The 72,089-nt window shown below is 39.3% G+C and overlaps 4 protein-coding genes and 1 long non-coding RNA gene across 5 annotated transcripts; 2 read left to right on the top strand and 3 right to left on the bottom strand.

The window, feature by feature from the left end:
- Nucleotides 1–20,500: 20,500 nt before the first annotated feature.
- LOC138908076 (uncharacterized) lies at nucleotides 20,501–21,178 on the bottom strand. Its single transcript, XM_070198715.1, has one exon. It carries the CDS (start codon nucleotides 21,176–21,178, stop codon nucleotides 20,501–20,503), a length of 678 nt encoding a protein of 225 aa, XP_070054816.1.
- Nucleotides 21,179–26,151: 4,973 nt separating this feature from the next.
- Nucleotides 26,152–27,190, top strand: LOC108942808 (dehydration-responsive element-binding protein 1D-like). The gene has a single exon (XM_070199421.1). The coding sequence runs from the start codon at nucleotides 26,244–26,246 to the stop codon at nucleotides 26,895–26,897; it is 654 nt and encodes a 217-aa protein (XP_070055522.1). The 5' UTR covers nucleotides 26,152–26,243; the 3' UTR covers nucleotides 26,898–27,190.
- An 867-nt stretch (nucleotides 27,191–28,057) lies between these two features.
- LOC104084585 (uncharacterized) lies at nucleotides 28,058–33,965 on the bottom strand. The gene is made up of 5 exons (XM_009588484.4): nucleotides 33,602–33,965; nucleotides 31,582–31,843; nucleotides 31,293–31,489; nucleotides 29,347–29,534; nucleotides 28,058–28,589 (listed from the first exon to the last, which is right to left on the bottom strand). Exons 1-5 carry the CDS (start codon nucleotides 33,694–33,696, stop codon nucleotides 28,303–28,305), a joined length of 1,029 nt encoding a protein of 342 aa, XP_009586779.1. The 5' UTR covers nucleotides 33,697–33,965; the 3' UTR covers nucleotides 28,058–28,302.
- Nucleotides 33,966–34,781: 816 nt separating this feature from the next.
- Nucleotides 34,782–36,722, bottom strand: LOC138908772 (uncharacterized). The gene is made up of 3 exons (XR_011415172.1): nucleotides 36,552–36,722; nucleotides 36,165–36,233; nucleotides 34,782–34,966 (listed from the first exon to the last, which is right to left on the bottom strand). It is a non-coding gene; the product is annotated as an uncharacterized lncRNA (long non-coding RNA).
- A 14,644-nt stretch (nucleotides 36,723–51,366) lies between these two features.
- Nucleotides 51,367–58,985, top strand: LOC104112052 (uncharacterized). The gene is made up of 3 exons (XM_009621878.2): nucleotides 51,367–52,225; nucleotides 53,079–53,139; nucleotides 58,907–58,985. The coding sequence occupies exons 1-3, from the start codon at nucleotides 51,367–51,369 to the stop codon at nucleotides 58,983–58,985; spliced, it is 999 nt and encodes a 332-aa protein (XP_009620173.2).
- The last annotated feature ends 13,104 nt before the right edge of the window (nucleotides 58,986–72,089 follow it).

Genomic DNA, 72,089 nt, shown 5'->3' with positions numbered 1-72,089 from the left:
TTCTAAACCATTGTCTTCCTATTATCTAACGGATGGTGAGGACACGCACAAATGGATCCGATGATCAGACACCCATGCCCCATGTTGGAGCCGCAAGAGGCCGGGGTCGGGGCAGAGGCCGAGACCAAGTGGTGCAGTTAGAGCACCTACACGAGCTGCTGCAGCAGAGCCACCAGTAGCTCCAGTTGGAGAGCAGGCACATGAGACGCCAGTTACTACCCCTGTACTTCAGGAGACTCTTGCCCAGTTTCTGAGCATGTTTGTCACTCTAGCTCAGGTAGGGTTGATTCCACTTGCCCCTGCCACATCTCATGCGGGGGGAGGAGCACAGACTCCTGCCGCCAGTACCCCAAAGCATCATGCCCAATTTGATCATGTCCCGAGGTTATACCAGTGCATCCAGTTGTCCAAGTTTGGCCCGAAGTTAGGGCAGTAGTCTCAGAGGGGGAGCAACACAGGCTCGAGAGGTACAAGAAGTACCACCCTCCCACTTTCAGCGGTTTAGCTTCAGAGGATGCTCAGGGTTTTCTTGAGGAATGTCACTATATCCTCCATACTATGAGTATTGTGGATTCCAGTGGGGATTTTTTCATGGCATTCCATCTTAGAGGAGCGGCCTACCAGTGGTGTCGGCATACGAGTTTGATAGTTCGGTTGAGGCAGATTCACTCAATTGGACTCAGTTTTCAGATATGTTCTTGAGGGAGTATGTTCCTTAGAGTCTTATAGATGAATGGCACGCAGAGTTTGAGCAGATGCGCCAGGGTTCTATGACCGTGTTAGAGTATGCGGTCTGAGTCAGCGATTTGGCTAGGCATGCACCAACCTTGGTTGCTACTGTTCGAGAGCGGGTTCGTCGATTTATTAAGGGGATCCACCCTAGTATCAGATTCAGTATGGCCCGAGAGTTGTAGATGGACATCGCATACCATAAGGTGGTGTATATTGCTAGGAGATTGGAGGGTATGCGAATCCGGGAGAGAGAGGAGAGGGAAGCTAAGTGTAACGACCCGACCGGTCGTTTCGAGAGTTATAGCCCCATTTTCCCCATTTTTACTTCTTTTTATGTTATTAAGCTATATTATGTTATATCGGGTTAGTTGGTTCGAGACCGGAGTAGTTTCAGAGTGAATTGAAACACTTAGTCTTTTAAGTAGAAACTTAAGTTGGAAAGGTCAACCGGATGTTGACCTATGTGTAAACAATCTCGGATTTGAGATCTGATGGTTTCGTTAGCTCCGTTAGGTTATTTTGGACTTAGGAGTGTGTCTGGAATGTGATTTGGAGTTCCGTGGTAGAATTAGGCTTGAATTGGCAAAATTAGAAATTTGGCGATTTCGGTCGGTAGTGAAAAATTTGATATCGGGGTCGGAATGGAATTCCAGAAGTTGGAGTAGGTTCGTAGTGTCATTTGTGATGTGTGTGCAAAATTTTAGGTCATTCGGACGTGGTTTGGTTGGTTTCGGCATCGGTTGCCGAATTTGGAAATTTAGAAGTTCATAGGCTTGAATCCGAGGGTAATTTGATGATTGGATATTGTTTTGAGTGATTCGAAGGTTCGACTAAGTTTGTATGTTGATATATGACTTGTTGGTATTTTTGGTTGAGGTCTCGAGGGCCTCGGGGTGATTCAGGGTGGTTAACGGATTTGATGAAGTTGGAATTTGCAGCTGGAGCTGCTGATACTGCTATTTTTGCACCTACAGAAGAAAGCCTCACAGGTGCGAGGCCGCTAGTGCGCATGGGGAGTGCGCAGGTGCGGGCAACGCTGGTCTAGGCAAGATGCGCAGGTGGGAGTTGGAGGTCGCATCTGCGAGCCCGCAGGTGCGAAACCTGGGGTGCAGATGCGGAAAAGGGCAATGTTAGGCAGGCTTCGCAGAAGCGGAGAAAACGCACAGGTGCGACAGTTTTGCCTCAGATGCAGAGCCTTGGCGCATAAGTGAGTTGTGCAGGTGCGGTAGCGCGGGTGCGAGAATATGGCCGCAGGTGCGAGAAACCTAGGCAGAGGGTACATATTGCACACTTCGCGAATTTTGGTGCATTCTTCATCATTTCTATTAAGTTTTTTGAGCTTTTTGGGAGAGATTTGAAGAGAGAATCAAGGGGATTTCGTTGAGGTAAGTTACTTGAGCCCTAATACTTGTATATATGGTAATTTTCCGTTGTTTAATCATTGTAATTAGTGAAAATGAGGGGTTAGGGCTTGGAATTTTTGGAGAGTAATTTAAGGATTTGAAAGACCAAATGATGTCAGATTTTGATGAATTTGGTATGGTTAGACTCGTGAGTGAATGAGCTTTCAAGTTTTGTAAATTTTGTCGGAATTCGATATGTAGGCCCGGGGGCGGGTTTGAGCCAATTTCGGGTTTTGATCTAATTTTGTAGCTTTTCTTATGGAATTCATTCCATTAGCGCGTATTGATGGTATTGTACTGATTGTGAATAGATTCGGAGCATTTGGAGGCCGAGTCCATAGGTAAGAGCATTGCGGGGTAGAGATTTTACCGGCTTGAGGTAAGTAACGATTGTAAATCTAGTCCTGAGGGTACGAAACCCCGAATTTTATATCATTCTACTATTTTTAGTGACGCACATGCTAGATGATTGGCGTGTGGGCGTGCACTGTTGGAGATTTGTGACTTGGTCCATCCCGTAGCAACTGTAAAGTTGCATACTTTGTTGAAACCATATGATACTTATATGTTTTAGAATGAATTTCCGTAAATTGGGCTGAATTCCATGTTTGGGCCATGCGCCAATGTTGTTTGGACCCTTAGGGGTTGTTTCTTACTATTCTCTCATTGTTTTCGATTGAAAATCTATACTCAGTCATGTCTATACTTGTTTACCACATAACTCAGTTTTATGACTCTATTTTGATGCATATAAATGTTTTAGGCCGAATGCCCTGTTTTTACTGAAATGCCCGAGTGGCTTGAGAGGTTTATGACTAAGTGAGGCCGAGGACCTGATTTGTGAGGATGAGTGTGGATCGGGGCTGCCCACCTGCAGCATACTTTATTATTATAGCACGTGAGTTGTCCGTGCAGATTATAGCGCTTGGGCTGAAGGAGCCTCTCCGGAGTCTGTACACACCCGCAGTGAGTGCAGGTACCTGCTGAGTGTGAGTGCCGAGTGCTGAGTGACTGGGAGGCAAGAGTGATTGTAAGGTTTGCCCGAGTGGCACGAGTGATTGTGAGGTTTTCCCGAGGGGCTGTATATGAGTGATATTTTGCTCGAGGGGCTGTTTATGATTTCATCATTTTGCTCACCTTTGCATTTTTCTCTGTTTGAAAACTGTTGAAAAACATCTTTAAATGATTTTTTACTGGAACTAGGTTTAAACGAGATGTTTGATTCAAATCCTGATTTATTTTAAAAGCACGTGGTATTTTACTGAGATTTCCTTATATGAACGTTATATGCTTTATTACTCGTCACTACTGCTCAGTCTTTATTTATTGTTGTTACTTACTGAGTTGGCGTACTCACGTTACTCCCTACACCTTGTGTGCAGATTCAGGTATAGCTGGACACGGTAGCGGTTATTGATTGTTCTAGTGGCAGATTTTCTTGGAGATAGCAAGGTAGCTGTTTGGCCATCGCAGCCTCTGCTCTTCTCCTCTTATCTTCCTCTAGTGGTATTTAGCTATTTTCCAGGTTGAGTTAGCCTTGATATTGTTAGACAAATTGTAGTAGATGCTCATGACTAGTGACACCCTGATGTCGGACTTTTCCTTCCGCACTTTTATTTTTATTTGAACTCCATTACGAAGGTTTTTATGTTAAATAACATTAAAATTATCTTTGAAATGAAAACATCTGTTTGTTTTAGAAATGAGTCGGCTTGCCTAGTTCCACGATAGGTGCCATCACGACAGGGGTTAGTTTGGGTCGTGACAGATTGGTATGAGAGCCTAGGTTTTATAGATCTCACGAGTCATGAGCGGGTTTAGCATAGTCTTGCGGATTGGTACGAAGACGTCTGTACTTATCTTCAGGAGGCTGCAGAACCTTTAGGAAACTCCACATTCTTGAATTCTTGTCGTGTGAATCTCTTGATTCTAGTAACTAAACGTATGTTGTTTCATTCTCTCACAGATGGTGAGGACTCGTACTACCGGTCAAGAGGGTCATCCATTAGTACCACCAGCCAGGACCGCGAGAGGTCGAGGCCGTGGTAGAGGTCGTGGTAGGGGCAGAGGTGCAGCCCGTACAACAGCTGGGGAAGTACCTGCAGATCCTCCGGATGTCCCAGATCAAGACCAGGTTCCAGTTGTTGATACACCAGCTCAGGCACCACCTGTGCCTATTGTGATTCCAGGCCTTCAGAAGGCCCTAGCTCAGATTCTGACAGCGTGTACTGGCCTTGCTCAGATGGTCTCTATCTCGACGGCCGCAACCACTTCTCAGGCCAGGGGAGGCACTCAAACTCCCGTCGCTCGCACACCCGAGCAGGTTGTTCAGGGACTTCAGACGCCGGAGCCACCACCAGCCCAGCCGGTTGTAGTTTCTCAGGATTATGTGGTTCCTGCTATGCCTAAGGATGATCAGTGTAGGTTAGAGAGGTTTGGGAGACTCCAGCCACCACCTTTCAGTGGCACATAGAGAGAGGATACTCAGGACTTTTTGGATAGGTGTCAGAGGATACTCTGTACGGCTAGTATTCTGGAGACTTGTGGGGTCTCATTCACTACCTTTCAGTTCTCTGGGGCTGCACTCAGATAGTGGGAGACTTACGAGAGGCGTAGGATTGATGGCACGACACCCCTTACTTGGCAGCAGATCTCCGTGGTCTTTTGGGAGAAGTTCGTGCCTCAATCCCGCAGAGAGGAGTTGCGCAGATAGTTTGAGCGGCTTCGCCAGGGTGATATGTCTGTGACACAGTATGAGATGCGATTCTCTGAGTTGGCCCGTCATGTTATCTAGTTGGTTCCCATGAACAGAGAGAGGATCATGAGGTTTATTGATGGCCTCACTAATCAACTACAGTTGCTCATAACCAGGGAGCGGGTTTCGGGTGCTACCTTTGATGAGGTTGTTGACATTGCTCGGCAGATTGAGATGGTTCGCGGTCAGGAGAAGGTTGAGAGGGAGGCCAAGAGGCCTCGTGGTCAGGGTGGATTCAGCGTTGCTCCTTTTGGGGGTCAGTTCCAGCACGGTAGAGGTGGTCATTTCAGACAGGCTCGGTCAGCTCGGCCATTTCATCGGGGTGCATCATCTGACCATGGTTCTTACAGTTCTCATCAGGGCCACTCATCACTTAGTGCCCTTCCAGTTCAGAGTTTGTCCCGTGCTCCACCTGTTCATGGCTCTTCCATGCTAAGTTCTTCTACCAGTTATCCCGGTGCCAGGAGTTCCCTTCAGTTTCTGCCACCAGCACCAGGGAATTATTTTGAGTGTGAGGAGCTTGGGCATATATGGAGGCAGTGTCCTCGTCGTCATGAAGGTCTATCTCAACAAAGGAGTTATCTTTCGACTACAGCACTAGTTACCTCACCACCCGTCCAGTCAGCTCGGGATAGAGGTCAGTCAGCTAGGGGTTACCCTAGAGGGGGAGGCAGATCAGGGGGTGGTCATGCCCGTTTCTATGCCCTCCCTGCCATACCAGATGCTATTGCTTCTGATGCTGTGATTACAAGTATTGTCTCAGTTTGTCACAGAGATGCCTCAATATTATTTGACCCTGGTTCCATGTACTCATATGTTTCCTCGTATTTCGCCCATATTTTAGATATGCCCCGTGAGTCTTTAGTTTCATCTGTACATGTATCTACTCCTGTCGGTGATACTATTATTGTGGACCGCGTATATCGGTCATGTGTGGTGACTATTGGGGGTCTGGAGACCCAAGTGGACCTTTTGCTGCTCAGTATGGTCGACTTTGATGTGATATTGGGTATGGATTAGTTATCTCAATGTCATGATGTTCTGGATTGTCACGCTAAGACAGTGACGTTGACTATGCCGGGAATTCTGAGGGTTGACATTGACTATGCCGGGAATTCTGAGGGTTGAGGGATGTTAGTGCAGAGACTCCTGTCATTGATTCTGTTCCGGTGGTACATGATTTTCCGGATGTGTTTCCTGCAGACCTGCCGGGCATGCCGCCTGACAGGGATATTGACTTTGGTATTGATTTGGTGCCAGGAACTCAACCTATTTATATTCCACCGTATCGTATGGCACCGGCGGAGTTGAAGGAATTGAAAGAACAACTTCAGGAACTCCTTGATAAGGGGTTTATTCAGCCTAGTGTGTCACCTTGGGGTGCACCGGTTCTATTTGTGAAAAAGAAGGATGGTTCCATGAGAATGTGTATTGATTACAGGTAGTTGAACAAGGTCACAGTCAAGAACAAGTATCCTTTGCCTCGTATTGATGATTTATTCGACCAGCTTCAGGGAGCGAGGATATTCTCCAAGATTGATTTGAGGTCCGGTTATCACCAGCTGAAGATTCGGGATTCAGATATTCTTAAGACAGCTTTCAGGACCCGATATGGCCATTATGAGTTCCTGGTGATGTCTTTTGGGCTGACCAATGCCCCAGCAGCGTTCATGCATTTGATGAACAGTGTATTCCAGCCCTATTTGGACTCATTCGTCGTTGTATTCATTGATGACATCCTGGTGTACTCTCGTAGCCAGGAGGAGCATGCTCAGCATTTGAGGATTGTATTACAGAGATTGAGGGAGGAGAAGCTTTAAGCAAAGTTCTCCAAGTATGAGTTTTGGCTTAGTTCAGTAGCATTCTTGGGACACGTGGTGTCTGGCGAGGGTATTCAGGTGGATCCGAAGAAGATAAAGGCGGTGCAAAATTGGCCTAGACCGTACTCAACCACGGAGATTGGGAGCTTTCTTAGTCTGGCGGGTTATTATCATCGCTTTGTGGAGGAATTTTCATCTATTGCATCGCCCTTGACCAAATTGACCCAAAAGAGTGCTCCATTCAGGTGGTCGGATGAGTGTGAGGAGAGCTTTCAGAAGCTCAAGACTGCTTTGACCATAGCTCCAATGTTAGTTCTGCCATCAGCTTCAGGTTCTTACACCGTGTATTGTGATGCCTCGAGGATAGGCATTGGTTGTATTCTGATGCAGGAGGGTAGGTTGATTTCCTATGCCTCGCGCCAGTTGAAGACCCATGAGAAGAACTATCATGTCCATGATCTTGATTTAGCAGCCATTGTTCACGCCTTGAAGATTTGGCGTCATTATTTATATGGGGTTCATTGTGAGATCTATACTGATCACCGGAGTCTTCAGTATATGTTAAAGCAGAAGGATCTTAATTTGCATCATCGGAGATGGTTGGAGCTTCTTTAAGACTATGATATCACTATTTTGTACCATCCGGGGAAGGCCAATGTGGTGGCCGATGCTTTGAGTCGCCGGGCAGAGAGTTTGGGGAGTTTAGCATATCTTCCAGCAGCAAAGAGACCTTTGGCATTGGATGTTCAGGCCTTAGCGGGCCAGCTTGTCGGATTGGATATTTCGGAGCCTAGTCGGGTATTGGCTTGTATGGTCTCCAGGTCTTCTCTTTATGACCATATCAGGGAGCGTCAGTACGATGACCCTCACTTGCTCGTTCTTCAGGACAGGGTTCGGAGAGGTGATGCTAGGGATGTTACTATTGGTGATGACGGTGTGCTGAGAATGCAGGGCCGGATATGGGTGCCTAATGTAGATGGGCTTCGAGAGTTGATTCTTAAGGAGGCCCACAGCTCGCGGTATTCCATCCATCCGGGTGCCGCAAAGATGTACCAGGATTTGAGGTGGCACTATTGGTGAAGGCGGATGAAGAAGGATATAGTTGGGTTTGTGGCTTAGTGTCTCAACTGTCAGCATGTTAAGTATGAGCATCAGAGACCGGGTGGCTTGCTTCAGAGATTAGAGATCCCAGAGTGGAAGTGGGAGCGGATCACCATGGACTTTGTAGTTGGGCTCCCATGGACTTCGAGGAAGTTCGATGCTATTTGGGTTATTGTGGATCGGCTGACCAAGTTCGCGCACTTCATTCCAGTTGGTACTACTTACTCTTCAGAGCGGTTGGCTAAGATTTACATCCGAGAGATCGTTCGCCTCCATGGTGTCCCAGTTTCCATCTTTTCAGATAGGGGTACTCAGTTCTCGTCACGGTTTTGGAGGGTCGTGCAATGAGAGTTAGGTAATCAGGTTGAGTTGAGCATAACTTTTCACCCTTAGACAGACGGGCAGTCCGAGCGCACTATTCAGATATTGGAGGACATGTTGCGTGCTTGTGTCATTGACTTTGGAGGGGTTCATGGGACCAGTTTCTGCCACTCGCGGAGTTTGCATATAACAACAGTTATCAGTCGAGTATTCAGATGGCTCTGTACGAGGCTTTATATGGGAGGAGGTGTAGATCTCCGGTTGGATGGTTTGAGCCGGGTGAGGCTAGGCTCTTAGGTACAGACTTGGTCCAAGACGCATTAGATAAGGTGAAATTGATTCAGGAGCGGCTTCGCACGACATAGTCTAGGCAGGAGAGCTACGCGGATAGGAAGGTCTGTGATGTGTCTTTTATGGTTGGGGAGAAGGTTTTGCTGAAGGTATCACCCATGAAGGGTGTTATGAGGTTTGGGAAAAGGGACAAGTTGATCCCCCGGTTCATTGGGCCTTTCGAGGTACTTCAGAGGATAGGGGAGGTGGCTTATAAGCTTGCCTTGCCACCCAGCTTGTCTAGTGTGCATCTAGTGTTTCATGTTTCCATGCTCCGGAAGTATATTGGAGATACGTCCCATGTTTTGGATTTCATCACGGTCTAGTTGGAGGGTGATATGACTTATGATGTGAAGCCGGCGGCTATTTTGGATCAGCAGGTTCGAAGGTTAAGGTCAAAGGATATAGCTTCAGTGAAGGTAAAATGGAGAGGTCAGCCTATGGAGGAGGCCACCTGGGAGACCAAGCGGGAGATGCGGAGCAGATATCCATGCCTATTCGAGACTCCATGTATGTTTCTAGACCCGTTTGAGGACGAACGGATTTTTAAGAGGGGGAGGATGTAACGACTCGGCCGGTCATTTCGAGAGTTATAGCCCCGTTTTCCCCATTTCTACTTTTTTTTGTATTATTCATCTATATTATATTATATCGGGTTAGTTGGTTCGAGACCAGACTGAATTGAGACACTTAGTCTCTTAAGTAGAAACTTAAGTTGGAAAAGTCAACCGGATGTTGACCTATGTGTAAACAATCTCGAATTTGAATTCTGATGGTTCCGTTAGCTCCGTTAGGTGAATTTGGACTTAGGAGTGCGTCCGGAATGTGATTTGGAGGTCCGTGGTAGAATTAGGCTTGAATTAGCGAAATTGGAAATTTGGCGATTTCGGTCAGCAGTGAAAAATTTGATATCGGGGTCGGAATGGAATTCTGGATGTGGGAGTAGGTTCATAGTGTCATTTGTGATGTGTTTTCCAAATTTGAGGTCATTTGGACGTGGTTTGGTTGGTTTGGGCATCGGTTGCCGAATTTGGAAATTTAGAAGTTCTTAGGCTTGAATCCGAGGGTAATTTGATAATTGGATGTTGTTTTGAGTGATTCGAAGGTTCGACTAAGTTTGTATGTTCATATATGACTTGTTGGTATTTTTGATTGAGGTCCCGAGGGCCTCGGGTTGATTTCGGGTGGTTAACGGATTTGTCGAAGTTGGAATTTGCAGCTGGATCTGCTGCTACTGCTATTTTCGCACCTGCGGAAGAAAGCCTCGCAAGTGCAAGGCCGCTGGTGCGCGTGGGGAGTGCGCAGGTGCGGGCAACGCTGGGCTAGGCAAGATGCACAGGTGCGAGTTAGAGGTCGTATCTGCGAGCCCGTAGGTGCAAAACCTGGGGCGCAGATGCGGAAAAAGGCAATGCAGGGCAGGCTTCGCAGAAGCGGAGAAAACGCGCAGGTGCGCCTTCGCAGGTGCGACGGTTTTTTCGAAAATGTGGAGCCTGGGCACGTAAGTAATTTGCGCAGGTGCGGTAGCGCGGGTGCGATAAAATGGCCGCAGGTGCGAGAAGCCTCGGCAGAGGGTACATATTGCACATTTCGCGAATTTTGGTGCATTCTTCACCATTTCTATTCGGTTTTTGGAGCTGTTGGGAGAGATTTGAAGAGGGAATCAAGGGGATTTCGTTGAGGTAAGTTACTTGAGTCTTAATACTTGTATATATGGTGATTTTCCGTTGTTTAATCATTATAATTAGTGAAAATGAGGGGTTAAGGCTTGAAATATTTGGAGAGTAATTTAAGGATTTGAAGGACCAAACGATGTCGGACTTTGATGAATTTGGTATGGTTAGACTCGTGAGTGAATGAGCTTTCTAGTTTTGTAAATTTTTTTGGATTTCGATACGTGGGCCTGGGGGCCGGATTTGAGCCAATTTTGGGTTTTGGTCTAATTTTGTAGCTTTTCTTATGGAATTCATTACATTAGCACGTATTGATGGTATTGTACTGATTGTGAATAGATTCGGAGCATTTGGAGGCCGAGTCCAGAGGCAAGAGCATTGCGGGGTAGAGATTTGACCGGTTTGAGGTAAGTAACGTTTGTAAATCTAGTCCTGAGAGTACGAAACCCCGGATTTTGTATCATTCTACTATTTTTAGTGACGCACATACTAGGTGACAAGTATGTGGGCGTGCACTGTTGGGGATTTGTGACTTGGTCTGTCCCGTAGCAACTGTAAAGTTGCATTCTTTGTTGAACCATATGATACTTATATGTTTTAGAAAGAATTTCTGTAAATTGGGCTAAATGCCATGTTTGGGCCTTGCGCCATTGCTGTTTGGACCCTTAGGGGCAATTTCTTACCATCCTCTCATTATTTTCGATTGAAAATCTATACTCAATCATGTTTATACTTCTTTACCGCATAACTTAGTTTTATGACTCTATGTTGATTCATATAAATGTTTTGGGCCAAATGCCCTGTTTTTACTAAAATGCCCGAGTGGCTTGAGAGGTTTATGACTGAGTGAGGCCGAGGGCCTGATTTGTGAGGATGAGTGTGGATCGGGGATGCCCGCCTGTAACATACTTTATTATTATAGCACGTGAGTTGTCCGTGCAGATTATAGCGCTTGTGCTGAAGAAGCCCCTCCAGAGTTTGTACACACCCCCAGTGAGCGCAGGTACCTACTGAGTGCGAGTACTGAGTGCCGAGTGCTGAGTGACTGGGAGGCAAGAGTGATTGTGAGGTATGCCCGAGTGGCACGAGTGACTGTGAGGTTTGCCCGAGGGGCTGTATATGAGTGATGTTTTGCCCGAGGGCTGTTTATGATTTCATCATTTTGCTCACCTTTGCATTTCTCTCTGTTTGAAAACTGTTGAAAAACATCTTTAAATAATTTTTACTGGAACTGGGTTTAAACGAGATGTTTGATTCAAATCCTAATTTTTTTAAAAGCATGTGGTATTTTACTGAGATTTCCTTATATGAACGTTATATGCTTTATTGCTCGTCACTACTGCTCAGTCTTTATTTGTTGTTGTTACTTACTGAGTTGGCGTACTCACATTACTCCCTGCACCTTGTGTGGAGATTCAGGTGTAGCTGGACACGGTAGCGATTATTGATTGTTCTAGTGGCAGATTTTCTTGGAGATAGCAAAGTAGCTGTTTGGCGATCGCAGCCCCTGCTCTTCTCCCTCTTATCTTCCTCTAGTGGTATTTAGCATTTTCCAGGCCGAGTTAGGCTTGATATTATTAGACAGATAATAGTAGATGCTCATGACTAGTGACACCCTGATGCCGGACTTTTGCTTCCGCACTTTTCTTTTTATTTGAACTCCATTACGAAGGTTTTTATGTTAAATAACATTGAAATTATGTTTGAAATGAAAAAATCAGTTTGTTTTGGAAATGAGTCGGCTTGCCTAGTTCCACTATAGGCGCCATCACGACAAGGGTTAGTTTGGGTTGTGACACTAAGAGACCCCAAGATTTTGGCACGTATAACAGTTCTCGTGCCCTTTCTACAACTCGTCGGGGTAGGGGTTATGGGATTCATCCTGTTCATTTAGCAATTCTAGATGTCATCAGTACTCCGGCCATTCCTAGGCCCCAAGATCCCTATTATGCACCGCCAGTGTCTAGTATACCTCCTGTACGGAGTGCTTCTAACGGCTAGTCCAGTCGATCAGGCCTGAGCCAATCACATCAACCACGTACTCAGAGAGCTTATTTTGAGTGTGGTGACACTCGTCATAAGGTTAGGGATTGCCCCAGATTCAGGAGGGGGGCACCTCCACATACTTCATAGACCCCACCTATTCCAAAGGGCCCTCAAGCTTCACAGGCCATGATTACTGCTCCAGTTGCCACTCCACATGCATAACCAGCTAAAGGTGGAGGTCGGACATGTAGATATCGCCCTAGAGTGGGACGCCAGGCCAGATATTATGCCCTTCCTGCTAGGACGGAGATAGTTGCATCTGATTCTGTTATCACAGGTATTGTTCATGTCTGTCATAGAGATGCATTAGTTTTATTTTATCCAGACTCCACTTATTCTGATGTATCTACACCCATGTGTGATTCTATTATTGTTGATAGCGTGTATCATCGTGTTTGATTGTTATCAGTGGTTTTGAGACCAGAGCTGATTTATTATTACTCAGTATGGTGGATTTCAATATTATTTTGGACATGGACTGGTTGTTGCCCTATCACGCTATCCTTGAATGTTACGCCAAGACGGTGACGTTGGCTATGCCAGGTCTACCGCGGCTACAGTTGAGAGGTACCTTAGATTATATTCCTAGCATAGTTATTTTATTTCTTAAGTCTCAATGAATGGTTGAGAAGGGGTATGATGTGTATCTGGCCTATGTGAGAGATGTTAGTGTTGATACTCATACCGTGGAGTCAGTTCCTGTAGTAAGGGATTTTCCTGATGTATTTTCATCGGATCTTCTGGGTATGCCACCCGACAAGGATATTGACTTTGGCATTGATTTGTTACCGGGCACTCAGCCCACTTCTATTCCACCATATCGTATAGCCCCAGCAGAATTGAAAGAATTAAAGGAGTAGTTACAGTAGCTGCTTGATAAGGGTTTTGTTTGGCCCAGTATATCGCCTTGGGGTGCTCCTGTCTTATTTGTGAAGAAGAAGAATGGTTCAATGCGGATATGTATTGATTACCGCTAGTTGAACAATGTTACAGTGAAGAACATGTATCCATTGCCACGTATTGATGACCTATTTGATTAGCTTCAAGATGCCAGAGTGTTCTCTAAGATCGACTTACGTTCAGGCTATCAATAGTTGAAGATTCAGGATCCAGATATCCCAAAGACTGCTTTCAGGACTCGGTATGGTCATTACAAGTTCATTGTGATGTCTTTTAGGCTGACCAATGCCCCAACATCATTTATTCACTTAATGAATAGTGTATTTCAGCACTATCTTGATTCTTTTATCATTGTGTTTATTGACGACATTCTAGTGTATTCCCGAAGCCGAGAAGATCATGAGCAACACCTGAGTACTGTGCATCAAATTTTGAGAGAACATAAGTTATATGCAAAATTTTCAAAGAGTGAATTCTGGCTTGATTCAGTGGAATATTTGGGTCATATAGTTTCGTACGAAGAGATCAAGGTAGATCTAAAGAAAATTGAAGCAGTGCAGAGTTGGCCCAGACCGTCATCAGCTACTGAGATCCGAAGTTTCCTTGGTTTGGCAAGGTATTATCGCTAATTTGTAGAGGGCTTTTCTTCTATTGCTGCACCTATGATTAAATTGACCCATAAGGGTGCTTCGTTCACATGGACCGAGGAGTGTGAGGAGAGCTTTCAAAATCTCAAGATATCTTTGACTACAACCTCAATATTGGTATTGCCTATAGGTTCAGGGTCTTATACTATGTATTGTGATGCGTCGCGCATTGGTCTCGGCGAAGTTTTGATTCAAGACGGTAGAGTGATTGCCTATGAGTCCAGACAGTTAAAGGTATATGATAAGAATTATCTGGTACATGACCTTGAGTTAGCAGCTATTGTCCATGCCTTAAATATTTGGTGGCATTATTTGTACGGTGTCCATTATGAGGTTTATATCGATCACCGAAGTCTACAACATCTATTTAAACAGAAGGATCTTAATTTGCGGCAGCGGAGGTGGTTAGTGTTGCTTAAGGATTATGATATCACCATTCTCTATCATCCCGGGAAGGCCAATATGGTGGTCGATTCCTTGAGTCGTAAGGTGGAGAGTTTGGGCAGCTTAGCATACTAACCGAAAGTAGAAAGGCCTTTAGCCTTGGATGTTCAGGCCTTGGACAACCAGTTTATTAGATTGGATTTTTCTGAACCGAGCCGAGTTTTGTCTTGTGTAGTTTCTCAGTCTTCTCTTTATGATCATATCAGGGAGTATCAGTATGATGACCCAAATCTTCTTGTCCTTAAGGATACAGTTCAGCACGGTGATGCCAAGGAAGTCATTATTGGAGATGACAGTGTATTACGGACGCAAGGCAGGCTATGTGTGCCTAATGTAGATGGTTTGCGTGAGTTAATTCTCCAGGAGGCTCACAGTTCATGGTACTCCATTCATCTAGGTGCCGCGAAGATGTATCAGGACTTGAGACAACACTATTGGTGAAGGAAGATGAAGAAAGAACCGAGCCGAGTTTTGTCTTGTGTAGTTTCTCAGTCTTCTCTTTATGATCGTATCAGGGAGTATCAGTATGATGACCCAAATCTACTTGTCCTTAAGGACACAGTTCAGCACGGTGACGCCAAGGAAGTCATTATTGGAGATGACAGTGTATTACGGACGCAGGGCAGGCTATGTGTGCCTAATGTAGATGGTTTGCGTAAGTTAATTCTCCAAGAGGCTCACAGTTCATGGTACTCCATTCGTCCAGGTGCCGCGAAGATGTATCAGGACTTGAGACAACACTATTGGTGAAGGAAGATGAAGAAAGACATAGTGGAATATGTATCTCAGTGAAGTATGAGCATCAACGACCTGGTGGATTTCTTCAAAAGTTAGAGATTCCAGAGTGGAAATGAGAGCGGATCACTATGAATTTTGTTGCTGGGCTCCCACATACTTAGAGGAAGTTCGATGCAGTTTGGGTGATTGTGGATAGATTGACCAAGTCAGCTCAGTTCATTCCTGTGGTTACTACTTACCCTTCGGAGTAGCTGGCTCGGGTTTACATTCGCGAGATTGTTAGGCTTCATGGCATACCAGTATCTATCATCTCTGACCAGGGTACGTAGTTTACATCATGGTTCTGGAGAGCCGTAAAATGAGAGTTGGGTAGTCGGGTAGAGTTGAGTACAATATTTCACCCTCGGACAGACGGGCAGTCCAAGCGCACTATTCAGATACTAGATGATATGCTTCGTGCTTGTGTGATAGATTTTGGGGGTGCTTGGGATCAGTTCTTGCCACTTGCAGAGTTTGCTTACAATAACAGTTATCAGTCGAGCATTCAAATGGCATCGTATGAGGCCTTATATGGTAGGCGGTGCTAGTCTCCAGTGGGTTGGTTCAAGCCGGGCGAAGCTAGATTATTGGGTACGGACTTGGTTCAAGATATTTTGGAAAAGGTTAAATTGATTCAGGATCGGCTTCGTATAGCTCAATCTAGACAAAAGAGTTATGCGAATCGGAAGGTTCGTGATGTTGCATTCATAGTTGGTGAGCGGGTCTTGCTCCGGGTTTCGCCTATGAAGGGTGTTATGAGTTTTGGGAAGAAGTGAGAGTTGAGCCCTATGAGATTCTTGAAAGAATTGGAGAGGTGGGTTATAGACTTGCACTACCATCTAATCTCTCTGCAGTTCATCCAGTGTTCCATGTTTCCATTCTTTGAAAGTATCACGGCGATCCGTCTCATGTGTTAGACTTCAGCTCAGTCCAGTTGGACAAGGATCTATCTTATGTTGAGGAACCAGTGGTTATTTTGGATAGACAGATTAGAAAGTTGAGATCGAAGAGCATTACTTCAGTAAAAGTATAGTGGAGGGGCCATCCGATTGAGGAGGCGACTTGGGAGATCGAGCATGATATACGCATCCGTTATCCTCATCTTTTCATCACTCCATGTATAATTCTAAACTCGTTCGAGGACGAACGTTTGTTTTAGGGGGGAGAATGTAACGATCCGGTCGGTCGTTTTGAGTATTACAACTCTGTTTCCCCAATTATTTCTCAATTTGTGCTTTACAGTTGTTATATGTCTTGTCGGGGTAATTGGTTCGGGTCTGGTGAGGTCTTGGAATGAATTGGAACGCTTAGTTCTAAATTCTAAAATTTAAATTAAAAAGGTTGGCTGGATGTCGACCTATGTGTAAACGACCCCGAATTAGCATTTTGATGATTTCAATAGTTTCGTATGGTAATTTTGAACTTAGGAGAGCGTCCGAAAAATTATTTGGAGGTTCGTATTTAAATTAGGCTTGAAATGGTTAAAATAGAAATTAGAGTTTGGAAGTTTAACTGGAGAGTTGACTTTTTGATATCGGGGTCGGAATCCGATTCTAGAAATTTGAATAGGTCCGTTATGTCATTTATGACTTGTGTGTAAAATTTGAGGTCAATCGAACTTGATTTGATAGGTTTCGACATCGAATGTAGAAGTTAAAAATTCTTAAGTTCATTAAGCTTGAAATTGGGTATGATTCGTGGTTTTAGTATTGTTTGATGTGATTTGAATACTTGACTAAGTTCGTTTGATGTTTTAGGACTTGTTGGTAAATTTGGTTGAGGTCTCGGGGGCCTCAGGTCAGTTTCGGATGGTTAACGGATCGAATTCTAACTTAGAAGAAAAATTTGAAAGTTTCTACCATTGGATGTAATCACACATGCAGAAATTAGCTCGCAGAAGCTACCATGGCAAGTGCAGAAGCGGACGAGGGCTTGGTGAGGTAGTGGTCGCAGGTGCGGACGGGTGGTCCGCAGAACCAGCATCGCACCTGCGAAGGTTCGATAGCAGAAGAGGAAATAATGGGGGCCAGGCGGCTTCGCAGAAGAGGACAGCTTCTCGCAGAAGCGAGTCCGCAGAAGCGATGAAGCCGTAGAAGCGAAGGAATTCTCGCATCTGCGAGACCGCAGATGCGGCTAAAAATCTCGCAGAAGCGGAAACCCTTGGATAATACAAAAACATAGAGGTTCCGAGTTTTTGCAATTTTTGGGCATTTCAAGCTCGGGCTGGGCGATTTTGAGGTTTTCACAGGAATTCTTAAGGTAAGTCACTTATGATCATTTCTACTCCATAATATTGAATTATCATCGAATAATCCTACTAGATTGCGTATTTTTGAGGCATAAATCGGGAATTTGGGCCTAGGGATTTGGAAATAAGATTTGATGATTTGGAGGTTGAGTTGATGTCGAAATTTGGTAAAAATTATATGGTTAGACTTGTGGTTGAATAGACTTTCAGATTTTGTAACTTTTGTCAGGTTCCGAGACGTGGGTCACACATGCGAATTTTGAGTTAAATTTCAGATTTTGTTAGAAAATTTATATTTTCATATGGAAATTATTCCTATAATTTGTATTAGCTGAATCGAATTAATTATGACTAGATGCGAGTCGATCAGAGTCAAAAAATTAAGGGAAAGGCATTCTACTTGACTGATTGAGCGTGATTCAAGGTAAGTGGCTTGTCTAACCCTGTGTGGGGGAAATTCCCTTAGGATTTGAAACTGTTGTAACACTTTGTGATATGTTAGCACCGTGTGCGCGAGGTGATGAGTGCGCACACGGGCTAAATTTGGAAATATCGGTTCTTGCTGAGTAATCTTCTTTTAAATTCTTTAACTGAGTTGCCTTAGTATATGTAGTGATCATGATTATCCTAGTATCACATGTCTACGTGTCTTAACTCTTACTTGCAATATGTGCAACATGCTTAGCTGAATTACCTGCTTTCCTCGATTTGATTTAAATCTTTAACTGTAAGATTTCTGGATGAAAAATTTGTTGTTCCTCTGATTACCTGTTGCATATTTATTTTGGGACTACGAGGTGGTTCGTCGGGAGATCCCCATGTACTGCATATTTATTTTGGGACTACGAGGCAATTTCCCGGGAGATCCCCCTGTACTGCATTTTTATTTTGGGACTACGAGGTGGTTCCTCGGGAGGTCCTCTTGTACTGCATATTTACTTTGGAACTATGAGGCGGTACCTCGGGATATCCCCTTGCATATTTACTTTTGGGACTACAAGACGGTATCTCGAGAGATCCCCTGTTGAGCATTTACTTTTGGGACTATGAGACGGTATCCCGGGAGAGCCCCCTATTGTTTACCTCTATTTGCCGTGTTATTTACTCCTCAGTTATTTAATTATATTATTATATCCTCTGTCTTAAATTTTCCTACCGAGGTTAGGCTTGGCACTTACTGGGTACTGCTATGGTGTACTCATACTACGCTTCTACACATTATTTTGTGCAGATCCAGGTACTTCCTACCAGAACAGGTATCAGTGAGCTAGTCCGTACGCGGAGACTTCAAGGTATATCTGCCAGCGTCCCCTTCTATCCTTATTATGTTGTCTTCCTTATTCTCTTTAAAATCTTATGTACCGAGACACTTAGTATTTCTCTTAGAAGCTTGTGACTTGTTTCTACCAGGTCTTGGGAGATTGTAGTTCTTTGACTCGCAATTTTCATCTATTACAACTATTGAGGTTTGAGTTTCAGACTCTTATTATACTATTCCGCAATTTGTTAGGCTTACCTAGTCTTAAAGACTAGGTGCCATCACGACATCCTACGTAGGGTGAATTAGGGTCGTGACAAAAACCATCTTCCAAAATCTTAAGAATAGGATAACCGACGCCAAAGGAAAGTGGAAGGAAATTCTACCCGAAGTTCTTTGGGCATATCGCACAACCTCGAAATCCAGTACCGGGGCTACCCCATTCTCATTAGTTTATGGCGCTGAAGCTCTAATACCAGTCGAAGTTGGAGAGCTGAGAATTCGGTTTTGATATGCAACAAAGGAATCAAATAACAAGGCCACGAATACGAGCGTATAACTATTGGACGAAAGGCGTGAAACCGCCCTCATCCAATTAGCTGCCCAAAAGCAACGAATCGAGAGATACTACAATCGAAGAACTAATCTTCGATATTTTAATGTCGGGGACTTAGTGCTAAGAAAAGTCACCCTCAACCTCTGAAATCCTAATGAAGGAAAATTGATTCCGAATTGGGAAGGACCGTACCAAATTCTCGAGGTCACCGGAAAAGTGTCTTACAAGCTCAGAGCAATGAATGGGGAACAACTACTAAGAAATTGGAACATATCTCACCTAAAACGGTACTACTGTTAAGGTACGCTCTTTTTTCATTCCTTTTTTCAGATTAACACATGCAGGTGGTCGACAAGAAATGACGATGGATTTTTTAGCGAACGACACAAAATCTTTAAGTCTGAAAGCACACGTTGCACTCTTTTTCTGTCAGACCCAGTTTTGTCCCAAATGGGTTTTTTCGGCGAGGTTTTTAACGAGGCAACGATTAATCGTGCTAATTTAGTATCAAACCCGATTATGAATCGGCATCGGAGATCCATTCGACATTATCTGAGGTTCCTTTGCAACCAACCTCGAATATTGTGGGGGCTACCCTCGGATATGCGAATATCAACTCTAGAAAGGAAACTACTTCATAAAAGGAGGATCTCTATAGCTAGGATTTATTGTAAGGGTCAAACGGTCAAATCAAACCGTGGCCATATAGATTGCTCGAACCCTATTTTGATCGAGAATAAAGATAAGCATGTTCCTTACAAAAATTGCTCGAACCCTGTTTCGATCGAGAATAAAGAGAAATATGTTCCTTACAAACATCTTATGATTTAAAAACATTTCGTACTTCTGAATATAAACAAGCCCAAGGGCAATACTTAACCGGAATACGAATGATCTCTCCCTCACTCGGGGACTGCCATCCGACTCAAATATCCCAAATCATCGGGCCTCGGGAGCAAAAAGCCTAATAGGCAACACCCCGATTTCTAAAAGTCACGGCCACCCTGCTCGGGAACTATTATCTCGGGAATGCATTGATAAAATGGGAAATCAAGCCCAATGGGTAGCTACCGAACTAAAAGGCTACGACCAATTTAACACGACTTGGAGACGTCCGAAATCCGTAACAGAAATAGGCCTTCAAAAAAATAAAAAAATCTTTCACAACCGGTTCTAAAAAGGCTACCCTCAGCAAAATCTCAGACTTAAGATGTTTTCCGGGAAAACTTTGATAACATCGAACCCCGATAATGCCTAAATCCATAAATGAAATAAAGGAAAGGTTTGTTCGAACCCTCGAACACAACCTTATTTTATGCTAAGGCATTTTCAACCTTTGTAAATACACAGAAAAGAAAAAAGGAAAACTACGAGAGCCAAAAGGGCAAGAAAAACCTTATATTTATATACAATAGTTTTTACAAAGGCCATATCGGCCTAAATTTACAACGGCCAAAAACAAATGGCCTCAAAAAATAAAAAATAAAAAATTCTAAGAGGCTTGGTCTTCATCGGAGGTCGCATCTCCATCCTCGGAATCTTCTTTTTCTTTGGATTCACTTGAACTCTCGGAGTCTTCCTCAAGGAAGGCTATCTTCCGGGCCATGGCTTCCTCTACTCTAGCCTTTTCGATCTCAGCCATGATTTCGAAGCCCTGGGCCTGAAACCATTCGAGGGCTTCCCTTCGAGCCTGACATTTCGCATATTCGACCATGCCCTTGGCCTTGGCCTGGTCGACTTTGACATCGACCCTAAACTGGGCCACTTTAGCATCGTCTCTTTTGTTGGCCTCGGCCACCTCAGATCTGGCTACGGCCACCTCGGATCTGGCCACTTCGAGTTTATCGACCAAGCTTGCCTTATCATAAATGGTCAAATCCAACCGATGCTGAATCCTCTTGATCTTCTCGACCTGCACTGAGGCTTTCTCTTTTGCAGCTTGGAGCTGGGTCTCGGCCGACTCCAGTTGAGCTTGGACGATCTCCTTTTTCGAGGCTAGAATGTCCATGTTCATTTTGAATTCTTCCGCCTCGGCATGTATCGCATCCACCTGCGTTTGGAGTCGTACGATTTCTTTGAACCTCTGTAGGGCCTGCAGAATCGGATCATTAGTAGTTATCTGCAATTCATCTTCACTATTGTGAAGCACTCGAAATACCTGCTCAGCCATCTTGGCATGCTCATCCCGAGCCGTTACCAAATCTACCCAAAGCTTCTCATTAAGAAGCTTATAGGTGTCACTATTATCAGTGAGGTTCCAAATCTCAGCCTCATGCTCCTCCCGGATTCAGAGAAAAGCCTCGTGATGCAACACCGAAGCCTGCAAAACAAGGAAGAAGATGTTATAATTATCTACAACTCCAAGTATAAAAGAAACATTAGAGATACCCTCGAAGTTACTCGATTCAGAGCATGTTAGGCCTCATTGAAAAGGCAAGCAGCTCCTACCACGTTCATCACGGCTTGATCCTCTTCAGTCACCAAGGATCTAAGGTAACTAGCAATCCCCACGGGGGGAGAGAAAACTCGGGCATCCTCCGGGATGGAAAGCACTATTTTCCGTCTACGATCGGGATTAACACTCGGGGCCGGGAATCGGTCCACCAGTTTTGGGCTCGATGAAGACCCGATAGCTCCCGACCATGATGCTTTCTTCGGTACCGATAATCCATCAAACCTGATAATATCCTCCGAGGCACCAGACTCGAGCCCATCCAAAAAGCCATGAATATCAGTCGACCCCTGAATACCCCCGTAAGATTGACTTTCCAAGATGTTAGCTTCACGAATCATAGCATCCGAAATCTGAGGGGATCCTGTAATGTCGACTATCCCTATCTCGTCCCTCGAGACATTGTCTGCTGCCCGAGAAGCCTTTCCCCCGGTCTCTCCTTCGACCATCTCAGCTCGGGACGGAATGTCCTCAAATTTTCCTTGTTCATGAATTATGTCCAAAGCTCCCTTATCAAACTCCGCCGATTCGGAGGATTTTTGTATCACAACATTATCCTGCACACAAGCTACTTCCTCTTCTGCTTCTTCGGGCGCATCCCTTAATCGGCGGATCAAGTTTGAAGGCATAATACTGGAGCCCCCCTTGGGCTTGCGAGACTTTCTCGCCGGTATTTTATTTTTCGAGACCGGGGAACTCGGAGCCCCTTTTCTCTTCTTCTCTTTGACCTACTTTGGAGCAGGGACTTTTTCGTCACCATATGGGGGCCTCATCGCAACGTCCTTCCTACAAAGGAAAAAAGGGGAGAAAATCAAACGATAATCATTCTAAGAAAGAAACTCACCATGATTGGGTGACTCCCATCGACCCTTTGATAATTTCATTCAAGCACGCTAGGAGTATGGTCTCTGCAACACCAAGCCTTCAACCCATTGCTTAAGTTCCGGAATCGACTCCGGCATCTGGGCCACAACTGTAACAAACATAGAAAAAGTAGATAAAGAAAATAAAAAATAGAGCAACAAAATTAAACGTTCAAAAGGGATACTACTCATGATTCATATTCCATTTTCTCAGGAAACGGCATGTCATCAGCGGGGATTATGTCCAAAGATCTAATTCGAACAAATCGGCACATCCAACCTCGGTCATGAGTCTCGTCTATACTCGAGAATAGGGCTTTGGTGGCTCGGCGAGCAAGCTTGATTAGCCCTCCTCGATAGAATCGGGGACTGTAAAAGCGCATAAGCTGATCGAGGGTGAAAAGACACCCCTCGATTTTGCTCGAGAAGAATTGGAGGAGAATCATTATTATCCAAAAAGAAGGAAGGATCTGGCCGAGGGTCACGTCGTATCTCTTATAAAAGGCGATGATGACAGGGTCTAAGGAACCCAACGTGAAAGGTTAAGTATAAACACTTAAGAACCTCTCCACGTGGGTAGTACTCGATTCTTCAGGCGATGGGACTACCACATGTTTTTCACCCTAGTTGCATTTCTTTTTCACTTTGTCGAGGATTTTCTCGGTGATTGTACACTGGTACCTCGAGATAGGCTCACATCGGCCCAGTACCGAGGAGGATTTTTCGACCTTAAAGTCGGTGACGATTGAGCATCCTACCAGAACGAATTCCTAAGGGTGAGGCTCCACCGCATCTTCACCACCGGCGGGTCGTGATGAAGAAACGACCTCTTTTTGCGGCACTGTTTTGGAGGTTTTCGCCATTGATGAACAAGGGAAAAGAGAATTAGGGTTGTATGCGGTGTGAAAATTATAAAGCAAATGGATTTTTTGAAGAATATGCTAGAGTAGAGAAGAAGCTTTGAGTGAAAACTTTTAATGAGGAAAGATTGGGTTCGCATAGGTTGTTGGCGACAGTTCGGAACCGATAATGGCCGACCAACAACTGTCAGGTATTTAATGCCTTGGTAACTGGACCGATGGGACATTTCATCACATACGTCATAATCGGGCTCATCGCTGACGTCACAACCCATCAAGTTGGAGTTCAAAAATTCATATTGTTTCTCGTCATCTTCTTTCCGAGAAATGAGGGATCTATCTGTATATGTTCAAAACCGAGCTTGCCCTTTATATGACTAATCGAGACTGGAACATGATAGATCAAGGTTCAACCTCGTATAATGACAAGCTATGATGCGAAGTTAGGTTGCCGAACTCATGACCCAATGATCGGCCAAGATCGAGATCGATCAAAATAGAGACTAGTCGAGATCGGTCAAGATCGAGACCAAGCAAAATCGAGACCGGTCAAGATCATAATCGGCCAAGATCGAGAAAAATGGAGACTGGTCGAGATCGGTCAAGATTGAGACCAAGCAAAATCGAGACCAGTCATGATCATGATCGGCCAAGATCAAGCAAAATAGAGACTGGTCGAGATCGGTCAAGATCGAGACAAAGCAAAAACGAGACCGATCAAGATCATGATCGGCCAAGATCGAGATCGAGCCAAAAAAATAAAAAAAAACGGTATATCCGCAATTAGGGCGAGAATCTTGGCGAAAATCTCGACGCATATCAAGGAAATGCTAATTAATTAATCTATCATGAGATTCCTTCTGTACTTTTAATTATATTCAAAATAGGACTTTCCTACTATATAAAGGGTTTTTGATCATTTGCAGAGGGGGGTTGTTGTCTTTTTTGGGAAAGGAAAGCAATACACTGCCTTATTTTAACTCTTAACACCTTGTTACTCTATTTATACATTAGCATAATTTTTCATTGGTAGGAGAGTAATCTAACTCGAAAGCCAAGGCTAACTGATCCGCTTGGTTTGCATTTATTTCTTTTACAGTTAATTTCGATATTCATTTACATATTTTCTCAATTTGTACCAAGTTATACTACGTATGCTTAAAATCGCATATAAATTTAATTGTTATCCGTTTTTCGGATAAACAGGGAATTAGGCCAAAAACCCTATGGTTAAATTTTTGGGACAAATGAAAAACCTCAATTCTCTTTACTTTGGTAGATTAGATCCTATACACTAAATTTCACAAAAAGATATCCATGGATCTAGTAAAACAACTTTGATTTCGTTCTTCTCCGGGGTAGAAATTGGGAACTTTTTTTCTTGCTCATGGAAGAACCAAAATTTGTATGCTAGTACAATAATACTCTTTCTGTCTTAATTTATGTGATATTTGTCGCTTATTTAGATTCAAACTTTTAAATTTTAATTATATATTTGAATATAGAATATTTAAATTTTTTGATATATAAGTAATATATTTGAAAACTACGTAAATATATACTATAAGCCACAATAATTGATATTTAAAATATGTCAAAATTAAGGTATATGATCAAAAAATGATTGTTTTGACATATTAACGTAAATTGAGACGGAAAGAGTACTAAATATCCAAGATTTCTATTTCCTAGTCCATTAGAAAGAAAGAAACTGTTGCACGTGGCCACTCGTTTCTTTCATTTCTTGCAAATGATAGTAATTGTCAATAACTGTCTGTTAGTGCAAGTGACTGAATGAGTGGGTGTAGTTGAGTAAGACAATATGGATGGCTTCAAATGTTTAAGGCCAGTTTTCCAATTTTATCCTTCAAACATGATTGCATTCGGACTCTCCTAGGATACAACGGATTTGTCATTTAGTCCTACAATACAACTCCAAAAGGAACTATTATGCTTGACCTTCTACTAACTTCTTCTCGAAGAGTTTGAATGTGTACGTACCTTTCAGCTCGCATCCATTCTTGATCTTGACTTCGAAGATTACTTCCTCCTCCTATTTGGCACGTGTTTGACAAGTGGACTTCAACATGCATAGTATCCATTCTAGAAAATAAACTATATGTTAAAATGATAAGTACTTTTTCATCTATTAATATGTAATCTTTATTAAACCTTCATTTGTATATCTTTTATCGTGGAATGGAAACACAAATGAAAAAAGAAATATTGAATTGGGCTAAGAGATGTTAGTTTTTCTTTGGTCAAATAACCAAATAGAGGAGGGGAGTCTAGCTTGAAGCAACGGTAAAGTTATCTGTGCATGACGCTCGCATTTCATATTGACACTATTGATCCTTCTAATTTGGGAGGGTTTTAAAAAAAAAAATTAAAAAAAATTAACTTGCGAGAAAAATATTTAAGTTTTATGCATAATCGATGTAAATAAGATTTACACAATCATGTCACTTATTAAGTAATTACTTAGAGATTTTATGATAAATATGGAGTAATTATTAATCTGAAAAGAATGATAACTAACGTTCTAACACAAATTACAACTCACTGATAATACTAAAGGAAAATATATTTTAAGTGCATATAATTAAAAAAATAATTAATTTTGTCTTATGATTTTCAAATGTCAAAGATTGGTCAATAGCAGCCTAAATAATCCTAATACTCTAGATAGCTATATTCCACAAAAGGAAGGAAGGAAGAGAAGCAGGAAAGTAGAAAGATTCACAAGTTGCCACATCAGCAAACACTTAAGACTTGGAATTTACTTTTATCTCAAACCAATCCACTCGTTCCAAAAACGCTGGGCTTAGGATATTTCTAAAAATATCCAGCCTGTCCCCTCCAATTACATACCGTGTTCTTTCGCCCGCGTCATCAACCTTTTTTAGCTTTATTATTGTTTCAGTTATCATAGCTTACTTCCCCTATATATAGACGCTCGCCTTTCATACCAGAAAAGAAAAAACCTCCAACTGACCAAACATCCAACACTACTAGACTGTACTCTTTACTCTCTGAATATATATATATCAGTGATCAAGAATGGATATCTTTCGAAGTTATTACTCCGACTCACTTACTGAATCTTCATCACTTTCTGATAACAGCAGCTCCCCATGTAATAGAGCTAATCTTTCTGATGAGGAAGTTTTGTTAGCTTCAAATAACCCCAAGAAGCGAGCAGGGAGGAAGAAGTTTCACGAAACTAGACACCCAGTATACAGGGGAGTGAGGAAGAGGAACTCAGACAAATGGGTTTGTGAAATGAGACTACCAAATAAGAAATCAAGAATATGGCTTGGAACTTACCCCATTGCAGAAATGGCGGCCAGAGCTCATGACGTGGCAGCTATTGCATTGAGGGGTCGTTCTGCTTGCTTGAACTTTGCAGACTCAGTTTGGAAGTTGCCTATCCCAGCTTCTACCGACGCTAAGGATATTCAGAGAGCGGCGGCGGAGGCAGCCGAGGCTTTCCGGCCATCTGAGTCAGAAGCAATTTCAGGTGAATCATGTGCTGGCACTACTCCTGAAACGCTAGAAAATGATAAGTTTTTTATGGATGAGGAAGCTCTGTTTTGCATGCCGGGATTGCTAGCGAGTATGGCGGAAGGATTAATGCTGCCTCCACCTCACTTCGTAGATGTTGGAGATTATGTGGAAGCTGCTGACATGCATCTATGGAGTTATACTATTTAAAAAACTTCTGGTTATATTGCCTCTTTCGAACAATCTATATATATCTATATCATCTTCCCTATAAGTATATATAGTCAATATGCAATTAGAATGCTCGAGGTTACTTAAATTAGGATTTAGTTAGGAGATATATACTGGTAGTTTCGTACTCAAATATTTGGAAGGTACGAATTTACAATAGCGTTGTAAATATTTGGTTAGGCAAGTGAGAAACAAAAAGCTTTGTTATTTTCATGCCATTGTATTTGAATGAAATAAGTGGCCAAGTAATTAATCTAGGACCTATTTCATCTGTTTTGGAGTATTCAATATTTTTTGCCTTCCAATATTATTATTAATAAACTTTGACTAATATTTAAAAAATGTATTATTTTGCCACTTTTGATATTTATAAAAAGTTACTTCTGAGTACTTTTTCTTTGTAGCTTTAGTATCTAAATTTAAAATTTTAACCCGATCCTAAGCGAAAATTATGCGAGCTGCTGAATTTAAACTAACTTACAGCTAGCGTGAACTACTGAAAGCCATTCTCCTCCTTGTAATTAACTAGAATTTCATTTAAGTACAAAGCGTCTCCTAACGTCATCTGTGGCCGTTGGTTTTACAACCACAGAATATTGTCGTTGATGGGACCTTCATAGTACGTACGAGACTAAAATATACATGGACGACAACCAAAGAGTAGAGGCGGAGGGGATGCACGTTCGGCCGAATCCAGTAGCTTTTGTTCAAATTATGTATTTATTTTAAGAAATTTATTGGATATATAAAACTTATTAATTTAAAACCTAATAACTTGAAAGGATTACAATCCCAAACCCATAACGTTCAAATCTTGACTCCGCCTCTGCCAAAGAGCCCTACTAAATCCTAATAGCATGGCATGAAATGACACCGTACTTAGGAGGATTTGAAATGGTTTGATATTAATGTACAGCAAATAATAGCATATTCACAATAATATATTTGGAAATTTACTATCAAATGATAAAATTTCACGAAAACAAATCAGCCTCAGGCTGCAATAAGTGTAAGAATACTAAACATGATTCTCAGAACACCATGAAGCATATGGAAACACACTTCATAAATTATTCACCTCAAGGAGCTTTAAATGACTTGATCTTGTGCCCTAGCTCAAGTAAAGTTCACGCCACATAAGCACAAAAAGCAACAACAGATTTTCAAATGCTATTACAAGCTACTGGAGAAGAATTTGAAAATCAAACAGTGAATCCAACCCTAGACCTACTGAAGTTGGAAATAGAGAAACTCGCATGGGTAGGCATCTCCTAGAAATGCACACAGCGAGAAAAAAAAAGACAGCCTGCTGACAACTAACAAAGACCTTACAAGCAAATAATTTCATACATAATTAGCAGTTAGAAGCACATGATTGTTCAATCTACTTTGCTTTCTTGATGAGAGTTTTTGTCCTGAATTCACTGTCATCCCGCACAAAGCTCCACCACAAGCAGGTCAGAGGGATGGTGGTGGCATGCCATAGAGCATGGGCATCCACAAATCCCCTATAGGGAGGAAAGTCATATAACTCAAGGAGTGTAGCGAGACCTCCACCAATCACCACAACCCATAGTTTCCAGCGTGACGGATGGCGAGTAACCCCTGCCCAGACAGCCCATAAGATAAGCTGCAGCATGCCCATAGACATACAGACTTTCATGTTCCACCCTGCAATGTGATCAAGCAACATCAGTTTTCCTACTTTGCGATGCTTCATACATTCATGAAATCTAAAGAGCCACTACAATCATGCATCATTATTATTTCATACTGACACAAGGCAAGTATTTGCAACTAAAATTGGAAAGTCAAGATATTACGCCCCAACTTAATAATAGCATCTGATATATCTTCTTCTCTTCAGTTGATACACAAATTGCTTCAATAGTCTCTGCATTTTCTCATCATTATTTTATTTTTGTCGTGTTACTTATTTCCCGTCAAACTTTCTATTGTCAAAAACAATTGCACGGGCATCTTAAATTATAAGGACCTAAAGTCTTTTAATTCTAAAGGTACAGCACATAAACTCATACCTAGACAGATTTAAGGTCACAGAACGTAACAAGTTTATGATAATTAGTTCATTTATTAAGTTTAGTGTTACATATGGAGTAGTTAATATTTTTGTTATTAGGATATTAATTCCCATAATAATATGAACAGAAAATAGAGACAACATGGTTCGAATATGTGATGCTACTGATCATTGAGAAACTAAACACAGTTAAAGATCAAAAGAGAGAAAGATGAAATAGAGGACAAATAGGAAACTAAAAGTGTTGATGTTACAAACTAAATTTGTTTATACTGCAAAATCATCCAAAAATTTGCTGTTTCATTTTCAGTTAGCAGGAGATTGTGCAAGGCACACTTTATCACGATCATACATTATTCTATAGAAGTGGTGATGAAAGTGACATACCATAGTCAAGCTGGTAACAGTTCAGATACAAGATGTGGGTTGTCACAAATGCGAGAATGGGAGCAGAAGCCATTACCCTTGCTGCCTCGTCTCTCACATTGAAGACTCGCAATACAGCCAGGATCAGAGAAAACCCCAACAATGCAACGGCAGACGAATAGTCTAGCTTCTCAGTCAAGTCTACGTCTCTAAAGAGAGTTACAAAACATCAGAAGACAGAACATGGAAATTCGCAAATGAGAAACCGTAAGCTATTTGATAAAATAAAAGAAGAGAAAAAATGTGCCTGACTAGATAATTTGATGAATATATGTACACCTATTTACAAGTGTTTAACAGAATACATATGGGTAGTAACTAACTTAAGAACTTAAACTTCTAATATCTTAACACTGACATTCTCATGGACCCCTTAAATTTAATTGGAAAAACCAAATTACTTATTTTGACAACACATAAGAGCAAACAAACCTTGGAATCGTAAAAAGTCACCAAAAGTCACTTGAATAGAATCGGAATGACTCAGAGAAAAAAAGAGTCACTAATATGGTGCCACGGAGATCCTGTATGAAAATCACTGGAAAAGCATAACCGCTGGGATCTTATAGGAAAGTTCAGGTCGTAGGGACCGTTACTGGATTAACTGCCAAAATACTAGCCAGAAAGAACAGGTGTCATTGCAATGTTCATTAGAAAGAGGGGTGATGCTGCCAAGACAGTCACCTGAAATAGATGCAGTGCCGCTGCAACGGTCACCGAAGAAGAAGTGTGGTGCCGCTGAAACAGTAACCAGAATTTTAGAAGTGACGTTGCTAGAACAAATATCAGAATAAAAGAACTTTAAAAAAGAACAAAAAATTTTGCTTCGGTCAGCAGGTGGCATGAGGCTGTCATGTAATAAGCACAAATTACTTAAATCTCAGTAAGATCGTAGAAACTTCGGTACTGCGTGGAAGTAAGCGGTGATATATCTGTGACTTATAGCCTCTTTGGCCAAGTTTCTTTTTGGCCAAAAGTGCTTTTTTCTAAAGTTAAGGTGTTTGGCCAAGCTTTTAGAAGGAAAAAAAAGTGTTTTTGAGTAGAAGCATAAGCGATTTTTGAGAAGCAAAAAAAGTAGCTTCTCCTCAAAAGCACTTTTGAGAAAAATACACTTAAAACACTTTTTGAAAGCTTGGTCAAACAGGCTATTAATAATTAGATGGATACAAGAGCAATTATTGATAGGTGTCAAACATAATACACATATTATATTTGTCTAATGTGAAAGAATATCTAACTTTACCATTTCCAATGTTCCAATTCTGACATTATAACATCAATGATTAACATTTTAACAAGCTAGAACATTATAAAACCAAACATATATATATTTGCACAGGTGCTGCCCCAGAAGAAATAGTTTTATAATAATCCAATATGGTTTACCGTAATTAGAAGCTAATCTAATTTTCAGCACAATTACTGAAGAAGTAGTGGCCTCAAACAACACCCAGAATCAAACAGTTAGAGATTCGCAAATAACTAGTTTAGATACACCAAACAGTGTTGTCCACTATGCCCTTAACAATTCCACTCATAAGGAGAAGCTAGAGAAACATAAATTGTCCTCCTCACTCCTCAGACACCAACATAATAATTTGCAGCCGTGGTGCTCATATGATCTCTGTGGCACAAACGCCCAGAAAATTGAGAAATTGACAATCTCATATAGAAGGTTATGTTGTCTTGCATCTGAAAGTTCTGTATATATATGCTTCCCAGGACATATATGACAAATCCAAAATGTTAGCACAATTATGAATTATCCATGACCATGCCAGAAAAAGCTTGAATCATATATTGATGAGAAGCCAACAACCAAGAAGGAAAAACTATATATATTCAGAAGACAGTTTCAAGCTACTTGAAAGAAAGAGAGAACTATAAAAAAGAGAACAATCTCTCACCTACTATGGAAAACAGCACTCCAAAACCAGGAGTTCAGTGAAAATATAGCATAAATATGCCACAGGCCAGTATACTCATAATATGGCTTTTTGTTTGGCCTAAAGGGCAGCTTGTAATTCACCAAAATGAAAAAGGATACCCATCCATGGAATTGTACAGCAAGGTTAAGAGCCGAAAGAGCTACAGAAACAGGTTCCTGGAATGAAAGACTTTGTTTAGGATACTAACCATAATAAAGCTTAAATTAGCCTGCTTAAGAAGGAGGAAATGCTTAGTAGTGTGAAGAACCTGGATTCCATTGACACGCTGAAAAGGCCATTTTCCATGATATTTGACAGGCTTAAGACCAAGTTTCTTCCGCTCTTCTTCTCTGGAAAGCATGCAGTGGTAACGACAATCACTAAGGCAGTCCCATTGTTTCCATCTCAGATAAAGTGGTTCCTGCAGATACCATGGACCATCAATGGGACTCCCACCAGAAGTAAAATTACAGTGTTGAGAGCATTTGTTCCCCACGCATCCAGTCTTCTCACACTGATCAACACAAGCTCTGTAAAACCAGCAATTTCAAATATAAAAGGGCATGAAGTGAACATAACATCAAAAAACTTATTGCAGATTAACCATAGATATTCGAATTTCTCCCGGGATTCAGCCCGTAAAGCCATGCAAATTAGTGAAACCCAGGTGTCGCCTAAGACCCCAGAAGGTAGACTTGGCCATGGAAAAGCAGGCTAGAGGATTAAGGTTTCTAAAAGAGTATTACACATGCATTACTTTCATGTATTCCCTGTTGGAAAGTTTAAGGAACAATAAGATTCAGAAATTAGAGAAAATATTGGTTACATGTATATATGGCTCGAGAGTATATATAGTCCTCAATAGTCCTTTATTGTGTTCCACATCCAAAAAGAGTCTACCAGATCCGACCTCACTTGTCTGTCAAAGCATATGTGGAGTTTCGGTTCTTCACTGATTTTGGATCATAAATGAGCTTTGCAGCATCTAGGGCTTCCTTCACTTTAATTTGGCCCCACTTAACAGCATAACCCACAGTAGCCTGGTTTATTGGGCTAATGGAAGTATGTCACAATTGGTAAACTTACATTGAACCAAAGAACTAAGAAATAGAGAGAGCAATGATTTGCATCAAGTTAGGTTTCAGTACAGAAGCAAGAAGCCGCAGTTGTCAGGATTACACAGGCATCTGACCATTGAACGTTATCATATTAAAGTTGTCTTCAATCCAACAAAAATTTTAAAGAATTTGGAATGCAATATCTACTTCAAGTTTACTCTAGACTTGTGGACAATTCCCGATACCAGATAATGCCTCTTTTTCATGTGGGGATGAGGGATGGGCAATTGAAGGGCCATTAACTAGGTATCCTCAGTGGAGCTTTCATAGGGAGTGAAGATCACCAACCATAGTCCCGGAGGACATAATAATGCCTCCTGTAATTAATAAATACAGGCAGCCTAAAGCAACTCATGGACATCAATTTTCTCTACAATTTTTTTCCTTGCAATTCCATTATATAAATACATCCATCAATAATAACTGTGATAAAATGCAATTGCAGGACTCTCTAAATTTATTAATCAACCCAAATATATGAGAAAAACGAAATACGGATCTTCACAAAAGTTGAACTGACTAAAAAGAGAATTTGTTTTTGTGCAAATTCTCAGATGCTTGGTTGTCTAATTTACTTTATAAAAAAATTAAATTAGCAAAGGTAAAGTGAACACCATCATTAAAGGTATCAGGTAACTCCATTCGTCAACACTTAAGCAGATCGAAAGAAATCTAAGTCCATTCATTTGAAGGAGGAATATGAAACTTGCACGGTACGACCAAGAACAGGTAGCTTCATGCCACTGGATAGAGCTAAATTTCTCCTCCTCTTACAAATTACTACTAGCTTTTAACCTCAATAGACAACAGAAGATGTCTCTTCATCTTGCATTTTCTATGTCCAAGCTCACACTAAATCAAGTAAATTATGACCTTCAAATCTACTTGACAAAGGCTCATCAGTTGATTCCACTTTCCAGAAATCAAATTGAACAGAAATATCAGAAAATATACAAAAAAACGAGACAAATACTAGCATTCAATTGCTTCCGTTTATTCTAGCTGTAAATCAAGCAATATCAACCATTAAATCTCAGGGGAAAAAACGCTTATAAATTGAATTATTTACCACGAATTAACTAGAAGTGAAAATGAACCGGATATAGAAATTGCATACTTATATTAATAAGAGCAGGTCAAAATAGTAAATATGAGTAAAGCTGAGGTTACCTGTAAACCGGATCGGCATCGCCGGCACTGGCATGAAGGAGTCCGAAAATGGAGAAAAACACAGCAAGGAACAGAAGCAAACGACACTGTGCCATCAGATTCGCGATAGAGAAGGGAACGGGAACTAAAATTCAAAGTCACGAAGAATTTCTACGGATGAAAGTGAAACTTTGCGTACTGAGTTGACTGATTAACTTCCATCAATACCGCACTGTCTTTAAAAGAGATTGACACAATGATGAACCGATGAATTGATTTGATTTGACTGTAAACATGCGGAAACGATGAACAACGTCAATTTATTGCAGGGCTTTTGGGAAGATGAGTGGGGTGAGCGACCGGTGCGTTGAGGAATCTCGTGAGTGGAGCACCCCGAGATGGCGTTTCACGATAAGACACGTGGAACATCTCCAATACTTTACGTTTTTACCCTTCATCTTTTAACTAATTCTACTGAACCCCTTCCTTACCTTTTCGTAATATCTTGATGATGGTACTGGATATGGTGATTTCAGCCGGCGGATCCACCCTCAGGGTGGGGTGGTATGGAACCCAATAGGTTGGTCAAATTATTATAAATTTATGTAGAAATTTTTTTAAATTATTTGATCCTATCACCCGCAATCGCAAACTAGACAAAAGTGTTATGGCTGATATATTTTTGAAAGCTTTTTTAGTGTATAAAATTTAAGTTGGAATTTATCTTGAATATTGTGTGACTTTCCCTTATCTTGAAAGCTTTTTATTTCTTTTGTCCCAGTTATTTTTCTTTTTGGCTACCTTCCAATTTTCTATTTATCTTCTATTATTTTTTATATTTTTTTCATCTTTTCTATTATTTTATCTGTGATCTTTAACAAGAACACTCAGAAAAGAACCTCCAAAATTTAAAAATTCCATAAAATAAGCATTTCTCTTAATCTCAAATTTTTTATTTTTTTTTTCTTTCAAAATAAAAAAAACTTGAGTCTTGATCGAAATTTTGGATTGAGATCAAATTTAATTTTTATAATTTCTTTTTTTATTATGACTGTCACGACCCCAAATTTTCCTCCGTAAGATGTCGTGATAGCACCTAGTCTCTAAGACTAGGTAAGCCTATCAATGCGGAATAATAATAGAAATCTGAAATAAATAAACCTGCAATTCACCTAATTACAACTTCCAAAACCCGATAGGAATAAATCACAAGCTTCTAAGAATTTATCTTCAATGCCTTTATACATCAAGGTCTAAAGAAAATAAGGAAACAACATAATAACGATAGAAGGGGACTCCGGAGTCTGCGGACGCTGGAAAATATACCTCGAAGTCTCCTCGTACGGCTAATTCACTAATGCTTGGTCAGATAAGATGTACCTGGATCTGCACAAAAAGATGTGCAGAAGTGTAGTGTGAGTACACAACAACGGTACCCAGTAAGTATCAAGCCTAACCTTGGTAGAGTAGTGACGAGGTCAGGTCAGGCCCTACTGGAATAATAAAAGACATGGTGAAATATATAACAATATAATAAAAATAAAATGACAATGGAAATGAAACATAGTATGTCACCATTTAACTGCACAGAATAAGGATAAATAATACCTCGCGGAAACAAAACAGAATTTTTTAACTTTTAAAAAAATCACAACAATAATCAAAGGCAACTGCGGTCATAAATAAATATCAACAAGGGCACTCCCGAGGTACCGCCTCGTAGTCTCAAATCATAAATAAATTCACAATATCTCATTTCCTTATATTACTGCGGGAGCCTTCACATTTAATTTTTAAAGAAAATATTTTTCCCAAAATAACATCCCGCGTTTTATCCACCCTTATCACACCGCATGACTTCTATTAGTTCCCTACTAGCCACGCGTATCAAGCCACCTTTATCTCACCGCATGCGTTTTAACACCCAGACCTTATACTACCGCATGCGTATCAATATCACAATATATCATAATTTTTACCTCAAGTGCCCAAATATTTCAACTTGCCAAAATAAATCAAAATCAGAATATTTTTCCACAATAAGGAACTCACGGCTCAATCACTGTAAATACAAAAGTCTTCACAAAATATTCAGCAAAATAATATCCATTATTTTCACAATACGGAGCTCACGGCTCAATCACAATGAATACAAAAATCTTCACAAAATATTCAGCAGAAATAATATTTTCACAAATTTAACATCTTGAATTAACATCCAATTATTAAATGTAAAATACTTTATTTTTTTAATAATAGTTAATTTAAGAAAATTCAACCTTCAAATAATGCACAGAATAAAATAAAGCAAAGTTTCAACTAAACAGATAAAAACAATTAGTAGAAAAAATGTCATGAAAATTTAGAAATATAAAAGAGATCAATGATGGTTAATATAATCGGATAAAATAATTTAATTAATGTGTGACAGAGATATACACAATTTAAAAATCAGAGTTATTCACATTTAGCCCGTGTACACACTCGTCACCTCGTGTACACGAATTTTAACATATTACAATTATCACATCAATATCAATCCTAGTGAAAATTTTTCCCCCACAAAATTAGACAAGTCACTTACCTCGACTTGCTCCAATTTAATCACGTAGTATGTATTTTTCTCGATTTTTCGACCATGATCAACTCGAATCTGGTCATAATTAAGTTGATACAGTTACCAAAATTATAGAATCAATTCCATGAGAAAAAATACTATATTTTTCAATAAAAATCCAAAATTAACTCAAAAACACGTCTCGGAATCCGACGAAAGTTATGAAATATGAACGCCCATTCAACCACGAGTCTAACCGTATCAAAATGACTAAATTCCGATAACAATTCGACCCTCAAATCCTCAAATCTATCAAAGAGGGTTTTTAATTTTTTCCAACTTAAATCACCAATTAAATATTAAAACAGTGATGGATTCGGGTAATCTAACCAAAATTGAGTTAAGAATACTTACCCCGATATTTTCTCTGAAAATCTCCCAAAAATCGCCTCTTCCCGAGCTCCAATCCGTCAAAAATCCCATTTTCAGAACTTAAATTCTCTGCCCAGACATTTGCTCTACGCGATCGCGAACAATCACACGCGACCGCGAAGCACAGTTTTCCACTGCCTAGGTTTAACCCTACGCGATCACAAATAATGTCACGCGATCGCGATGATTTAAGTTCAATGATGTCAAACAATGTCAAACAATTAGTAGAAAAAATGTCAGGAAAATTTAGAAATATAAAAGAGATCAATGATGGTTAATATAATCGGATAAAATAATTTAATTAATGTGTGACAGAGATATACACAATTTAAAAACCAGAGTTATTCACATTTAGCCCGTGTACACACTCGTCACCTCGTGTACATGAATTTCAACATATTACAATTATCACATCAATATCAATCCTAGTGAAAATTTTTCCCACACAAAATTAGACAAGTCACTTACCTCGACTTGCTCCAATTTAATCACGTAGTATGTATTTTTCTCGATTTTTTGACCCTGATCTACTCGAATCTGGTCATAATTAAGTTGATACAGTTACCAAAATTATAGAATCAATTCCATGAGAAAAAATACTATATTTTTCAATAAAAATCCAAAATTAACTCAAAAACACGTCTCGGAATCCGACGAAAGTTATGAAATATGAACGCCCATTCAACCACGAGTCTAACCGTATCAAAATGACTAAATTCCGATAACAATTCGACCCTCAAATCCTCAAATCTATCAAAGAGGGTTTTCAATTTTTTCCAACTTAAATCACCAATTAAATATTAAAACAGTGATGGATTCGGGTAATCTAACCAAAATTGAGTTAAGAATACTTACCCCGATATTTTCTCTGAAAATCTCCCAAAAATCGCCTCTTCCCGAGCTCCAATCAGTCAAAAATCCCATTTTCAGAACTTAAATTCTCTGCCCAGACATTTGCTCTACGCGATCGCGAACAATCACACGCGACCGCGAAGCACAGTTTTCCACTGCCTAGGTTTAACCCTACGCGATCACAAACAATGTCGCGATCGCGATGCACAAGATTCCAACTCTACGCGATCGCATAGAGCAAACGCGTGGCCCAGCTTCCTCTCAAGTTCCCCCTACGCGATCGCAAATAATGCCACGCGATCGCGATGCACAGACTGGGCCAACCTACGCGATCGCGATTGACCTCACGCGATCGCGAAGAACAAAATCAACACTGCCTCAACTAAGCCTACGCGATCGCGTCCCAATCTTCGCGATCGCGAAGAAGGTTTGAAACACCAACAAACAGCAGCTACCAGCAGTGCCAAAATGAAGGAAAATAATCCGAATACCATCCGAAACACGCCCGAGCCCCTCGGGACCTCAACCAAATATACCAACAAATCCTAATACATCATACGAACTTAGTCGAGTATTCAAATCACATTTAACAACGCTAAAATCATAATTCACACCCCAATTCAAGCTTAATGAAACTTAAGAATTTCTAACTTCTACATTCGATGACGGAACCTATCAAATCAAGTCCGATTGACCTCAAATTTTGTGCAGAAGAAGAAGAAAAAGAAGCTCAGAAAATTTCGTAAAGAAAGATTCTGGGATTCAAACTCTATTTATAGAGTTGCTGGCATTGTTTCTGAAAAGGTTTGCAACCTTTCAGAAACATCCATGACTGTTGGAAAAGGGGTGTTTGAAATATTGCGGGAAAAATATATTTAAAATAATCCGGGAAAGAAAACGGGCCTGACCGAACTAGGTCGCGGGTCATGGGTTATTCCGGATTGAATTTTTCGTTAATTATTTAACTAATTAATTAATTAAATAATTGAAATAAATTTTGTCCAAAAAGATTAATCAATCAATCGATCTTTGACCAAATCCGAATCCGAATTCGAATCCGAAGCCGAGCCGAGCGAACGACGACGGCGCGAGGCTTGCCTTTTTCTTAACTCTTTAAGAGTTAGAAGAAAAGCAATTATATATATACCCATCAAAAGCCTTTTCTTCCTCCGATATGGGACAATGTCCCTTTCCCAAAGGAAACTCAAATATTTTATTTTTCCATCATTTCTCATTCACCCTCTTTAAGCTACACAAACTTAAAATCCCAACAATCCCCACATGAATGGGGAATGGCTATAAAATAAAGGAATGCACGGACGCGTGTGTGTTTTACATGCAAGAATTAATTGCATCTGGATAAGTAGGTTTCCCTTTGAACTTTCCGTAGTGAACTTATATCGGATATACTCGGTCAATCGGTAGATTTGATATCTTTGAAACCGTCGAGCTTTGTTGTATACCTAGACAACATAAGTCACACAATCAATCCTTAACCATCTATGGTTCTCACGGTTGTGTTCGTTTCAGCCATGAACACCGCCTGGTTTCATGAGTGCTTAGAGAATGGGCCTTTACTTTCATTCCCCTTGAATCGGCTTACACTTCACACTCACATAGGTGATTTCTAAACGTGTAATCCTATACACACACTATCTGGTCATATCCTGCCAGACTTAGCAAATCATTAAAAAAAACCTTTAAGCTTTGTTGACTCATCAAAAAGCCTTAATGCTTTACCTCGATTTCTGAACATTGTCTTCATCACGAGAATGGGTTGAGTTATTTGACAATGTTGAACCGTCATTCATAACTTTGTTTGATCTCTTTGAACCTAGCTCATGGGATCTCCAGTCTGCTAGGTAGAGTTACCGTCATGATAACTTGTCCTAGACCTTAACCCCATTCCCTTTGATGATCTTCCAACCGCCTCTCTAGATAGGCCTTTTGTAAGTGGATCTGACACGTTATCTCTTGACTTTATGTAGTCAATTGTGATAACACCACTAGAGAGTAGTTGTCTAACGGTATTGTGTCTCCGTCGTATATGACGAGATTTTCCGTTATACATAACGCTCCCTGCCCTGCCTATTGCCGCTTGACTATCACAATGTATACAAATAGGTGCCAAAGGTTTGGGCCAAAATGGAATATCTTCCAAGAAATTCCGGAGCCATTTAGCTTCTTCACCGGCCTTATCTAAAGCTATGAATTCAGATTCCATTGTAGAACGGGCGATGCACGTTTGTTTGGATGATTTCCAAGATACTGCTCCACCCCCAATTGTGAAAACATATCCACTCGTGGATTTAACTTCAGATGATCCAGTGATCCAATTTGCATCACTATATCCCTCGATCACGGAGGGATATTTGTTATAATGCAAAGTATAATTTTGGGCATGTTTGAGATACCCCAAAACTCGTTTCATTGCCATCCAATGTATGTGATTGGGATTACTTGTAAACCGACTCAGTTTACTAATAGCACATGTTATATCTGGTCATGTACAATTCATGATATACATCAAACTTCCCAATACTCTTGCATAATTCAGTTGTGAGTCACTTTCACCTTCATTCTTTTGAAGTGCATAACTCACGTCAATTGGAGTCTTGGCAATTTTGAAATCCAAATACTTGAACTTGTCAAGTACCTTTTCAATGTAGTGAGACTGTGATAATACTAGACCTCGTGGAGTCTTGTGAATTCTGATTCCTAATATCACATCAGCAACTCCTAAGTCTTTCATATCGAATTTGCTAGCCGACATGCGCTTAGTAGCATTTATATCTGCTATGTTTTTGCTCATTATCAACATGTCATTAACATATAAATAAACAATGACTTCATGACCTGGAGTGTTTTTAATTTAAACACATTTGTCACACTCGTTTATTTTAAACCCACTTGCCAACATTGTTTGGTCAAATTTGGCATGCCATTGTTTGGGTGCTTGTTTAAGTCCATAAAGCGACTTAACAAGTTTGCACACTTTTTTTTCTTTACCAGTTACCACAAAACCCCTAGGTTGTTCCATGTAAATCTCTTCCTCTAATTCTCCATTTAAGAAAGCTGTTTTAACATCCATTTGATGGATTTCAAGACCATACACGGCCGCTAGTGCAACTAACACCCTAATAGATGTTATCCTCGTTACTGGTGAGTAAGTGTCAAAGTAATCAAGACCTTCCTTTTGTCTATAACCTTTGACAACAAGTCTTGCCTTATATTTGTCAATAGTGCCATCAGCTTTCACTTTCCGTTTAAAGATCCATTTCGAATCTAAAGGCTTATTTCCCGGAGGAAGATCTACCAATTCCCATGTATGGTTATCCAAAATTGATTGAATCTCACTATTGACTGCCTCTTTCCAAAACGCTGAATCAGAAGATGACATAGCTGCTTTAAAAGTTTGAGGCTCATTTTCAAGCAAGAATGTCACAAAATCTGGTCCAAAGGAAGTAGATGTTCTTTGACGTTTGCTACGCCTTGGATCTTCTATACTTGGAGTATTTTCCTTTGGTTCTTCCCGAGGTCGTTTAGGTCTTTCACTTAACGACTCACATTCAGTTTTATATGGATAGATGCTTTCAAAGAATTCAGCATTATCTGATTCCATTACCGTATTAACGTGAATTTCGGGATTATCGGATTTATGAACCAAAAACTGACATGCTTTACTGTTTGTAGCATATCCAATGAAAACGCAATCAACAGTTTTTGGTCCGATTTTAACCCTTTTAGGTAAAGGAACTTGTACCTTTGCTATACCCCCACACTTTGAAATATTTCAAGTTGGGTTTTCTTCCTTTCCATTTTTCATATGGAATAGATTGCGTTTTGCTGTGGGGTACTCTGTTGAGTATTCGGTTAGCTGTAAGGATAGCTTCGCCCCACAAACTCTGCGGTAATCCGGAACTTATTAATAAAGAATTCATCATTTCCTTTAATGTCCGATTTTTCCTTTCCGCAATTCCATTGGATTGAGGTGTGTAAGGTGCAGTAGTTTGATGGATAATTCCATATTCCGAACATATTTCTGCAAATGAAAATTCATATTCTCCACCCCTATCACTTCTAATCCTTTTGATCTTTTTATTCAATTGATTCTCCACTTCGTTCTTGTATTGCTTAAATGCTTCAATTGCTTCATCCTTACTATTAAACAAATAAACATAACAATATCGAGTGCAGTCGTCAATAAAAGTAATAAAATACTTTTTCCCACCTCGAGATGGTGTCGCCTTCATATCACAAATGTCAGTATGAATTAAGTCTAAAGGATTTGAATTCCTTTCAATAAACTTATAAGGATGTTTTACAAACTTAGACTCAACACATATTTGACATTTTGATTTATTACACTCGAATTTAGGCAACACTTCTAAATTAATTAACTTCCGCAAGGTTTTATAATTGACATGTCCTAAACGAATATGCCATAAATCTTTTGACTCCAATAAATAAGAAGAAGCTGCAATTTTATTCATATTGTCAACAACCATTACATTTAGTTTGAAGAGGTCCTCTGTGAGGTAGCCCTTTCCAACATACATTTCATTCTTGCTTACAACAACTTTATCAGAAACAAATACACATTTGAATCCATTCTTAACAAGCAAAGAAGTAGAAACTAAATTCTTCCTAATAGTAGGAACATGAAGAACGTTGTTGAGCGTTAACACCTTGCCGGAAGTCATCTTCAGGAATATCTTCCCATAACCTTCAATCTTGGTTGTTGCAGTATTTCCCATGGAAAGCTCTTCTTCGGGACCAGCAGTAGAGTAAGTCGCAAATGCTTCCTTGACAGCACAAACATGTCGAGTGGCTCCAGAATCAATCCACCACTCCTTCGGATTTCCAACTAGGTTGCATTCCGAAAGCATTGCACACAGGTCATCAATGTCATCATTCTTCTCCACTATATTGGCCTGTCCCTTCTTCTTATACTTTTTCGGGAGACGACAATCAGGGGCTTTGTGACCGATTTTTCCACAATTGTAGCAGCTGCCCTTGAATTTCTTTTTGTTATGCTCCTTAGTCTGTCCAGAAGACCTCTTTTTCTTCTTACTTTTTGGAGCAGTCTCCTCAACGATATTAGCTCCCATGATCGTTGAATTTTCACGAGACTTCTTCTCGGCTGTTTTGTTGTCTTCCTCAATCTTGAGACGAATCACAAGATCTTCCAACTTCATTTCTTTGCGCTTGTGCTTAAGATAGTTCTTGAAATCTCTGCACAAAGGAGGCAATTTTTCAATCATTGCAGCCACTTGAAATGCTTCATTCACAACCATACCTTCAGCAATAAGGTCATGAAAAATAAGTTGAAGCTCCTGAACTTGGGTTCCAACAGTTTTACTGTCTATCATTTTATAGTCTAGAAACTTGGCAACCATGAACTTCTTCAAGCATGCATCTTCAGTCTTGTACTTCTTCTCAAGTGTGTCTCATAATTCTTTCGAAGTATTCATCGCACTGTACACATTGTACAAGTCATCCTCTAAAGCGCTTAAGATATAGCCTTTGCAAAGAAAATCTGCCTGCTTTCACGCCTCAACAATCATGAATTTCTCGTTGTCCGGCATGTCCGCAGTAGGCACTGGAAGTTCTTCACTAGTGAATTTCTGCATACCAAGTGTGGTAAGCCAGAAGAACATCCTTTGCTGCCATCCTTTGAAGTTGGCTCCGAAAGATTTCCCCGGTTTCTCTGCCGGTGGAACAACAGTCCGGCTTGACGAGGCTATCGTCGTTGCCGCAATAGTCACAGAAGAATTTCCGTTATCAATTGCCATTTCTCACTGTAAACAACAGAAGAGTTCAATTACTGGCAAAATTAGAACAATAAACAATACTGTTAAAACAGTATGTATAATAAATAAAATCGAAGTTTTTATATACTGTGTCACAGAAAAACGATAAAATTTTTATGTTCTTCAAATCGTTTTACGAATTTCAATACTCTGATGAAGTTTTTATATCTTCAAATCAGAATAGTAAAATTCAGAAGGAGTAGAAAACCACACACGTTTTAATCTCCACAAACAAAATACAGAATAAAAAAATAATAATTTCCTTAAGAATGTTATAATTATGTATTGCTGTAATAAACAATTAAACTTTCTGGAAAAACAAAACAGAAAGTTAGTAATACTTGTTTAACGAAATAAATTCTGGAAAAACAGTATAGGAATAAATCGAGCCCACTGAATACACAGTGTGTCCTTAAGGAAATTATTCCCCTCAAGTACCCGAGGTGCTGGAATATATCCTCCCAGGATAGAACGATTTAACTCACCAGTGTATTGATACCAAAAACTCTAATGAACTGCGAACCACTCAATGGTCGTAAAACACACTGGAAAATATTGTGCAGCAGAAGAAGAAGCAGCAGCAGCTCAGAAAATTTCGTAAGGAAAGATTCTGGGATTCAAACTCTATTTATAGAGTTGCTGGCATTGTTTCTGAAAAGGTTTACAACCTTTCAGAAACATCCATGACTGTTGGAAAAGGGGTGTTTGAAATATTGCGGAAAAAATGTATTTAAAATAATCCGGAAAAGAAAACGGGCCTGACCGAACCGGGTCGCGGGTCATGGGTTATTCCGGATTGAATTTTTCGTTAATTATTTAATTAATTAATTAAATAAATAATTGAAAGGAATTTTGTCCAAAAAACTTAATCAATCAATCAATCTTTGACCAAATCCGTCGAAGCCGAAGCCGAAGCCGAGCCGAACGGAACGACGACTGCGCGAGGCTTACCTTCTTCTTAACCCTTTAAGAGCTAGAAGAAGAGCAATTATATATATACCAATCAAAAGCCTTTTCTTCCTCCGATATGGGACAATGTCCCTTTCTCAAGGGAAACTCAAATATTTCATTTTCTCTCCATTTCTCATTCACCCTCTTTAAGCTTGTTGCCCGTGCTGAGCACGGGCCCAACAATATGGTTTGAGATGATAATAAGTTTAATTTCCTTTGTTTGAGGATAAAGGAGAAGCATTGTAAAGAGCTTTGCAATTTTGTGGAAGAATGAGACAAAGCTGCAATCCTACAGACTTGGAAGAATTATTCAGCTCAATTTTTTTATTCAACCCGATATATTAGAGCTCATGACCTACATAATATAAATTAAAGGAGAAACTACTGTTCTATTTCCAAAATCTAGAGGTCTTTCTGCCAAGTTCCATGTGCATAAACTTAAAGATAGCAATGCACAAATAATATAAGAAGTTCCAAACAGTTTGTAGTAATGATACAACAACCCAGTATAATCCCACTAGTGGGATCTGGGGAGTATAGTGTGTACGCAGACCTTACCCCTACCCATAGACCCTCGGCTCCCTCCCTCCAAGAACTCTCACCTTGCCCTTGCTCTTGGGGTGACTCGAACTCACAAACTCTTGGTTGGAAGTGGTACCCACCACTAGAGCAACCCACTCTTGTCACCACTATAATCCCGCTTTGTAGTAATGATAATGCTCTATGTTAATCAAAATTTAGTAAAGAAAAAAATAATAATTCTAACACGGGGACTTCATTTCATCAATTGAAATCCCCAAAGCCTTGTTAGAATCTGTTGCTTCAGATTTAAATACATAGAGATAAAAATTTGAAGGGAGAGCATTGTTACTAATTGTTTTTTCAAATCGCTATAGCTTCTTTTCCAGATTAGTCTGTGTCTGTGGATTTCACCTCGGTTAGCTCATCTGCTTTGTCTGTATGTTATTCTTTCCTCTTTCTTCTGTTTTGTTTATCAATGATGTTCTTCTTCTGAAAGATTAAAGAACAGCTAAAAGCAACTCAACGAAGCATAAAGATCCGACACTGAAAGAGTAAAGAAGAAAGAGAAGCACCGAAGAAAGTTAGGAAACTCACCCAAAGAGAGATGACATTTTGAAGCTGTAATTAGTAGTGTTAAATTTAATAACTTCAAGTTATCCCTGTTGTGCCATAAAATAGATTTGCAGATTAGATTAAAAATTCTACGGATCACTTTGTAACTATGCTTTGATCCTCTTGCTAGAAAAGTTACTGCAAGTTTTCTAATTTAGATCAAATGATCATGTTAAATACTTCTTGGAAGAAAACATGTGAATGAGCAACATTTTAGCAATAGTATAGGTTGTAAACTAATCATGATACAACGCTACCTAATGCTATTTGGTATTGTATCTGAAAAAGAGAAGGAAAGGTTATAGTAATGGTAAAAAGCCAGTAATACCCCAAACTCTTAACTAACTTTTCTTTTTAGCAATAGTACTTCAAATTCTGATGGAAGCTAGCAAAGACTTCTTCCCATTCCAACAAATAGAAAATGGCCAAAGGAAATGATCTTCTATTCAAAACTGAAGCCATAGAAATATTGTATGTTCCTTCCTAAATAAATATGCAGAATGAGACAACCTAAGTGCAAAATGGAAGCTTAGAAAGAGAGAAGCACAAACTTACAGAAGACAATAAATTAATACTATCTCAAATGAGAATAAAATATTACAAAACAATGTATATTTATAAACAAAGAATATTATTTCTACAGGAGCACCGAATGATATGCTTATCAATCTTTACTTGGTCCATTGAATAGATTTGGTATGGAAAATAGTTTTAATGGATTTTCTGTGATATGTATTCAAATGGCCATCCTACAAATTATTTCATTCTCAAATGGACATGTTCATATATTCCATTCTGATTCTCTTGTTCAGTTTATACTCTTTTCATTTTCTATCTTTGCCATTTAACCTCCACTTTTACCTATGTAATGTGATGCACTAAAGCACAATTGTATGCGTTTAGGAGAGAAAAGAACACGTGGCGATCACTGACCGCAAAGAAAAGATCATGCAGCTTTTACCGACTTTCACCTGGCAGAGAGTGAATTATCAATGCTACTCATCTAACTAAGGCTAATCAGAAATCTAATTGTAAAGAGAAAATATACTCCCTCCATATTCAGTTTGTCCTTCCTAGAATTTTTAGTTTCATTTTAATCAATTGAGAATTTCTCGATAGTTTATTCATTCTCAAGTTCAATTGAACAATTCAGACAGAATAAGAAAGATGAAAAGAAATTAGATGAATAAAGAAAAATGGCACTCACCTAGAACTGCAATGTCTTTTCACCAGACTTATTAAAGTAAGAAATGATGAATGAAGCTCGCTGAATTCATCAGAGAAGAAGGTATAATAAATTTACTTATCATTACCACTTACAGAAATAATGAAAATGTATGAATGTGAAAGCTTAAATATGGAACATAGAGAAGAGCTACTTGAATTATAGAGAAAGGTCTGGCAATTCTCAGGATGGAAAAATAATTCCACATCCGTAATAGGTAAGTAATAACACTAAGTCATCAAGTCATCAGGCACAACTCGGCATCTAATAGAAGTTAGTATCCAACCAAATTAAAAAATGCTAAAGAAATCCTTATAAAAAATACATAAAAGAAATGGGTACCACATTGTGCATTACCCTATAAAATTTGCCTTGACTAATTTGAAAGCATTCTTGAAATTTCAATTCTTGAAACCTCGGCATATTTCTTCCACCTAACACATGCACAACCACGATAATTACACGTTTAATTAATTATTGTAACAAAACAAAGTAACACACATAAGGCATCATAGCTATAATGCAACCTTTGAGAGGCTTTTAAACATGATCAAAAATGTAAATGCTGTTGAGCTAATTCAATCATCAATACGTACCAAGTAGCAAAATGGCAGCCACCAAAGAAGAACTCCGCGCCAGTTTGGAGTGTATCTGGCTTTTCCTGTTTATATTCATATAAACATCAATGCTCTAATAAATATATAAGAAAATTAAATGCATTTTGCACAAGTATTCATTTAACTATTGATGCACATTATATTATTGAGTAATTCTGTATCTTTGGGGTTGACAGAAGATAGATCTCTATGTTATAGGACACCTAAGAAAAAGGGAATTAAAAAAAATGAAATAGTACTTGAGGCATATAGTCAAACATCTTTGTTGCATTAAAGTTCTTCCATTCCATCACTATTTCTTCTTTAAACAGTACTTGAGGCATATCGTCAAACATATTTGTTGCATCAAAGTTCTTCCCTACCCACCACTATTTCTTCTTCTTGATTGAAACTTCAGTGTACTTCCTAGAAGAATTCAAACAATCAACCACATGCATCTACAAAATCCACTAAGAAACATGAAGATAAAGTAAAGACCATATATGCATAAATCAAATAACCAAACTTGCACACGATGTATTAAAGACAAAATTAAGCAAAAATACAAGAAGAATTCCAGAGGCACTTTGACGATTGTAGATCAATATTAAAAAAAATATAATCATATGTTTACATGCCCATCAAGAAATAATAGATAAAAACTAAGTAAAATTAAAAAATAACCAGGAAAACCTAATCAAAATATAGAAATTATGAAATGAAACCAAAATCCAAGGCCAAAAGGAGGAGCAAACAAAAGAAATGCATAAGATGGGTAAAAGAAAGAGAAAAATAGTTGTTCAAGATGGAGACTTACTTTCTCTCTCGCCCATCTTCTTCAGGTGCATGTGCAGAATCGATTAAAAGAAGAGCAAAAGCCACAGGAATTTCTAGAATAGTTATAAGAAAATGTGGTAACTCTTTAAGAAGTCAGTAGTAAAACCACGAACATCGATGGAAGATGAATTGACAGAGCTAAATCTCTAAAACAGCATGGAACTGCGCCTCTCTCAGATCTCTAAACGTCGAGACATCTTAGAGAATCCAGTCATTTGAAGCACTGGTGGCAAAATTTGTGCAAAATCGAATAAAATCAAAGGCAATAGAAATTTCTAGGCTGCACTGTAAGATGGGAAGAAATTGGGGAAAAACTGGAGGAATGTAGGTGGGAGAAGTGTTTTACACAGTAAAATTGTACACGTGTTTACACAATGGTACGCATGTTTTCTTAGAAAAGATTGGTGACTTAACTACCAATTTATCCCTAAATAAACTCATAATTACCAAAGTACCCTTGTTCGTACCCTTGTTCGTCCACTCTAACTCCCATTTCTAAATAATAGTAAAATGAACTTTGCACTACCGTAGTAATAAATAAATTACATATTTTACTATAATACCTATAATAATAATATCATTTTAAAAAGTTTTGAAAAATAATTTGAGGAATGAGTAGTTAATGACAAGAATAAAAGAGAAATTTTATTTTGGTCAATATAGTGGGTGAAAACTATGAGATGTCAGATTCAAATCTCAGTGGAGGCAAAAACACATTAGATAATTTCTTGTCATATGTCCAAGCCTTAGCAGGTATAGAGTTACATAGTATCTGTTGCTGGTAGGAGGTGACAGATATCCCGTGAAATTAATCAAGATGTACGCAAGCTAGCCCGAACACCACAGTTATTAAAAAAAAGGAATTTCATTTTATTTTCTCTAAATTTGTTAAAATGGACAAGTAAAAATGAAAATGTATTTTTAGTTTAACAGACAAGTAAATTTTGCTTAATTTAGCATATATAAAACGGATGAATATGAAGTAAGATTATCATGAAACCAAGTTAATATACAGGAATATGAAGTAAGATTATCATGAAACCAAGTTAATATACAGAGACAACTCAAATAAAATACCATAATAAGAAAAAGATGCTAACACATAAACTTAAAAAATGATGATTGATACTAAGAGGTCTTACTAGTGTTACATGATATGAGATAAATAACAATATGAAAGGTAAGTTGCATAAAATGGTTGTGAGACTAACGATAATATATCTAAGTGAATAATTAGCCTCTAAAATTGAGCGTCATAGAAATATGAATCTTATCATATTGACGATTATTTCACCTTCGTTTGAACTCTATCTCCACAATATTCTTATACCAAAAAGTAAATTTATTTTCTAATGGTTGATGCATAAATTTATACTACAATCAACAGGTAAATGGAAAGTCAGTATAAATGATAAAGGCGTATTAATTCATGGCTTTATCCTTTCAACTCCTTCATAAGAGTTTGTCACTGCAATAGGTAGGCGTCGGACAATTCAGATTAAATATGAAATTTTCTATTTGAGTTATTGATTTTTGGACCGAAGAAGTTAGAATCCAAATCCAATCCAAATAAGTTTATATTGGATCAATTTTTTTAAGTTCGAGTTGGGTTAATCAGTTCAGATATTTCAGATCTTTTTTTTCGCCTATAAATTGAGGTTCTTCTTCTTGTTACAAAAATAAATATCCAAATTAAATATTCATATTTTGCCTTAATAGTGCCATAAGAATTAACGATAGTAAAACTATATTAAAATAATGAAGTATTCTCACCATGACTTAGTAATTAAATGTTAAGAATTGAGTTTTGATGATTAACAATTATATCCAGTGAACGTGTGATGAGAACCAGGTTCTCAAAGTAGCTGCTGAAAGTTCTTACAAGGCAGTAACTTTTACACAAAAGTACTGCAGTCCGATATTGCTGGAAAGGACTCTTGTTTGTCATCATCAAAATGGGAAAAATTGTTGGAAATTGGTGAATTTTGGTTTTGATGATTAACAAACATGGCAAATATATTAGGTTGGTCGAAGGACCTGGTGAAGGACATAGTCCTGCTGGGTTGGTCTTGCAGAGTGTTGGCACTTAATCCTAGCGGGAGTATGATTCATTTTTGAGATAGATATTATCTTATTTCGTGTTTTATGACCTACTAGCCACCTAGATAGTAGAGAATCTTGGTAAATCTTTATTGTTAACGTGGAGACCAAGTTTGTAAGAAAATAGAGTTAAAAGTGGATTTATTTTAGGAAAAGAATCTAATTTTTCCTATACTTCCTTTATTCTCTAGGGTTAGGAGGGAGATATTTAAGGGATATATTTTGCACGAAATTAGTAGAAATTAAACAGGTTTCTTGCTGGAAAAAAGTTAGAATTGGAGTAGGAAACAAATAAGGAAAATCATGTGGTTATAAGAGTTTTTTAACCTGAAACTGCTCATTGTTTTAGTATTGTGAGAAATCCCAGAGGCGTGTCGTGGTTTTTACTCCTTTGAGCAAAAAGGTTTTCCACGTAAAAAATCTCATATGTATTTAATTCCACACTTTACTATTTCAGTTGTTTAACGAAGGAGTAGATATAAGAACCAAGTTCTTATACATGTGTCTAAGGGTGCACCAACTCAACAATTAGTATCAGAGCATGTTCTCAGCAACAAAGGCTAACACCTGAAGAGATCCTAAATATAAGTGCACCACCTAGAATGAATGTGAGATAATCTACCACTCGTCCACCACTGTTTAATGGCCAACACTATAGTTGGTGGAAAAATCACATGAAAAATTTCTTGCAAGCTGAAGACTATGAATTGCGGGAAATAGTTACTGATGGACCTCTAATTCCTACCAAAAAAATTAGGGATGGACAAAAGACGCATAAGATTAAGGGGGAATTCACTGCTAAAGATTACAAGATATTGGAGAAGAACGCTAAGTCTATCAAGATACTAACTTGTGAACTGGTCTAGATGAATATAACAGGATTTATGTCTGTTACTCAGCAAAAGAAATTTGGGATGCCTTACAAATTGCTCATGAAGGTACTAACCAGGTAAAAAGGGCTAGAATTGAACTCCTTATGAGACAATATGAATTATTTTCTATGGATGATGGGAACACAATAAAGGACATGCATGCTCGATTTATTCTTATTACTAATGAACTCCAATCTCTTGGAAAAGTATTTTCTTCCGAAGAACTTGTCAGGAAAATCTTGAAGATAATGCCATTATCATGGGAGAATAAGGTTACATGCATCCAAGAAACGAAGGAGTTAGACAAATTGACAATGGATGACCTTATTAGAAACATACTGATTTATGAGCTTCGTAAGAATAATCAAAGCAAGGATGAGCCAAAAAAAAAAATAAAGTCCAGTCTTAACAGCAGATATGAGTGATGAATCTGACCTTGATGAGGAAGAACTTGATGTACTAACTTGCAAGCTAAAAGAGTTTTTCAGAAATGAAAGAGCAGAAACGGAGAAGGAACAGTCAAAGGACCTGGTCCTTGAGCACTTCAGTTCCCCAAATAGGTCATTTTATAACAACTTGAGAAGAGCCATGCTAGCAGCCTTTCATGATAGTTCCGACGAAGAATCAGAAAGCGAAGGTGATGAAGATGGATTTCTTGCTATGATGGCCATGAGTGACTCAAAATCTGAGAATAAATCTAATGAGGTAAACCCTTCCGGTCTCAAAGAAAATATCCATGCACTATCTAAGAAAGAATTGATGCTTGTAGTGCTCTCTTTGATGAACGAAATTGATAGGTTGAGTGCTGATAATGATCAATTGATTAATAATTTTTTAAGTGTTATACTAGACTACTTCAGTCTTGAACATAATAATGTTGAACTTGAAAACCAAATCAAAGATCTTAAGGAACAGATTCACATTCTTAAAACTAAAAATGCAGCACTCAAACTTGAAAATCCGAAATCAAAGGAAGTACTAAATAAAGGTAAGGGATTAATTAGTGAGATTCAGATTGCTCTTAAAAGGGAATTGAAAAGGACAAAAGAAAAATTGTACCTTGAAACTGAAAAGAATAGATTACTTCAAGAGAATCTGAACAAAGCTAATTATGAACTTACCAGAATCACTAAGTGGAACAAGTCCTCGGATGCGCTAAATTGGCCGAAAGAAAATCATAACAGGAATAAGACTGAAATTGGATATGAGAAATCTTTGTCTAAATTGGATCCTAAGCATCTGAAAGTGCATAAAAATAAGTTGTGCACACATTGTGGTAAAACTGATCACTTTAAGGATAGTTGTACAACTTTATTTAAGGAAAAAATAAAAAATAAAAAATATATTTTACCTAGTTGGAGTAAGAGGCACTTGATTCATCCTTTGTTTTCAAAAGAAAGGACCCAAGCTAGTATGGGTTCCTAAATCTAACCTCTAATTTAGTTTTGCAGGCTAAAGTGAGAGGGAGCAACCAATTGTGCTACTTGGATTTGTATATTGTTTGCTCAAGGCACATAACTGAAGATAAACCAAATTTTCTCTCTCGGACAGCCTTCAAAAGAGGGAGTGTGTCATTTGGTAAGAAAGGCTAAATTATTAATAAAGGTAAGATAGGTAAGCCACTCTCTCACTCTATAGATTATGTGTATTTGGTTGTGGATGGTAAGCTTGAAAGTACTTATGTGATTTTTGATGATTCTGATGCTTTAGTTGAGAAGAATGTGATGGATGATGACTTTAAAATGAATATTATTCGAAGTCAAGTTTCAAGTGAAAAGAAAAAATCATAAACACACATATTGAGAAATGAGTCAAGGAAACTGGTCCTGAAGTAAGCTCATCTGGAGATGGGCATGATATAAATTAATCAGGGGGGATAAATTTTTAACATATTCACCAAAGCACTAAACATGGTTCATTTGAAAAAAATATACTGGAACTTGGTTTGATAAATCACATATGTGCTTGCTTGAGTCTTCCCTAAAATGATTGGCTAGTATGATCTGTATTTGATGTATGCTAAAATAGCTTAAATATCTTTCCTAGTCTTATACTGTAAAAAGTATGCATTCAGACCAAGATATAACAGTTCTCACAATGGTCTAATGATGTTATACTTATTGTCAAAGATGAAGAGTCATTGCAGGTTGGGAAGGAACAAGCAGAAGAACCTGGTCCGTCAGTGTCCAGGTATGCATTCACTCACTCTAGACTGAATTCATGTTTTGCTCGTAAAAGCCATGTAGTCCAGTCTAAGCTTCAGTTAAAAATACATCCTCTACCCAAAACTTTCAAACTTTTTAAAGCTCCAGCCTCACACACGTCTTAAACATCGTCATCCATAAAATATGAAAGGATAAAAAAATGCAGATACTAAGGAGAAATCAAAAGTAGAGGTTCAAAAAGAGCATTGAACTAAGTGCACAGAAAATGATGCACATACTGAGGAGGAACTGGAACTTATGATTGGAAAAAAAAAAAGGAAGAATATACGTTTGCACAAAAAAGTGAATGTTGTCTGATTTTGCATATATCAAAAAGTTATATGCCTAACCATCTATAGTATTGCAATTAATGAAAGGTGAGTCCCTTACACTTGTGCAAAAGCTCTGTGTGTTGTGTATGGATAAATGGGGCATCAAATGAAGAAAAATCAGTTCCTCAGCACCTCTTCCAAAAAAAAAGGAGGACTGAAAAGAAGAAGGTGATTATGGTATTATTCAAGTTAACTGGAACCAAAATGGTGAAAGGGGGAATTATTACTGCAGTTGAAAAAGGAGAAAATAAAATCTTTTCATAATTCCACAAACCCTTGAATATGGTCCTTTACACTTTTTCCTATGAAATAAGTTCAATTCCCTTTTGATCCTATAGTTTTTTTGTCACGACCCAAAACCCACTATAGGTCATGATGATGTCCAATGTCGCCGTTAAGCAAGCCAAAGGTAAACTACCAACTTAATTATTCATTTTATTATTTTTAAAATCATGAATCTTATTAGATAGAGAGATCAATGCACTAAAAAAATCATAGATACGTACAATTTAATTGCAATATAAAGTAATAGTGTGTCAATGTAAAGCAAACCATAAATAAATTCTAGAACACCCCAAAATCCGATGCCACAAGTGCATGAGCATCTACTAGGAAGTACAATAATAATACAATATCTGTCTGGAATACAAGATAGATAAGATAATGTAAATAATTATGATGGAGATTCTGTATGCTGCGGATCGTAACATGAGATGCAACTCACCGTAAAGTCCTCATAATCGATGCGCCTTTGCGCCCAAAAGACCACCAGAAATATATATACTTGCACAATAAGTGCAGAAGTGTAGAATGAGTACGTAAATCAACGCGTACCCAGTAAGTATCTAGCCTAACCTCAGAGAAATAGTGACGAGGGATCGACATCGACACTTACTAGTGGTCTAATAAATCAAGCACAATACAAAGTAAACAAGCATGAAACATGGTAATTAAACAGTGAAAATAAATATAGGCACATGATACGATCTTCATCTGAATAGTAAATACAAGTCCTCACATATCAATTACATCTTCAAATGGAGTATATAATATGGTTCCTGCCAGATAGGTCGTCACAACTCAAGTCAAGAAAACTCACAGATACACTGGCTTCTTGTCAAATATTACGCACGATTCTGCCGAGGCAAACGACACGATCCCATAAGAGTATTTCATGAAGTTTCCAAGGTGAACGGCCCAATCCCATAAGAATATGATACATGATGTTGCCGAGGCGAACGACCCGATCCCATAAGAATATGATACATGATAATGTTGAGGCGAACGGCCTGATCCTATAAGAGTGTGTTACAATAATATTCCGTCAAGGCGAACGGCCCGATTCCATAAGAGTGTGGTACATAATCCTGCCGAGGCGAATGACCCGATCCCATAAAAATGTGATACATAATTCTGTCGCGGCGAACAGCCTGATCCCATTAAAATAAGAATCTTTAATGGGTCCTTGACCCCACTCACGAATATACATGTGAGTTATGAAATTTAAGAAAACTTTTCGATGAATACGCACAACGCGAGAGAAATTCGTAAGGGAAGCATAATTTTTCAGGCTAATCAAGTATCTAAAATATTGAGTCCATTACTCTATGCGAGTTTAGTCTCAGGTCGTAGTGCGAATTAAAATAATTAACCAGGCAATAATAACTCAAATAGTACAATTAAAGTGTGGCATGAGTCTGAGTCTACCCGGACATAAACAAGAATTCTAGCATACGCATGGACACTCGTCACCTCATACGTGCATCGCTCCCACAAACATGTAGCACATAACAAATATAATACCTATGGGGTAAATTTCTCCCTTACAAGGTTAGACATGAGACTTACCTCGCTCTGAAGTTCGATAACCGGCTCCAACGCCTCTCTAATACCCCAAACCGATGCCCATCGATCCGAAACAAGTCAAACAATGTGCAAACCAATAAAAATATACTCCAAAACTTATAATTTAACAATTCATAATAATTTTCAACTCCGCTCGAAAGTCAACAAAGTCAACCCTCGGGCCCTCAGGCCCACGTGTCCGAATTCTGAAATTTTTTAAAGATAAAGGTTACCCATAATACTACAAACTAAAATATATAATTTATTCCTAATTTCATGTCCAATTTCGTGGTCAAACTCTAAAAATACTATTTCTAGGTTTTCTTCCAAATATTCCATAATTTCTATCAAATTTCCATGTTAAAATCCATATATAACCCATGTATTTAACTAGAAACAAGTAGAAATAGCTTACCTTATGATATATGGTGAAAACGATCTTTAAGAATCACCCCAAATCGCCTAACATGAGCTCCAAGAGCTTAAAAGTGATGAAATAATCTCAAAATCCCGAAATTAGATGTTTAATACACTTGTCATGCCTCATTCTTCGCGATCGCGGTTAATATCGATGCGTTCGTGATTAACAAAAGTTCTAGCATCGTTTCCTTCATCGCAATCGCGGCCAAAACCTCGCGATCGCGATGTACAAATTTTGTTTCCTCTTCACAGATACCCTTTGGTATAATGGTTATAACTTTTTTTACAAAATTCCAATGACAAACGGTTTGATTTTATGAAAATTAGATTCAAAGGGATACAACTTTTATTTTTGTTATTTTTGGATCATCCCTAAATTCCTTATAGACTACAAGATATAAGCTCCCGAAGTTAGACAATTGATAGCAAAAATTTCTTCTACGCGATCGCGAATTTCCTTCCGCGATCGCGATTCACAAGGCCTGGAACACCATTTTGCTCTTCGTGATCGTGGCCTTTTCTTCGCGATCGCGAAGAAGGCTGCACCAGATCTCAGAAACAGCAGCTCAAACATTGCGAAATGACCCGTAGCCCATCCGAAATACACCCGAAGCCCCTGGGACCTCGTCTAATCATACCAACCATTCCCAAAACATGATGCAAATTTGTTCGAGGACTCAAATCACACCAAACAATATCCAAATTACGAATCGACGATCAAAACCCTTCTTTTAACTTTCAAACTTCACTGAACGCGTCTGAATTACACTTAATATTCCGGAGTGATGCCAAATTTTACGTACAAGTCACAGATCACAATACGAATCTATTCCAAGGTTCGAAATCCCAAACGAAAATTGATAATACCAAAGTCCACTTCAAATCAAACTTAGGAAATTCTAAAACCTTCAAAATGCCAACTTTCCACAATAAGCGCTGAAATGCTTCCGGACCATTCGATACTCAACCCGAATATACGCCCCAGTCCGAAATCATTATACGAACCTATTGGAACCTTCAAATCTCGATTCCGAGGTCATTTACTCAAAAGTCAAACCTTGGTCAACTCTTCTAACTTAAAGCTTCCGAATTGAGAATTTTTCATCTGAATCAACCCCGAACTTCCTAAAATTCAATTTCGACTACGCGTACAAGTCATAAAACATGAAATGAAACTATTCAAGGACTCAAACCGTCGAACGACGTTCTAGAGCTCAAAATAACCGGTCGGGTCGTTATACTTTTGTTAAACAATCATGCTTTTTAGTTCTATTGTGATGATGCAATGCTTAACTGTTACATTGCAATTGGCTTTTGCCTAATGTAATTCCCACTTGCTTTGGTTTCACTACTTTCTGATGGCTAGTATCCTTAGATTAATGCTCTTGAGAGTGTTTAACTTGTTTGTTTATTGTGTAGCCCCAAAGTCCATAAGATTGATATTACATTCTTGCTACATGTTTAGCATACTGTTAGATGTTGATATATTCGATGATGCCAAAAGGGGGAAGAGTGAAATGTGCACAAAAGTGGTACAAAAAATCTGGTTTAACCCACTTTCATATAATCATGTTCTTATGTGTTGTGTTTGGGTTGATCATGCATGGATTATATGGGGTTTTGTGTATGTTTGTTTGTCATCGTAAAAAAGGGAAAAATTGTTAAGAATTGGGTTTTGATGATTAACAATTGTATCTAGTGAACGTGTGATGAGAACCACGTTCTCAAAGTGGCTGCCGAAGGTTCTTACAAGGCAGTAACTTTTACACAAAAGTACTGTAGTCCGATATTGCTGGAAAGAACTCTTATTTGTCATCATCAAAAAGGAAAAAAATTGTTAAAAATTATTGAAGTGGATATTGAAGGTTGGAACGTGCAGAAGAACCAGACTAGAGAACATGTTCCTTGATACAATGTCAAATTTATTGTGTTTAGTCTAGTTTATTGTATTAGGGTTATTGAGTTGTAATCTTATTTGCTTATACAAGAAGCATTTCGAGAGGTTTTTTCTGTGAGAGAGTTCAAGTCTTAGGCTAGAGTTAGCTTGAGCATTTTGCTACAATCGGAGTGGTTGTAGGCAGTCAAGTGGCTAGGATTTAATCTTTTGGGTTATAAGAGTTTTATAACCTGAAACTGCTCATTGTTATAGTGAAATTTTTGTGAGAAATCCCAGAGGTGGTCATTATTCCACACTTTACTATTTCAGTTGTTTAACCAATGAGCAGATATAAGAACCAAGTTCTTATACATGTGTCTAAGGGTACATCAACTCAACATTAAATTGAGTGTATTAGCTAATATCTAATGGGTATAGTATTGGATTTGTTAAAATTGGGAATATAGGTAATGGACTAATATCTAATGGGTTGGACTAAATATAAAGTATAAAACTTTCAAAATTTTAGATATCCGAAGTATCAAATCCAATCCACAATCCAAAATTCCAAATTGAAAATTCAAAAGATTTGTTATAAAATAAAGAATATAAAAGAAATAAACTGAAGACAAGTATAGAGGGAGATTGATATTTTATTCAACTTTCAAAGTTATGTATATAATGAACTGAAAACTCCTCTATTTATAGAAAAAAGAAAGCAGCTGCAAGACTTTTTAGGAAGTAGCTGCAAGGCTTTTCTTTAGCTGCTTGTAAGTTGTCTGCATGAGCTGCTTGCAACCTGCCTGTTTAATAAGAAGCTGCTGCAAATCATTTCATTGAGCTGCTTGCAACCTGCCTGCATCAGCTGCTTGTAGATAAACTTCAACAGAGTACTAAATGGATAATCTTCTTCAGAAAAATTATCTATAACGAAGTAATAAATAAACATCCACAATATAATTATTTTCCTAACAAGATTCAAATTTTGGTTCGAGTTTTGCATATGCCCAAACTATATCCACCGTTAGTCACTACTTGTCCTCCTAATAATTTCTCTCATCGGTTTTCAACTCTACTCCTCTCCTACCTCCACTCTTCAAGTTTGGAGAAATTTTACTTTTGAGTCTCATATGCCATGTAATACTTGGTGAGGCTCTTATTTAATGACATCTGCAATTTGTGGCCCCATTTATTCAACTTTTTCTGTCGTATCTTTAGTTCTTTCTTTTTCTTTCTTAGTTCTTTTCTTTTTTCTTAATACTTCATCTTCCTCCTAACAGATCTTTCGATGGGTGTGACTCTGAGCTTCAAATTCAATGGACTACTTGTGTATCTTTTTTTGTAATTGGGACATTGTGAATCTCTTTCGCTCACTCCTTGAAGTTTTGAGAAAACTTAACCTAAATAGATTTATATGACATTCAAGAGTGAGAAATAGAGTACCAAAGAGAGACAACCCCTTCCATTACTGTTTGTTAAGTCAAATTGCTACATATATTGTTTTTCAGAAAAAGAAGATATTTGCTGAGAAAACATCTGACTTTTCACTTAAAATTGAAATCAACAAAATATTGCTCTGTAGATACTCTACGTCTCTACCAATCTTATTAGAATTTTTTTTGGAAGTATTCTTTTATGCCTTTTCAAAGAAGAGAAAAAGAGGACGGAAATTCGAACAAAGAAAGAGACGGAGAAAGGAAGAAAAATAAAGATTACAGAGGTTGTATCTGCTTTTTATTGGGTTTCATGGACAGTACTAAAATTTAATTGGAATATATGTCAACGTTAATGGTGCTTTTTTCTTTATGATTCTTTCTTCTTTTAAAAAAAAAGTATTTTATGGGTTTAATTTTTGAGTGTCTTTGAAAAATGGCTAATTGCTTGAGAGAAGAAAATTAGAGAACAAATTAGAAATATTGAATTCTTGTAAATGAAAATATTGAGTTAAGGGAGTTGCAGAAATTTGGAAGAGAAGAGAATAATAGGGCAAGGTTGGAGTTGGCCATTTTTGCTAAAAAATGGGACCCAAAAATCCACTTAGCAAAGTTCTAAAGGAGTCTCATATAAGTTTTGTTTGCCACATAATAGTTGAGTCTCGTGCAAAATAGAATTTCTCTCAAGTTCGAATTCTCTTTTCACAAATACTTTTGTCACGATCCAAAATTTCCCACCGACGGGATCGTGATGGCTCCTACCATTTCACTTGTTAGGCAAGTCAATGTTAGAGAATCATTAAACCAATTTCTTATTCTCATTCAGTAATTAACAATAATTAACTAAGATAAAATATAATAAGTGCAGAATATCATAAAACTGTATTAATTACTACCACCCGGATCTGGAGTCAAAATTCACGAGCATTCTAGAATTTACTAAAAGTAATAGTCTGAAAGAAATACAACCGTCGGAATGAAAGAAACAGTAAAACATAAAAGATAGACGGGGACTTCAAGGTTTGTGAACGCCGACAGATCTACCTTGAGTGTCCGGACATCGGACCAATAGCAAAAATTTCGATCAACCCGAGCCGGTACCAAAATCTGCACAGAAAGTGCAGAGTGCAATATCAGTACAACCGACCCCATGTACTGGTAAGTATCGAGCCTAACCTCGATGAAGTAGTGACAAGGGTGAGGCAACACACCTACAAATCAACCTGTATAATTAAACAGTGTATATACAAATAATAATAATGAAGAACTAAACAGGAAACCTGTGATGACCCAAAATGTTATCTTTAAATTTAATAAGTAATTCTGTGTTCCAAGACCTCTAAAAGCACTATTTATCATTCTTCTACTTGCGTGCGCAGTCAGTACAATTTTCCGGAAAGTTTTCATGTGAAAAATAGATTAAAATGTGAAATAGATCCTTAAAACTCAACCGAGTTGACTTTAGTCAACATTTTGAGCAAACGGACCCGGATTAGAGTTTTAACAGTTTCGGTAGCTCCGTATCGTGATTTGGAACTTGGGCGTATGCACGGAATTTAATTTGGAGGTCCCTAGCTCAAGTTATGAGCATTTAACGGAAACTAGTAATTTAAAGGCTAAAGATTTTCAAGTTTGACCATGGGGGTTGACTTTTTGATATCGGAGCCGGAATCTGATTCTGAAAATTTGAACAGCTCCGTTATGTCATTTATGACTTGTGTGCCAAATTTGAAGTCATTCTGGATTCATTTAATATGTTTTGGCACGAGATTTGCAAATTAAAAATTTAAAACTCAAAGTTCGAATGAGGGAGTGAATTATAATTTCAGTGTTGTTTGACGTGATTTCAGACCCCGAGTCAGTCCGTATTATGTTACGGTACTTGTTGGTATATTCGGACGAGGTCTCGAGTACCCCGAGTGTGATTCGAATCGAAATCAGAACAAGAATTGGACTTAAGTAAAATCTGAATTTTTGGGTTCTAGTGAATCGCACCTGCGGATTTTTGACCACAGGTGCGAGCTCATAGAAGCGAGCCTTTCATCGCAGATGCGGGACTGGGCTGGCCTGGGGTTTTTGCAGATGCGGCCTTTTTGCGCAGATGCGGATGTCGCAGGTGCGACAGGGGTGTCCGCAGATGCGGAACTTCACCTGGCAGCCTGGCATCGCAAATGCGAGCTTTGTCTCGTAAATGCGAGTCCGCAAATGTGAAACTTTTATCCGCAGATACGAAATGACTGGGCAGAGCCCATCAATTCGGAAGTCGCCATTTTTACTCATTTTTGAGTTTTAAGTCTCGGATTTGGGCGATTTCCAGGGGGATTTTCACGACTTTGAATTGGGTAAATGTTCTTTAACCAAAAGTGATTATATATCACAAATCCATGTCTATATTCATCATTTATTTCGGATTTAGATGGAAGAAATTAGGATTTTTATAAAACTTTCCAAAAACGAAAAATTAAGATTTGAAGGTCCATTTGATATGGGAATTGGACAAAATTTGTATGGTTGAACTCGTATCGGAACGGGTGTTCGGATTTCGCAAGTTTTTCTGGGATTTGAGACGTGGGTCCCACTGTCGAATATTTTAATAAATTTCGGATTTTTATTCGAAAAATATGTAAATTCATATGGAATTAATTCCTATGATTAGTATTGAATATATTGAATTGTTTGTGAATATATTTAAAACTTTCGGAGGTAAATTTTAAAGGAAAAGCTGTGATTGAATAATTGATTGAAATTTGCAAAGCGAGATAAGTGTCGTGGTTAACCTTGACTTGAGGGAATAGAATCCTTAAATTATTTGTTATGTGAATTGCATGTGAACGACTTATAGGCGAGGTGACGAGTGTCTATACGTCGTCAAATTAATTGTTTGCCTGCTTACTTGAAAAATCATAAATTATTTTTAATCATAAATTAATTATTATAATAATTATTTCTCTCTTATTCTTTGTCAAATATTAATTCTTGAATTCCTGCATTAATTGTTACATGCTATTTGAATTATGTGCCTTAATTGTTATTTGACATTTAGCATATTAAATATTAAACTGCTTATTTACTTCCTGATTTCCATAATAATTTGCTGTTTGTCATTGTTTGCTTCATAATTAAACCATAATTATTGTATGTTTGTTGTCTTATAATTTTATATTAATTGTTATATTTATTGGGAAAATTTTTTCTATAAGAATTGGTAAATGAATATGTTGGAGGAGCGGGTTGCACGCCGCAACATTATTGATTATAATAAATATATTGGAGGATCGGGTTGCACGCCGCAACAGACGTATTAAAAGTCTATATTGGAGGATCGGGTTGCACGCCGCAACAGACTTATTAAAAGTCCATATTGGAGGATCGGGTTGCATGGCACGACAGACTTATTTAAAAGTCGACATACATATATATATATATATATATATATATATATATATATATATATATATATATATATATATTGGGGGATCGGGTTGCACGCCACAACAGACTTGATTAAAAATGAATATATTGTGAGAGCGGGTTACACGTTGCAACAGAATTGAATGTGAATATATTGTGAGAGCGGGTTGCACGCTGCAACAGAATTGATGGAAGTGATAATTGGTTATGACTGTTGTGTTGGCTTCAATTATTATAAATGAGTTACCTGATTTATTTCTATTATCATTGCTATTACTAATATTGCGTACAGGTAATGTAAGTGACCCGCCTTAGCCTCGTCACTATTTCGTCGAGGTTAGGCTCAGCACTTACCAGTACATGGGGTCGGTTGTACTGATACTACACTCTGCACTTCTTGTGCAGATTTTGGAGTTGGTCCTAGCGGCGTACCGTAGACTTGCTCGGATTTCAGCTACCAGAGGAGACTTGAGGTATAACCGCATGGCGTCTGCAGTTCTGGAGTCCCCGTCTATTTTACTTTAGCTGTGTGTTTATTTTCAGACATCTTTATTTTATTCAGACCTTATTTGTATTTATTCTAGAAGCTCGTGCACTTGTAATATCAATTCTGGGATGGTATTTAGACACCGTTATTTTTATGGATTATTCACTATATTTCAAACTTGTTTCCGCATTTGTTCTTGGATTATTAATAATTTAAAAATTGGTTAATATTATTCTAACGTTGGCTTGCCTAGCAAGTGAAATGTTAGACACTATCACGGTCTGAAGGTGAAAATTTCGGGTCGTGACAGTTGGTATCAGAGCACTAGGTTACATAGGTCTCACGAGTCACGAGCAAGCTTAGTAGAGTCTGAAGGATCGGTACGGAGACGTCTGTACTTATCTCTCAGAGGCTATGAAGTTTAGGAACAATATCACTTCTTTTTTATTCTGTCATGCGGTTTTATTCTATCATCGATGATTGAATCATTCTACTCTTATTCTCTCACAGACGGTGAGAACACGTAATACCTCTACCATTGGACAGGGACCAGAACCCCCGGTGGCAACTATGACCAGGGGTAGAGGTCGAGGTCGTGCTAGAGGTCGAGGCAGAGGCCGGGGTAGAGCTCAGTCCGTAGCTCGAGCAGCTGCACCTATTGTAGAACCTCAGGTGGACCTTCAGGAGGAGGTTCCAGTTAAGAATATACCAGTTGGGCCAGTTCAGGTCCCGGAAGGATTCATAGCCACTCCAGTACTTCAGGACGCTCTAGTCTGTTTGGTAAGTCTTATGGAGAGCATGGCCCAGAATGGTACATTTTCAGTGGCACCAACCGTCTCACATGCTGGGGGACGAGCACAAACTCCCACTACTCCCGTTCCGGAGCAGATGGCTCCCCAGAATCAGGCTCCAGCAGCCCCGCCAGTTGGGGTAGTTCAGCCAGTTATTGCGGCACAGATCGGTGATAGGCCCGCCATGTCTTTTGAGGCCTTATTGAGACTGGATAAGTTTACCAAGCTCTTTCCAGTTCACTTCAGTGGTATGCCTTCTGAGGACCCATAGGATTATCTTGAACGCTGCCATGAGGTGCTGCGGAACATGGGTATAGTTGAGACCAAAGGGGTTGATTTTGCTATAATTCAGATGACGGGTTCCACCAAGAGATGGTGGAGAGATTATACATTGACCCGACCAGTCGGATCGCCTGCACTTACATGGGAGCAGTTCTCTTAGCTATTTCTCGAAAAGTTCCTCCCTATCACACTGAGAGAGGAATTCCGCAAGTAATTTGAGCATCTACAGTAGGGCAGTATGACTGTTACTCAGTATGAGTACCGTTTTGTGGATTTGGCCCGTCATGCTCTCCTTTTACTACCTACGGAGGGAGAGAGAGTGAGGAGGTTTATTGAGGGACTCACTCACCCTATCAAACTTCAGATGGCCAAGGAAACCGGAAGTGAGATTTCTTTTCAGGCGTCTACTAATGTCGCTAGGAGGATTGAGATGGTACTTGCACAGGAGAGACGACAGAGGTCTGATAAGAGGCCTCGTCAGTTCGGTGGTTTCAGTGGTGCCTCGTCTGGAGACAGAGGTAATTTTGGTAGGGGTCATACTCCCAGTCCGTTTCATTCAGCACTTCATGTATCTCCCGGTGCTTCAGGGAGTCACGGTCCTATTACCTCTTACTCTGGGAAGCCAGTATTCAGTGCACATTCAGCTCCTATCAGTGCATCACCACTCCAGAGTTACTACAGCGGTTATCCGGCCCATTTGGGTCAGCTTCAGCTTCAGCAGCCACGGCATCAGGATGGGTGTTATGAGTGTGGGAATATTGGTCACATCAGGAGGTGTTGCCCTAGATTGGCGAGTAACAGATCTCGGCAAGATTCTCGTGCCATCATACCGGGACCGGTTGCTTCACCGCCTGCCCAGCCAGCTAGAGGTAGGGGTCAGGCAACTAGAGGTGGAGGTCAGACCACTAGAGGTGGAGGCCAGCCATTCAGAGGCCGTCCCAGGGACGCAGTTCAGAGTGGTGGGGCCCAACCCCAATTTTATGCTTTTCCAGCTAGGCCTGAGGCCGAGTCATCTGATGCTGTGATCACATGTATTATTCCAGTTTGCCATAGAGATGCTTCAGTTCTATTTGATCCAGGATCTACTTATTCCTATGTGTCCTCCTATTTTGCTTCATATTTGGTTGTGCCTTGTGATTCTCTGAGTGCTTCAGTGTGTGTATCTACACCGGTGGAAGACTTTGTGGTAGTAGATCATGTCTACCGTTCGTGTGTGGTTACTATTGGTAATCTTGAAACAAGTGTGGATCTTCTACTTCTTGATATGGTAGATTTTGATGTCATCTTGGGTATGGATTGGTTGTCTCCTTATCATGCTATATTGGACTGTCATGCCAAGATAGTGACCCTAGCTATGCCGGGGTTACCTCGTTTAGAGTGGAAAGGAAATCCTCGCCATTCTGCCAGCATGGTTATTTCTTATATAAAAGCTCGGCGTATGGTAGAGAAAGGATGTCTAGCCTATTTGGCTTATATTCGCGATCCCAGTGCGGATGTCCCTTCTATGGACTCAGTACCAGTTGTTCGTGAATTTTCAGAAGTATTTCCTGCAGATCTGCCAGGGATTCCACCCGATAGAGATATTAACATCTGTATTGATTTGGCTCCGGGTACTCAGCCCATTTCTATTCCACCATACCGTATGGCCCCGCCAGAGTTGAAAGAATTGAAAGAGTAGTTACAAGACTTGCTTGATCATGGATTCATTAGACCCAATGTCTCGCCCTGGGATGCACCAGTATTATTTGTAAAGAAGAAAGATGGCTCGGTGCGGATGTGTATAGACTATCGGCAGTTGAACAAGGCCACTATCAAAAACAAATATCCGCTGCCAGGAATTGATGACTTATTTGATCAGCTGCAGGGTGCCAAGGTATTTTCGAAGATTGATTTGAGATCTTGTTGCCATCAGTTGAAGATTAGGGCATCTGATGTTCCTAAGACAGCTTTTCGAATTCGGTACGGGCATTACGAGTTCCTAGTGATGTCATTTGGGTTGACAAATGCTTCAGCAACATTTATGGATTTGATGAATCAGGTGTTCAAGTTTTATTTGGATTCTTTTGCGGTTGTATTCATTGATGATATCTTGATTTACTCCAGCAGTCGAGAGGAGCATGAGCAACATCTTCGAAGTGTGCTTCACACCTTGAAGAATAATCAGTTATATGCCAATATTTCAAAATGTGAGTTTTGGTTAGACTCAGTTACCTTTTTGGGACATGTTGTATCGGCAGAAGGCATAAAGGTGGATCCTAGGAAGATTGAGGTTGTTCAGAATTGGCCTAGACCTACTTCAGTTACAGAGATCCGGAGTTTCCTGGGTTTGGCAGGTTATTATCGTCGGTTCATGGAAGGGTTTTCATCTATAGCAAGCACATTGACCAGACTAACCCAGAAGGGTGTTCCATTCAGATGGTCAGACGAGTGTGAGTTGAGCTTTCAGAATCTCAAGACCGTTTTGACTACGGCGCCAGTATTGGTATTACCCACAGGTTCAGGATCGTATACGGTATATTGTGACGCATCACACATTGGGCTTGGTATAGTATTAATGCAAAATGGCAAGGTAATTGCATATGCGTCGCGACAGTTGAAAGTTCACGAGAAGAATTATCCCGTTCATGACTTAGAATTGGCAGCCATTGTTCATGCGCTAAAGATTTGGAGGTATTACCTCTACGGTATCTCGTGTGAGGTATTTACTGATCATCGCAGCCTTCGGTATCTGTTCAAATAAAAAGATCTTACTTTGAGACAGAGAAGATGGTTAGAGTTGTTGAAAGACTATGATATCACCATTTTGTATTACCCCAGAAAGGCCAATGTGGTGGCCGATGCCTTGAGTAGAAAGGCTATGAGTATGGGCAGTCTTGTGTATATTCAGGTTGGTGAGAGGCCATTAGCTGCAGATGTTCAGACTTTGGCTAATCAGTTCGTGAGGTTAGATGTTTTAGAACCCAGTCGGGTTCTAGCTTGCACAGCCGCTCGGTCTTCTTTGTATGAGCGCATCAGAGAGAGGCAGTATAATGATCCTCATTTACTTGTGCTTAAGGACACGGTGTAGCACGGTGATGCCAAACAGGTTGTTGTGAGGGAAGATGGAGTTATGCGAATGCAGGGCCGTATTTGTGTGCCTAATGTGGATAGGCTTCGTGAATTAATTCTTGAAGAGGCACACATTTCCAGGTATTCTATTCATCCAGGTACCGCTAAAATGTATCAAGATTTGCGACAATATTATTGGTGGAGGAGAATGAAAAAGGACATAGTTTCACATGTAGCTCGGTATCTGAATTGTCAGCAAGTTAAGTACGAGCATCAGAGACCTGGTGGTTTGCTTCAGAAGTTAGAAATTCCTGAGTGGAAGTGGGAGCATATCACTATGAATTTTGTTGTTGGGCTCCCACGGACTTAGAGAAAATTTGACGTAGTTTGGGTCATTGTGGACAGGTTGACCAAGTCAGCCCATTTCATTCCAGTGGCAGTTACCTATTCTTCAGAGAGGTTAGCGAAAATTTACATTCATGAGATTGTCCGCCTTCACGGTGTGCCCGTGTCTATTTTTTCAGATCGAGGTACGCAGTTTACCTCATATTTTTGGAGGGTTGTATAGCGTGAGTTAGGCATGCGGGTGGAGTTGAGTACAACATTTCATCCACAGACAGACGGACAGTTAGAGCGCACTATTCAGATATTGGAAGATATGCTTCACACTTGTGTTATAGACTTTGGAGGTTCTTGGGATCATTTCCTACCACTTGTGGAGTTTGCTTATAATAATAGCTACAAGTCGAGCATTCAGATGGCTCCATATGAGGCATTATACGAAAGGCGATGCCGATCGCCAGTTGGTTGGTTTGAACCGGGAGAGGCTCGGTTGTTGGGTACCGATTTGGTACAGGATGCCTTGGATAAGGTCAAGATTATTCAGGATCGACTTTGCACAGCTCAGTCTAGGCATAAGAGTTATGCCGACCGTAAAGTTCGTGATATTGCATTCATGGTTGGAGAACGAATATTGCTCCGGGTTTCACCTATGAAAGGTGTAATGAGGTTCGAAAAAAGGGCAAGTTGAGCCCTAGGTATATTAGACCCTTTGAAATTCTTGAAAGGGTGGGTGAAGTAGCATACAAGCTTGCGTTACCACCTAGTTTATCAGCGGTTCATTCGGTGTTCCATGTGTCTATGCTCCGGAAATATCATGGTGATCCGTCCCATGTGTTAGATTTCAGCTCAGTCCAATTGGACAAAGATTTGACTTACGAGGAGGAGCCGGAGGCTATTCTACCCCGGCAGGTCCGACAGTTGAGGTCAAAGAGTTATCCTTCAGTTCGGGTGCAATGGAGAGGTCAACCGGTAGAGGCATCTACCTGGGAGTCTGAGTTGGACATATGGAGTAAATATCCACACATTTTCTCCTGCTCAGGTACTTTTTCTAACTCCGTTCGAGGAAGAACGTTTGTTTTAGAGGTGGAGAATGTGATGACCCAAAATGCCATCTTTAAATTTAATAAGTAATTATGTGTTCCAAGACCTCGAAAAGCACCATTTATCATTCCTCGACTTGCGTGCGCAGTCCGTATAATTTTTCAAAAAGTTTTCATGTGAAAAATAGATTAAAATATGAAATAGAGCCTTAAAACTCAATCGAGTTGACTTTGGTCAACTTTTTGAGCAAACGGACCTGGATCAATATTTTGACAGTTTCGGTAGCTTTGTATAGTGATTTAGGACTTGGGCGTATGCCCGAAATTTAATTTGGAGGTCCTTAGTTCAAGTTATGACCATTTAACGGAAACTAGTAATTTAAAGGCTAAAGATTTCCAAAAATACTGAAGTCATAGGTCCGTTATGTCATTTATGACTTGTGTGCCAAATTTGAAGTCATTCTGGATTCATTTAATATATTTTGGCACGAGATTTGCAAATTGAAAGTTTAAAACTCAAAGTTCGAATCAGGGCGTGAATTGTAATTTCAATGTTGTTTGACGTGATTTTAGACCCCGAGTCAGTCCGTATTATGTTACGGGACTTGTTGGTATATTCGGACGGGGTCCCGAGTACCCCGAGTGTGATTCGAATCGAAATCGGAACAAGAATTGGACTTAAGCAAAATCTGAAATTTTGGGTTCTGGTGTAATCGCACCTGCGGATTTTTGACCGCAGGTGCGAGCTCGCAGAAGCGAGCCATCCATTGCAGGTGCGGGACTAGGCTGGCCTGGGGTTTTCGTATGTGCGGCCTTTTTGCGCAGATGCGGATGTCGCAGGTGCGACAGGGGTGTCCGCAGATGCGGAACTTCACCTGGCAGCCTGACATCGCAAATGCGAGCTTTGTCTCGCAAATGTGAGTCCACAAATGCGGAACTTTTATCCACAGATGCGAAATGACTGGGCATAGACCATAAATTCGGAAGTCGCCATCTCGGATTTGGGCGATTTCCTAGGGGATTTTCACGACTTTGAATTGGGTAAGTGTTCTTTAACCAAAAGTGATTATATTTCATAAATCCATGTCTATATTCATCATTTATTTCGGATTTAGATGGAAGAAATTGGAATTTTTGTAAAATTTTCCAAAAACAAAAAATTAAGATTTAAAGGTCCATTTGATATCGGAATTGGATAAATTTTGTATGGTTGAACTCGTATCAGAACGGGTGTTCGAATTTCGCGAGTTTTTCTGGGATTTGAGACGTGGGTCCCACTGTCGAATATTTTAATGAATTTTAGATTTTTATCCGAAAAATATATAAATTCATATGGAATTAATTCCTATGATTAGTATTGAATATATTAAATTGTTTGTGAATAGATTTGAAACTTTCATAGGCAAATTAACAAGGAAACTGTGGTTGAATAATTGATTGGAATTTGCAAGCGAGGTAAGTGTCGTGGTTAACCTTGACTTGAGGGAATAGAATTCTTAAATTATTTGTTATGTGAATTGTATGTGAACGACGTATAAGCGAGGTGACGAGTGTGTATACGTCGTCAAATTAATTGTTTGCCTGCTTACTTGAAAAATCATAAATTATTTTTAATCATAAATTAATTATTATAATAATTATTTCTCTCTTATTCTTTGTCAAATATTAATTCTTGAATTCCTGCATTAATTGTTACATGCTATTTGAATTATGTGCCTTAATTGTTATTTGACATTTAGCATATTAAATATTAAACTGCCCATTTGCTCCATGATTTCCATAATAATTTGCTATTTGTCATTGTTTGCTTCATAATTAAACCATAATTATTGTATGCTTGTTGTCTTATAATTTTATATTAATTGTTATATTTATTGGGAAAAAAATTTCTATAAGAATTGGTAAATGAATATGTTTGGAGGAGCGGGTTGCACGCCGCAACATGATTGATTATAATGAATATATTGGGTGATCGGGTTGCACGCCGCAACAGACTTGATTAAAAATGAATATATTGTGAGAGCGGGTTACACGCTGCAACAGAATTGAATGTGAATATATTGTGAGAGTGGGTTGCACGCTGCAACAGAATTGATGGAAGTGATAATTAGTTATGATTGTTGTGTTGGCTTCAATTATTTTAAATGAGTTACCTGATTTATTTCTATTATTATTGCTATTACTAATATTGCGTACAGGTAATGTAAGTGACCCGCCTTAGCCTCGTCACTATTTCGTCGAGGTTAGGCTCAGCACTTACCAGTACATGTGGTCGGTTGTACTGATACTACACTTCTGCACTTCTTGTGCAGATTTTGGAGTTGGTCCCAGCGGCGTACCGTAGACTTGCTCGGATTTCAGCTACCAGAGGAGACTTGAGGTATAACTGCATGGCGTCTCCCGCAGTTCTGGAGTCCCCATCTATTTTACTTTAGCTGTGTATTTATTTTCAGATAGCTTTATTTTATTCAGACCTTATTTGTATTTATTCTAGAAGCTCGTGTACTTGTGACACCAATTCTGGGATGGTATTTAGACACCGTTATTTTTATGAATTATTCATTATATTTTAAACTTGTTTCCGCATTTGTTCTTAGATTATTAATAATTTAAAAATTATTTAAAAATTGGTTAATATTATTCTAATGTTGGCTTGCCTAAAAAGTGAAATGTTAGGCGCCATCACGGCCCGAAGGTGAGAATTTCGGGTCGTGACAAAATCTCGGAAGGGGAACATGCTGAGGGGAATACGAGATAAAGAAATACAACAGATTGATAATCGGAGCAGTCAGCATACCATGAATCAACAGGAATAGTGAATACAGTAAAGAAAAAATACACGGCATCACCCTTCGTGCTTTTACTCTCATTCTTACCATAAAACAATAGAAACGACACGACATCACCCTTCGTGCATTAACTCTCATATCATGGCACAACATCACCCTTCGTGCATTAACTCTCATATCATGGCACGACATCACCCTTCGTGCATTAACACTCACAATATGGTATGACATCACCCTTCGTGCATTAACACTCACAATATGGCACGACATCACCCTTCGTGCATTAACACTCACAATATAGCACATCATCACCCTTCGTGCATTAACACTCACAATATGGCACGGCATCACCCTTCGTGCATTAACACTCTCCCTTACCATAATGCAATGTATAAATAACAATAGGGAGATAGAATAACAAGTACAAACCTTACTTCAACATTTCGTTACACAATATAAATCTCAACTTTTAAATGAATACTCGATTACCAACAGAAAATCCGTAACCATGATAATGACGATCAATTTAACAACACTAGTATAAACATGTAGCAATTAGGCATAGGAAAGAGACAATATAAGAAAACGGAAGAAACATGGAATGCAGGTAAATTGGCAGTGCATAAGTACTCATCACCTCACATATACGTTGCTCACATGAATTTCACTTAGCAAATAATCTAAGGTTCCTAATTCCCTTAAGTCATGGTTAGACACAACAGTTACCTCGCTCCGAAGGCCACTTAATTCTCAATCACAACTTTTCCTTTGAAATTCACCTCCAAACCACTCGTATCTATTCAAAAATAACTCAATAATATCAAATATTGTTAAAGGAAT

This window comes from Nicotiana tomentosiformis, chromosome 3 (genome assembly GCF_000390325.3).
Source record: "Nicotiana tomentosiformis chromosome 3, ASM39032v3, whole genome shotgun sequence".
NCBI lineage: Eukaryota > Viridiplantae > Streptophyta > Magnoliopsida > Solanales > Solanaceae > Nicotiana > Nicotiana tomentosiformis.
This window is presented reverse-complemented; position numbering and strand designations above follow the sequence as displayed.

Excerpts from the sequence above, each read along its gene's own strand:
- LOC138908076 (XM_070198715.1), bottom strand. The coding sequence starts at position 21,178 with ATGGCTGAGCAGGTATTTCGAGTGCTTCACAATAGTGAAGATGAATTG.
- LOC108942808 (XM_070199421.1), top strand. The coding sequence starts at position 26,244 with ATGGATATCTTTCGAAGTTATTACTCCGACTCACTTACTGAATCTTCA.
- LOC104084585 (XM_009588484.4), bottom strand. The coding sequence starts at position 33,696 with ATGGCACAGTGTCGTTTGCTTCTGTTCCTTGCTGTGTTTTTCTCCATT. Across the intron at positions 31,844-33,601 it reads GATGCCGATCCGGTTTACAG|AGCTTGTGTTGATCAGTGTG; the intron begins GTAACCTCAGCT and ends CTGGTTTTACAG. Across the intron at positions 31,490-31,581 it reads AGCGTGTCAATGGAATCCAG|GAACCTGTTTCTGTAGCTCT; the intron begins GTTCTTCACACT and ends CTTTCATTCCAG.
- LOC104112052 (XM_009621878.2), top strand. The coding sequence starts at position 51,367 with ATGAGTGATGAATCTGACCTTGATGAGGAAGAACTTGATGTACTAACT. Across the intron at positions 52,226-53,078 it reads TAAGTTGTGCACACATTGTG|ATGAAGAGTCATTGCAGGTT; the intron begins GTAAAACTGATC and ends TTATTGTCAAAG. Across the intron at positions 53,140-58,906 it reads CCTGGTCCGTCAGTGTCCAG|ATCTTTCGATGGGTGTGACT; the intron begins GTATGCATTCAC and ends TCCTCCTAACAG.